General features: G+C 45.0%; 1 protein-coding gene across 1 annotated transcript; it reads right to left on the bottom strand.

Annotated features, from left to right (window-relative positions):
• Positions 1 to 33,188: 33,188 nt before the first annotated feature.
• Positions 33,189 to 53,617, bottom strand: DAZAP2 (DAZ associated protein 2). Its single transcript, XM_088465941.1, has 4 exons — positions 53,442 to 53,617; positions 42,998 to 43,119; positions 41,567 to 41,806; positions 33,189 to 34,614 (listed from the first exon to the last, which is right to left on the bottom strand). The coding sequence occupies exons 1-4, from the start codon at positions 53,452 to 53,454 to the stop codon at positions 34,486 to 34,488; spliced, it is 504 nt and encodes a 167-aa protein (XP_088322067.1). The 5' UTR covers positions 53,455 to 53,617; the 3' UTR covers positions 33,189 to 34,485.
• Positions 53,618 to 72,089: the final 18,472 nt, after the last annotated feature.

The raw sequence follows: 72,089 nt of genomic DNA, 5'->3' as shown, positions 1-72,089 counted from the left end.
CGTAAACGACCAGACATTAATATGATTCAGTGTTTCCGGTGTGGTGACTTCGGCCATATTTCCGCTAATTGTTCACTTACAACTGAACCTATGCAATGTGATACTGCTCATGTCTACCACAGGGGGTCTTTCTTTGCACAGACAGCCTGTACGGCTGACCGGCAGGCTGAGACTGATAAGCACATGTGTGTACTCACTGTAGATGGGAACCGAGTAGAGGCACTGTTAGACTCTGGTAGCTTGGTGACACTTATAAATGCTGAGCTGGTGAAACCCTTGAGGCATACAGGGAAAACTGTTGGTGTGACCTGCATACATGGGGATACTCGATATTATGTTACTGCCGAGGTGAACATCGAGACACCATGTGGTTCGGCTATAGTTTCTGTGGGTTTGGTGCATGGTCTGATGTGCGATGCAATATTGGGGAGAGACTTTGCTCACTTCTGGAAGTTGTGGGAAAGCCGTTTTGTTCCAGAAGTGAACAACCCCGATCCATTTGAGAAGGTTGTCGATGTAGTGGAGGAGGGAGTTTCTTCTGAGTCAGAGGTACTCCCTTTTCCTACTATGATTGGCGAACTAGAGAATGCGGAGCGTGACGGTGGCCCGCTAACTGATGTGCCTCCCACTGAGGTGGGAAGTGTTGTTGGGCCAGTTGATCGTCTGCCTGATTTAGAGGTCAGAAGAGAGGTCTTTGCCGTGGAGCAGTTGAAAGACCCTACTTTGGTAAAAGCCAGGGAGAATATAAAAGTAGTTGATGGTAAACCCATAGACCCTGATAGTCCTTTGTCCTATCCCCACATGGCAATGTGTCAGGATTTGTTATATCAGGTGCCTAAGAAGGGGGAAGATATTGGGGAACAACTAATAGTTCCCAAAGCCTACAGAAGAACAGTGTTGGATCTGGCCCATGGTCATATAACGGCAGGCCATCTAGGGGTAGAGAAAACCACTGAGCGAATAATGCAGAGGTTTTTCTGGCCCGGGCTTCATAAAGAGGTATCTGACTTTTGCGCATCCTACCCTGAGTGTCAGTATCATGCTCCCAGACCACGTTTTAAGGGACCACTAGTTCCATTGCCTATTATAGAGGTGCCGATAGTGAGAGAGCACCTGAAACAGGCTCAACAGGCACAGCAGAGGGTATACAACCGCAATGCTCGGTTACGCAGCTTTGCTCCTGGGGACAGAGTGTTAGTGTTGGTTCCCACTGTGGAAAATAAACTTTTGGCTAAATGGCAAGGGCCCTTTGAAATCTTAGAAAGAGTGGGACAGGTCAACTACAAAGTTTACCAGCCGGGGAAAAGAAAGCCGGAACAGACATACCATATAAATCTTAAAGCCCTGGAAAGATAGAACGGTACTGTCGGTCGTCCGAGCCCCTCCAGTAAGTCCAGGGCCCTTAGTTCCCGAAGTGACAGTTGCAAAAACCCTGTCGGCAATTCAACAACGAGAGGTCAAGGAGTTTCTGGTTAGAAATAGGGTGCTGTTCTCTGACGTACCTGGGAAAACCTCGGTCATTAAACATGACATCATCACTGACCTAGGGGTTAAAGTTAATCTAAAGCCCTATAGGTTACCAGAAGCACCAAGAGCATCGGTGTCGAAAGAAATTAAAAATATGCTAGAGTTAGGGGTTATTGAAGTATCACATAGTGAATGGTCAAGTCCCATTGTGTTCATTCCAAAGCCCGACGGGAGTGTGCGTTTCTGCAATGACTTCCGAAGGTTGAACAGTGTTTCAAAATTCGATGCCTACCCGATGCCACAGTGGAGAAGGAGGCGTTGGCCATAAAATGGATGTCCGAAAGTAAGGACAGTAATACGAGATGTTTCTTGGCGTTACAAACTTTTAAATTTTCAGTGGAACATAGGCCAGGGGGCCTGTTGTTTAATGCAGACACGTTGTCACGCGTTCATTGCTTGGGGGCTTCAGTTGTTCCGCCCCATAGGTCGAAACAAAGGGGGGGATATGTGATAGGATCACTGGTAAAGTGGTCTGTGGCAGGGACATTTATCCCAGATTCCTGTCCTATGTGTTTAAAATCCCCAGGAGAAAGTCTGCAGTGTAGCAGGCTTGAGTTTCGGCTTTTTGAAAAGCCGGTTTGGGACCTGGGGGTTGTGGGTGAGAGGAGAGGGAGGGCTCCACCCACGGCCACTCCAGGTTTTGGTTCTCGCAGCCTGGTAACAGGCTTGATTGGGTTCCCACCTGAGGGTGGCCAATATAAGCCTAGTGTGTTGAGGGCTGATTGTCTCACCTGGGAGAGCACACAGGGAGTTTGCTCAGAGACACTTGAAAACCTAACTGTAAGTGTTGTGCTGTGCTTTTGTTGCTGGTGAGGGCATTAGGCCCTGCCAGGTTCTGGTAGTGAGGGAACTACCTGTGAAGTTAGTGCCCGACAGGGCTAGGATTTACGTTTATGTTTTCTTTGTGTTATTTCTGATATTGCACAATAAAGACTGGCGCCGACCAGCTTGTACTTGCATCCAGTCTGGCGTACTGTTTCCCAGCTGCTGTGTGTGAAAGGAAGGAGTCCTCTACCCAGGAGAGGGACCCCCTAACCTAACTGTGTCACAATGTGTATGTATGTATATATATATATATATATATATACTCACACACATATAAATAGTACACATGCCTTTCACATATGGAAACATTTTTTGCACACTTGGGGGGCGAAGTTGGTCCCGGAGATATCCAATTCAGCGCGCTGTTAGGGCGACTAAATGATTTATTCTCTGAGGAGAAATCAGACTAAAGTGCCGGCCATCAGGCTGTTTTCCAGTGTGCAGCACTAACAGCCTCGTGGCTCACACTTTGGTCGGAAAATGACGGTTCTCGGGACTGAACACCCAGGTTAAGAAACGGCATTCTCTGACTTAACAGTGTATTGCCCGGCATTCTCTCTGACTAAACAGCGCGCTGAATTGAATAGCTCCGGGACCAACTTCCCGGCACTATTCAACTCCCGCTGAATCGCCTCCTTGGACAGCAGATTTTAAACACCCCCCCCCATTACATACACACACGGACTGCAGATTCCCCCCCCTTCCTGCACAGATACTCAAGGGAATATTTACTACGGTGTGGGTTTTATAAGTGGAGATGTTGCCCATAGCAACCCATCAGATTCTAGCTATTATTTTCTAGAAGGTGCTAGATCAATGTTAAGTAGCACTGATTGGTTGCTATGGGCAACATCTCCGCTTCTAAAAACCTGCATTTTCATAAATGCAGGTTTTATGAAAGACTTACGTGATTCTTTGCCTGAGCAGCTGCCTGTGTCCGGCCTGCAGCCTCCAGCCACCATTCAGGCACTGTCCAGGTCAACTTAATGTTCTTACTTAAAGAACGCAACAGAGAGGGGAGGTGAGAAAGGACACTGGAGCAGAACGTGGCGCAGTAGTAAATCTGTCACCAGGTGGGGGCTCCAGGTCCCCTGACAATTAGAGCTGTCTGAGGAGCTGCCGCGCATGTGCAGTAACTACGATATGTGGAGAGGGTAAACAAACTTTTCTAAGTAATTTTCTTTTTTTCTTAATCCATCAGGGATATCAGGGTGTACAGATGAGGTCACATTTGGTGGTACCCTTCCACGATTAAAGAACCCCACATTTTTATCTAAAATAATTTTAAACTGACAAAAGTAATTGGCATCCATCATTGTTTATGCATACGTATTTAATAGAAATCAGACTTTGCAACAGAATATTTTTAATAATGAAAAAGGTATGGACAAAAATGATGGGACCAGTGTCTGACTGGGGCATGGGGGTCCCACTGGGGAAATGCAGTAGAAGGTGCTTAAGGAGGGTGGTCAGCCAACAGTAAATACTGATCTGATGCTTGATAATGTATGAAACGCACTGTAATGAATACACCATAGTCCTGGGAATGCAGTATAATGTAACATGTTCAGTATAATAATTAAGCGCTTAAGCGGTCTGACACGTCTGGACTCCTTCCCCCCTGCTGACAGCACATGATGACACCACTCAGTGCAATCAGTGGTGCAGCTGCTTATATAGTATAGTACATTGTCAGAATTTACACTGTGCACAAATTATGACCACCACCCGCCTCTCCCCCTTTCCCTCCAGCTTGGTCAGTCACTTGTGCGGATCTTCTGCCCTGCTGCCTGTCAAGAAGAAAGCTCCTACAGGGTCCTCTCCCTGCCTGAACCCTGTACTTTCAGCTGTACCCATGGGCGTAACTACCATAGGTGCAAGGGGTGCAACTGCTATGAGGTCCAGAGCTTACGGGGGCCCATCTTCCTTGTCAAAGTTATGTGTCTTATACATTTTCACCATTGGGTGGCCCTTACAAACTTTTACTATGGGGCCTTCAAATACCCAGTTATGCCCCTAGCTGTAACACTGCAGGCGGAGCCCAAAATTTACAGGTTTACTTAGTGAGTGACTGTTCCTGAGTACCTTTATTCCTGACTCCTGAACACTATTTAAAGGTCACCATCACTACTATATGATTATTGCTTGTATAGACCCCCATCTAGTGGTCAATTATAAATATGACACTCTCCACTCTGAATTCCTGTTTATCACCTATTCAGTCAATGTTGTGGATGTCTATTTCATTTTAATCTATTTGTCTGTGCCCTTTCTGTGATGTGAAAATCCTCCCATTCTAACACTTCTACAAAAGCTGCAACACACGCTCACAAAGACGCTTCAGTGAATATTAATAACCCCCCCTGCGTTGAAACCATCTGGCCAGCCTTCACTTTCAAAGGTGATGGATCCTCTACCAATTACTTTCTCTGATGTAGTACGGGCTATTAAAGAAACTATGGATACTTTTATGCAAGCACAGATGGATAGATTTATCGCCTCTATTCAGGATCTTAAAGTCCAATTGAAACAAACAATCTATATGAGAAAATTTACAGGATATCTCAGAGCTCAAAGAGGTAGTTTACCTATTGCAAAAATCGAATCCTCAACTCTAAAACAAGATGGCTGATCTGGAAATAAGTGATGTAGGAACAATTTTCTCCTGATCGGCCTCCCAGAATTATTCAAGAGGCCTGCATTGTTTTGTTATGCTGAATAGTTCTCTTTTTAAATAGAACGTGCACACTACCTTGGTCTGCTTGGACTCCCGAACCCAGAGCTGTTATTTTCGCTGTCTCAATTTCAACCACAAGATGATTCTGTTGTCTGTGGCGCGACAGACTGAACGGATCAAGTGGAATCACTTTTCTCTCATGTTTTAGGACTACTCCGCAGAGGACGCAAAAGCCCAACGTGAAAGGCTGCCACTTGCACCAAGCTTGCCAGAGCTCACCGTAAGTTAGAGTAGCTCTTCCCAGCGCGCCTCCACATCTATGAAGACTTACTACCCCTGCTGTTGCTCAAGATTTCCTTATTGAGGAAGACACGAAGTGTTCTGAATAAGCTGTTCATCCTGCTGAGTATCTGGCTGTATATAGCTACTGTTATTGAAATTGATTTTAATACTTTACGTTATCGGTTATTTTCTATTTTCTAACTTTAATGTAGATGTTGCGGACTCTTCATGTTTGCATTGATTATTTTTCTTACTGGTGTTTTTTATTGTTGTTACCCACTGTCACGATCGAATCCGCACTCAGTACTCCATCTAAGTCGGGTGGTCGTGACATTGGTGTTTTGCAAATTACCTTAACAATAAATTATACCTTTCTACCACCACCAACGGATTATTTTAGGAGGGAACTCCCACAATGGCCCTTTGGTTCCGCTCACAGTATATACGCTTTAAAAATCAGTAGCATGTGCCTCACAAGGCCATAGGTCTAAGATACACAGAATATCAGAACTAGAAATTAAGTTTTAATTTCAAGAATAACTTCAAAGCTTATAGGTACAAAAAAAAATTACAAAGATTAATATGATTATTAAAAGTACATACAGATTACAGACAATTTTAATGAAAATAAAAAAGGGTAAAAAAAAAGTTCAGATATCGCCTTCGAAATGGAACAATGCCTGGAGTAAAGTCGTGCATGATAGAAGTTGGAGCATCCCAGCCGTGTGGCTACCTTAAGAGAATGAGCATTTGCTGTACATTTTGCTTGGTTTATATACTAATTCTATCATGCTTCCTATCTCAGAGATTGATTCTTCCTCTTCATAGCGCATGGGAGAGGGAGACAGTCTGAGATGTAATTACTTCCCTGGTACCAGGTGTGATTGTCTGACCCTTTTCTCAGAACAGGGTTTCTGTCCAGCAAATAGAGATGACACAGTGGACAGCGTGAAATAGGGCATGATCAAGAGATCTTCTCCTTCCTGCTCTTGCATACTGTGGAGACAGGCTTAGATTTCAGACAACCTACAAGTGTGAATTCCTATTTCCCATTTGGCCCCTTGTGGTGCTGATTACACAACTTACACAATACACTGGCTCATTCCTTTGGCATGCAAACTCTACTGGAAATAACTGTTTATCAGCAGATTCAGCATGATTTCCTCCTCTGTCGGCAGCCCGACAGGAGGAAATCCCGCTCGTCCATTAAGGTAAGTATGCTAACCTAATTCCCCCCCTAACCCTCTCTTAGGGGTGCCTAACCCTAACCTACCCCCAAGTGCCTAACCCTAATCTTCCCCTAAGTGCCTAAACCCACCCCCCCTTCCCCGCTGCCTAACCGTAACCTCCCCCCAGAGGTGCCTAACGCTAACCCCCCCCTTCCCCGCTGCCTAAACATAACCTCCCCCCGGGGGTGCCTAACCCAAACGCGGGCTGCCCACGCCTGGATTACCTTCGATCGGCAAGCCGGGTTTCGGGCTCACGGCGTAGGTCTAATGACAGGTGTCGGGATATCAACGCCTGTCATTAGTGCCTTGCCGGGATTAGACAGTCGGGTTTACGTCCGTCGGCTTCCCGAAAGCTTCCCTTATCAGCCACATCCTCTGAAACTTAATTAGTTCTTGCATAAATGTAAACATTCCTGCTAGGAATTTTCTATAGCTGAACATGCAAATCATCTAGTTAGCTAATACCATTTAAACATATATGCAGTGGATCATAAGTCAATAGATTATAAAACATACTAGGGTATAGATGTATGAAGTAGTGAAAAGAAAGGAGAAGTGTGTCAGTGGAGAAGTTACCCATGGCAACCTATCAGCTTCTACCTATCATTTTATAGAATGTATTTGATAAATGCAACCACAAAACTGATTGGTTGCCATGAGCAACTTTTCCACTGGCACACTTCTCCACTCTTTTCACTGCTTCATACGTCTACCCATTATTACCAATACCATTGTTAATATGCCCAGTCCGATATGAAATGGGCTTTATCATTACACCCACCATGATTATTAATGTTCTTGTTCAGTTGCTTAGGTCTTCTACACACACGTATTTCTTTTTATCTTCTGCTTTTACCTTCTCTTTGGTATGACCACTAGGAGGTCTCATTCCTCTATTCCCCTCTTGCCTTTAGAGCACCTTTTGTCACTCCTTCCTTTTTCTGTCCTCTCCCTCTCATGCAGATATCTCCCTCTTACAAGAAACCTACCTCACCGAGACTGAACATGCTAAACCCAATATGCTTAGACATAAGGTTTTGTCCTCTAGCTCCTATTCCACCAAATTGAGGGGTGTGGTCATTTTGGCCCGTAAAGACTGGCAGGTTAATATACACCATACCACGGCTGACCCAGCTGGTAGATTTGTAATCTTGATGCTGCCATCGCAGGTTGCTGATATATTATTGCAAATATTTACCCCTCTAATTCATATTCAAAACTCCTATTTTTTTAATCTGATAAACATGTTATATCCACATCTGGATTCCTCTATCCATCTAGGTGGCAACTTTAACATGGTGGTATCCAATATTTATAAACAGTCCACAACTTCACCTTCAGTACGCACTCACAAGGTGGGTATACAACACATACTGTATATGAACAGTTATTACTAACTGATGTGCAGAGACTGCGTCACCTACTGATAGGGAATACACCTTCATTTATGTTTTTCTAGACTGGATTATCTACTTCTCGCTACCATGTACCGATGTGTGTACCCGGCGATGCGACAGCCGACATATTGGGCTGACGGTACACATTACACGATCCTGTGCCCGATGTCGGGCACCGGTTCCATTCACCTGCCTGGCGTCGTTCATCACATTGACAGATTGAGCAGCATATACTGCAGATCTGGCTATGCGAGGAACGACCCCACAGGAGCGTGCAAGGGCTGACCTTGAGGGTACACACTTGCCGATGTAGATGACATCAGCCGGATTGGGCGACATATCGTGTAATATGTACTGGGTATTAGAAACCAAAGATATCCCAGTCTTGTTCAATTCAAACAAAACACTGCAGCCTTCTGTTAAATTGCAGTCATATTCCTAATATTCCTCTGGATGAGGCTGTTCTTGCCCCATATGCGCAGAGCACTCATTCCACCCCATATACAGAATTATCTTTTCTTTAAGGATACACATGCAGCATGGTTAAAAATATACACTCCAAAAATATACTGGTAGGTTAATTAGCCCCCAACAAAAATTAACCCTAGTGTGTATGTGTGTGAGCATGTGGTAAGGAACATAGGCCCTGATACAGAGCCGGACGCTCTGACCAGAGCGCTCGCTCTGAATCAGGGCCCACCTCCATTAAAATGGAGCGTCCTCCTGGACGCTCGTATAGCTGTCACCACCCACAGCATATACGAGCGTCCAACAAGATGGTCGCGATGGTCTTGACCATCGCGACCATCGGACTTGCGAGTGAAACCCTGTGGTCGGGTTTCACAACCGCAAGGCCAGGAGTGATTTTGGCTCTATCAGAGCCAATATCACTCCCACTGACATCACTAGTGATGTCAGTGGGGTCGGCTTCAGACGGTAGGCGTTCCCATAGGAATGCCTCCGTCTGGCAGGCATGCCCCCGGAACGCCCACCAAAGGGGGCGTGCTGTCAATCAACATCAACAGCACACCCCCTTTGGTGCGAGACCCGGAGCGATGGAAAGTCCTTCGCTCGCCGGGTCTCGCGCATGCGCACGACGGAGCTCCCTCCGTGGTGCGCATGCGCAGTGGGGACCATTGACCCACTTGCGAGCGTACTGCCGCTTGCGAGTGGGTCTGAATGACCCCCATAGAGTGTAAGCTCCACTGGGGCAGGGACTGATGTGTATGGATGAATATTCTCTGTAAAGCGCTGCGGAATATGTGCGCTATATAAAAAACTGATAATAATAATAAATAATGGTTAGCGATGAATAAGAAATTACGCAGGGATCACACTATCTCCAGATATATACCCATTTGGCAGCGCAGGTGGTGTAATGGTTAGCATTACTGCCTCACAGCACTGAGGTCGTGGGCTCGATTCCCACCACGGCCCTAACTGTGTGGAGTTTGTATATTCTTCCTGTGCTTGCGTGGGTTTCCTCCGGGTACTCTGGTTTCCTCCCACACGCCAAAAATATACTAGTAGGTTAATTGGCTCCCGACACAAATTAACCCTAGTGTGTATGTGTGTGTGTGAGCATGAGGTAGGGGATATATAGATTGTAAGCTCCACTGGGGCAGGGACTGATGTGAATGGCCAAATATTATCTGTGGAATATGTGTGCGCTATATAAATAACAGGTAATAAATAGTACATTTGTGGTAATCCTGAGTTTTTACCATCATTGCATATTAACTGGTTTCTGGTGTGGAAATGTTAGGGCATCAGAGCTATCGCAGATGTATTCGACCATGGGGGCCATATGTTCTCTCCAACAACTACGGGACAAGCTTAATATTCCCAAGTCTCACTTTTTTATGTATATGCAAATAAGGTATGTGTCCAGCAAACCCTTTCTACCTCCTGTCCCCTCTTTGGCGAACATGCTTTCCTTATTATTAAGTTTTGTAACCTCAAACCCATTCTGCTCGATTCAGACCCGGTCGCTAGATGCGAACGCTCATTCCCAGCGTATGCAAATTCGGCTAAGTGACGGCATGGCAGGCGGATGCACGGCGAGGCATAAGCACGCACACCATGTCTTGCCGTGGGATCGCTTTGTGTATGCAGATGCCCACCAGCCTGTCTTAAGACGCCCACTCGTGCATGTCATCTCCAGGAAGTGTATGTAACCATCGGCACATCGTGTACTATCGGGAGCATTCGCAGCGCTTGAGGTTGACTATACCCTAGCGCAAGCACTCCGAACACTTTAGCGTAAAAACCAGCCAGGTGACGTGAACTATGACCCTGCCTGTTATTTATGTACGCCTCTGAAACGGCGTTATTCACATCTACACTCCCCCGTTTCTAGTGGCCAGCCCCTGAAACCACCCCCGAACAGCTTCTCCTGTCACTCACTCTGATTTGCTGTCTATGCTTGGCGAGAGAACGCATCCCAATCTTTCGCAGTGGTTCGCGCACTGCAATGCATACGCGTGCACACAATGCAAACCATCGGCAGCTACAAGCGAACGCTTCTTAGCGTCCGGGTCTGAATCGGGCCCTTAGTTTCATCCACATTTCAAGAGGTACACTTAAAATCCCTTCATAAGGCATATGTCTCACAGGCACAATGCCTTCATTTGGTCCCAGAGGAAACCAGTCATTGTCCTAAGTCCAACTCCACACATGCAGATTACATCCATAACGTGGTTGTGTCCAAACATTAGACATTACTTCTCTTTGGAAGTTTTCTTGGCTGTTTTTCCACCATTTTCACCATCCTTCTGTTTTATCTGGGGTCAATATTGTGGCCGCATCCAGGGAGGTTGGCTACAGTCCCATGAACTGCAAAATTGCTAAATAAATAATATTTGCACCTGTAGTCACAGGAGTATCAAGCTGCTTGGAGATGATCTTATAGCCTTTACCTTTAACATGTTTATCAATAGTTTCTTTCATATCACTACACAACAACAACAAAAATCTGGCGCTGCACCTATTAGGACAGATGTGATGGGAAGTATTTACTACAATAAATATTAGACGTTCATACTGCAGCCCATTTGACAATAGGTGGTAATATATAACACCAAAAAATAGAAAAAAGGAAAAGTAAATAGGCGCTGTCTTATGTCCAATAATTTATTACCAACAAATTATTTATATTAGAATGAATCACATATATAGAATACACGTCACATATAATCTACAACATATAAAATATACCAATTGGTCAATAAAATATGTAATATATAAAAAGACACAAAAATAAAAAATGAGAACAATAAGAATACATAGGTGGGTATTCCGTTCAGTATGAACTGTCTGTTCCAAGGGTATTTTGCAATATGATACTCGTGTATCTATTTGATGATGACACTGTTGTAAATTTGTATCCTTTTGTATATATAAACACACAGAACTTCCACCACTGAATTCTTTGCACTAAGGAACAGTCTCTATCCCACTGGGAGAGGAACTAAAAAGTGTATATATATATATATATATATATATATATATAGCATGTAGATCAGGCGGCACTCAATGCAAACATATCACACGAGACAGATGTTGCCAACGTTTCAATGTTTATGTAAACATTTTCGTCAGGAGCCCTGACGAAAATGTTTACATAAACATTGAAACGTTGGCAACATCTGTCTCGTGTGATATGTTTGCATTGAGTGCCGCCTGATCTACATGCTGTACAACATATCCCAACGTGTTTGGTTTATGCGAGGAAGGCACCTGTGCTATTGCTAACAAGCATCAGTGAGGAGTGCTGCTGGAGTGTACTATTATATATATATATATATATATATATATATATATATATATATATATGTATGTATTAATTGTCCTTTGGAAAAATTACCACACATAGATGGGACATTAAAGATAGTGGCCCTCATTCAGAGCCGTACGCTATTTGCGGTCGTTCGTTTAAAAACAAGGGGTGGCTATTCAAATGATCCGTACGCACATTGCAGTCTGTTCACGCCTCTAAGTCTGAACGAGCGAGCAAAACATACGCTCGTTTATTTGTTAAAAACGCCCCCTGGCCGCACGCATCCTACGTCATGTCCGCTATTTATTAGATTAATCGAGTACATCGACCAGCGTATGAACTGCTCGCTATTCTTGTGGTTGGTGTTTGCTACCACAAATTTGCGTGCAGTTCGGGCTATAAAATAACCCAGTGACGTGGTCAATGACGCTGCTGTTTTAAATATACACACCCATAAAACGCCCGTTTTGACCTTTAAGCACGCCTGCGTTCGGATCTCCACTCCCCATTTTCAAGCACCTTCCCCTGTTACCACCCACATACGCCTCATTCTGTCACTCAAAATAGCCGGCACTCGCTATATAGCGTACAAAGGATTTTCGGCCGCACTGACTGGTTCGCGCATGCGTACTAAAAAGCGTACGCATGCGCAGATGTGCAAACATCGCTCGGAACGAGTGTACTGTTGTTAACGTGCGGCTCTGAATGAGGGCCAGTGTCTGAATATATATTGGGCTTCTGTTAGAATTAATACGGCAATAAATGTCTCCAAAATGCTTTTTTGCAATTTGCTCATAAGTGTCTGAGATATGTTAGTCCCACAGGAGTGTTGCCTATTGGGCTCACGGATACTTAAATCAATCCTGGTGTCACTTATCCACAGCGGTGTATAAAACTGCTGATATACAGAAGAAAAAAGTTGATCTCACCGCTGTTGTTGTTTTCTCTCCCCCTTCTCCGAATATGGGGTATATGGCTACGTCATCGTGGAGTAGGGCAGGCGTCTAAATCCTGCTGCCGTATTCTGGTCTGTGGCACCAAGTGGAGCGTACAGTCCAATGTGAATGGAGCCGAATGCTTGTGACTCACTCAGTGGGGGATAAGGCGTCCGTCTCTCCTACCGCCGTGGTCTGGTCTCTATCCCAGTATCCTGCTGCCGTGTTCTGGTCTGTGGTACCAAGTGGAGCGTACAGTTCAATGTGAATGGAGCCGAATGCTTGTGACTCACTCAGCGTGGGATAGGGAGTCCGTCTCTCCTGCTGACGTGGTCTGGTCTCTGTTCCAGTATCGTATAGCCCAGAGTGGATATGTAATAGAGTAGACCGGTCAGCATAAGGCAGGGAGCAGCATAATGCAGGTGAAAAAAGGGAAATGTAATGAGTCTCTACGCGTTTCTCCGCCTCCAAAAAATCTCGGCGGCTTCCTCAGGAGACAATGATCATATCACCTCAGACAACTCTCTCCTATGCTTTTCAGGTCCATGTTCAATGAGGTGCACGTGGTGATACCAAACAGCAGAGACAGGACCGGTACAAGGTTTCTAGGCACCCTAGGCAAAGCTACACAATACCGCCCTTGCTCTCCCAAAACCCTCCGCCCAAACCCTCACATACACACCCACTTCTGTCCCTGTCCTGGCCACTTAGTTGTACACAATCACAAGTCAGGCATGCAGTTGTGAAAAGACGTGCATGCGCACAGAAAGATGTAACTCGCAGCCGGAAAAAGCCCAACATTTTGTTTACACTTTTATAAACAGTTCGTGGTGCATGAAGTCCCTCTGGGCTCAACATTAATAAAATTGAGTTATGGCTTCAAAACAAACTCACATAAACGCACATATTGGCAAGTGTCAATACTTAATCTAAACCCATTTTCATATAGATGCAATATCAATACATTGTACAACACATTGCTGTTTTACACACTCTTCTGCCCCACTGATATACAGTATATATATATACACACACACATACATACACACACACGTATATAAATATTAAGTATATGTATACCGTGTTTACCCGATAATAAGACCTACTCCGAAAATAAGCCCTACCCTTACTTTTGGAAAACGGTCCAAAATAAGCCCTACCCCAAAAATAAGAGCTAACAAAATCCCCATTTTGTCCCGTCCCTGCGCTACACTAAAATGCCCCCAGCTCCGCCCCCCGCATGAAATGGATGCCGCTGTTAAAGATTTAACAATGGCATCCAATCACAGCTGCAGAGTTTCACTCTGTCACAGTGAGCGTGCGGCAGCTGGCGTGCGGGGCAGCGTCATTTACAGCAGCGCCGCGGAGGAGAGGAGAGAAAAAGAGGAAAAAAAATAAAGGTAAGTAAAGAATGGTATTGAATTATTGAAATTGCTGTCAATGTTAATTAAAATAAGCCCTACCCCGAAAATAAGCCCTATGGAGTTTTTTTGACCAAAAAAAAAAAAATAAGACAGTGTCTTATTATCGGGGAAACACAGTATATACATGTAATGTATATATAAACACACAGACAATGGTAGCATTGAAACATGCAGTTATGTGAATAACACATTCTATAGCTATAGGAAGAAGATACACAGATTTAGGCTAGCAGGAAAGATTCAGGGGTCTATTTACTAAGCTGTGTTAGGAGATAAAGTGAACAGTGATAAGGTACCAGCCAATCAGCTTCTAACTGCCATTTTTCAAACACAGCCTGTAACATGGCAGTTAGGAGCTGATTGGCTGGTACCTTATCTCCATTCACTTTATCTCCTAACACAGTTTAGTAAATAGACCCCTCAGAGACAGTGCAGGGACCTACATGTGCTCTATTCATTTTTTTCTACACCCAAAAGTTAAAAATGCACCCCCGTCCCACACGGACAGTTTACAGTATTTGTCATTTTTCCTCATTATAGTAATGCCCCTTACACATTATGCCACACACCGTAATGCCCCTTACACATTATGCCACACAGTGTAATGCCCATTACCAAAGTGCCACTTACATATCTGCCCCTGACACCATTTTATGCCCCACAGTAAGGCTACTAAATACTTTTAAATTACCTGCCCATTGCCAGAGGTCTCATGCTTGTTGTCAGGGGTTTCATGCTCGTTGCCATGGGTCTCATGCTCTGGGTTTCATGCTTGTTGTCAGGTGTTCCATACTCGTTGCCAGGGGTTTCACACTTGTTGCCAGGGGTTTCACGCTCGTTGCCAGGGGTTTCATGCTTGTTGTCAGGTGTTCTATGCTCGTTGCCAGGGGTTTCACACTTGTTGCCAGGGGTTTCACGCTCGTTGCCAGGGGTTTCATGCTTGTTGTCAGGTGTTCTATGCTCGTTGCCAGGGGTTCTATGCTCGTTGCCGGGGGTTTACGGGAGAAGATAAAGCTTTCTGCATAGCCCTGTCCTCAGGATAATAACAAGTGAGATCTATAGCTATATTAGATACATATAATATATAAATTATAGAAACACATATTTGTATAAATATACAGTACATATACACATATATATATATATATATAAATATATGTAGACATACAGTATATATATGTCTATATAATATAAATCTATATATATATATATATATATTTATGAAAAATTGAGCTGCCAATATGTATAATTAGGGGGGCACTTTCACTTACCCTAACATCCGCTGGGACAGACGGTGGAGGACGGTGCAATACAGAACTACAGGCACATAGGTGGCCTCTCTATGTGCCGGGCGGGCGACGGTGATTAATTCTGTTCCCGGCTCCTGCTGGACTTCCTGCTCAGCCCGCTCCTCGGTGGGTGGAGGAAGTCGCAGGAGGCCAGATTCAGGGAGGAGTGCCGGGGCAGCGTCATGGGAATGACATCATGACACCGTGCGTTATGTGCAAGCATCCGACCTCCATACAAGCGAGTGAGACGGGGGCTGTCAGTGAGCTGGGGTTACACTTGGGGGAGCAGCAATGGGTAATAATATTACAATAGTTTTACACAAGCCAGACGGGCGGCCGGCGGTGAAGCGATTAGTTACTACTAGCCGCGGACCCGCAGCAGTGAGGTGTTTTGTGCCCCATAACCCTCTGGGCCCCTCAGAACCTCGAGGCCTGGGACAGGTGTGCCCCTAGTACCCCCCTGTCGCTGGGTCTGGGCTCAGCACTTACCACCAGTAATACCAGCAACCCAGGCTGTCTCCCACTCATGGCATGCAGCTCCCAGTCCCTGCTCTGGCCAGTTCCTCATCCTCATCTCATCTGAGAGGCGGAGCCTCTCTGAGCCTAGCTGGGAGGGAGGGAAGGAGTCGGGAGTCGGAGCCAGGCTGGCTGCACAGTGTAAAGCTGGCCACACACTAGAACAACTTACATCCAACCAGCCAACTTGTTGATTGGTTGGAATGAAAATCTGGTAAGGAATGGGAGTAAATGATGATCAGAAATTTACTCTTAAATGTCAGAAAACAGATGAAAATGGTCGTCAGGGAAGTTTGTTAAATGTTTGATTTAAACTATTTGTTTATACAACAGTTTTGGTCTATTTTTCAGCGTCTGGGAGCAAGTTGCTGATTGGTTGAAATTAAAATCTGGTAAGGAATACAATCTACTAGTTGGCTGGTTGGACAGATAATCTTTAGATGTGTGGCCAGCTTAACACATGGCATGTCAGACAGTTTTGATGCTGTGACCAGCCGAGAGATTAGGTGAATAAATAGCAGTAGCCGATGATGAATCACAGTCAGCATCATGTAAATGAAGGATCAAGAAACATTCTTCATTTTAGTGTTAAGCAGCGCGCTCTAGGGGCTGGTGCTCTAGGCAGCTGCCTAAATCTGCCTAATGGCAGCGCTGGACCTGTGCAGAGGGACTACTTTTCTCCATTTAAATTATCTGAATGACTGATGAGAAGATTGAAGACATATGTCATGCTAATTCAAGAAAGCAAATATCATTGCAATCCAATAATTTATTATCTTTTCTAATGCTGGGCATACACTATACAATTATCTATCAGATATCTGTCCAATCTGGCTGGTTGGAATGAAAACCTGGTAATGTATGGGAGCAAATGACAGTCGATCATATGGTCTTAAACACTGGAAAACGGAAAAAAAACCAAATTGTTCAAACTGGTTAGTGTGTTTTAACCAATTTGTCTGAACGACTATTTTTATTTTCCCGTGTTTGTGAGCAAATGGTTGATTGGACCATTTGCTCCCATACATTACCAGGTTTTCATTCCAACCAGCCATATTGGACAGATATCTGACAGATAATTGTATAGTGAATGCCCAGCATTAGGGGTACCAACAAATCTGTCCAGTCCATTTTAAAATATCTTTGGAGAATAAGCAGTAAATTAACTTTTCAGTTTCTTTGCTTTATTCTGTTACAAAGCAAAGACATGGAGGTATCAGTGACGTGTGGTGAGGTCAATGGCTGGGGAGGCACACATGGAGATGGGTCTGTGTGCTGGGAGCCTGTCTCACCCCCTACTCACTGTAACTCTCCCCTCACTACACTAAAGGTGCGTACACACGGGACGATTTTTTTTACGACTGATCGATAACGACATCGTTATCGTTCAGTTATCGTTATCGTTCAAAAAATCGTTGTTTCAGGGCCAAAACGATGAACGGCAACTACCAATGCGCGTTCGCATTTGTAGTTGGTAGTTGCCGTTCATCGCCCGAACCTTCTGTCCAACCTGACAATAATGTCAGGTTGAACATGTTTGGGGATGAGGGAGGGAGCCCGGCTCTGAACAAAATCGTTATTGATTTCGTTGAGTGTTGTGCTCAGTGTTGTTAACAACAATAAGCACACCCCTGTCGGGGACACACAGGACAATTTTCATTTGGGAAGAAAATCGTCCCATGTGTACGCACCTTTAGCTTCAGTGTTAACTTATTCTCCTACCTGCATCACTGTGTGTTCTCTTCTACTGCCGATCTCTAAACACTTCAGTGCACTTCCTGGTCACATGACACATCCAAGGTGCCCATCAGTGTTCAAGGCATGCCTCTATTAACTCTTTCTGTGAAGCTTACTGCCTGTGGTGTGACCCCGCCTCTAGCTCTGCAAGCAGTGTCTGACTATACAGAAGCGAGGCTGAACTGTTGCTGCCTCATCTCTTGTCTCCCTGCAGGGAGTTCCGCAAAGCTGGTGAGTGTTAATTATAAAAATGATTAAAATAAACAAAGAAGATGTTCATAAGTTATAAAGATCTTCTTTGTATTCTAATCATTTTTATATCAAAATCTCAGAAGTATGATAGGGGAGGCTCTGCCTACCCTTAATGCACGTCCCTGGCAGGTATACTTGCGACAACAGCTTTTAAATTCTTTACTTTTCAGAAAGAATGAAGCATTGTTCCAATGAACGCTAAAGGTACAGGTGTGTCCTCATACATCTATCCTCCTTGCGCATTACACAGTCCTTCTAGTCACGCCATGCTGGGGCGTGACTGTTTAGAACCAAGCATCTTTTGGTGTGACTTTTTACCTTCAAATGTGTCTTATGTGCACAGTGATGCATATTGGACGCACAAGCAGCTTCTGCTGATTAAAATGATGAGGCATGCCTACATTCTGTGTGCGACTGCGGGTGAAAATTGGGATGATTTGCTGTCATTTATTCCCAGCATAGAAGCCAGAGATGCTGACAAGCAAACAATAGTCCTAATTCATAATGGTCACAAAATATGTTTCTACTGCTATGGTTATGTACAGACAAGGCTTTGACTAGATCCCATGGTCCTTTATGCTGGTTACTCTGGACAGATTTGGCATATATAGTAAGTTTCTGACAGGTGTCCTACATACCATTCCTTTGGCCAAAATTGTAATAAAAGACACCTTCCTAGATCGTAGTAATTTATAAAAGCACAATTCCCAGAGATCAACTTTCTTGACTACTCTATTCTTTTGAGAGGTTGTTATTCTCTTATTTCTGTAGAACCTGTCCCCCAAGTCAGATCTTGAATTGAAATACAACAGACTGGAAAAAAAGACCATGTGCAATCCTCCAAAGAGGCTTGATCTACGATTATAGTGTGACCCAGGCTTCCTTTTCAATTATAATTAAGAAAACTAATTTTAAGTGTACATGAGGTGGTATCTGGTTCCTTTGAGAATGCTGCAGATGGTTCTCTCTTGTCCTGGCTTGAGTGTGGACAATAGGCAGGTGTGCAGAATTGTGGCGATTACCCCAAAATCTATTTTCTGCCATGATAGATTGTTGACTAGAAATGTAAGATCCCCGATCACCCCTCTTATGCCAGGCCCAGTTGCAAACTCAATAGGCTGGTATTCCTTGTCCTTAGCAAAGCACAGTGCCCGCTCTACTCCTCCAGGCCTATATAAAATCTGACTTACAGCTACTATGGAGTCCGTGAAGATGTGATTTGTTCGTCCTCTGCTGCTGACATGGCCATCCTACCACAGAACTTTACATGCTGGGCAGCCAGACGGTGCAATGGTTAGCATTGCTGCCTCACGGCACTGAGGTTGTGGGTTTGATACCCACTGCTGTGCTTGCGTGGGTTTCCTCCCACACTCCAAAAAAAAACATACTGGTAGGCCAATTGGCTCCCACATAAAAAAAATAAAAATAATGAACGAGAGAGAGAGAGAGAGAGAGTGTGCATGTGGTAGGGAATATAGATTCATATATAAAACTTGATTCCACACAAGATCAAATGGGCTCTATTATATAAATGATGTCATAACATATTAGCTGATTTGACACAATACCTATAGTACAGCTCTTGGTTGGTGGTGCTCCCAAAATTTTAAGTTTCTAAACTCTTTATTTTTCTATTCTTGCCAGAAAGCAAGAAGACAAAAACTAAACTATATTTATTAAAACACAAATTTTATTGGATACTACCCCTTTAAAATATTACCAATGTTTTCAAAATGGGGTATATAAAAAAAAAAATAACAGAAAAAATATATAATTAAAACAAGTATTAAATATCAAGGGTTATGCAAATATCAAATAAATTCTCTTCTGATACCCAAAATAGTCTGGGTTATATGTATTCAAATAGGCTATTTGCAGTAGGTGTGCGGCGACAAAAATAAGTCATAAATGTTCATTCTAAAGGTGCTCATACTGATGTACTCACGATCAACCAAATTGTACGATTTATGTACGATTTCTCTTGAAACTCTCCCCGGCAGCTCTGCACACAATTTGGTGTCCAATCTTCAAACGATCTCTCCTGCAGACTTTTCACTGTGTATTGTTTCCTAGATTGTCAGATCTGCCCTACAGCACAGCAGATCTGACGATGCAATGTGCGACCAGCGGGGACGCACATCACATCGTGTTCGTGAGTGATGACTCACAATTTCGGCATATTTTACACAGTCATTCCAATGCGTCGGAATCGGCCAGATCGGGTAAAATATCGCTATGTGTGTGGGCACCTTAACACTTATCACCTATGCTCTACCTAAAAAGGGAAATCTCAAAATTCCACTCAGAGTACCTCCTTCAATAATTCTATTTGGTGTTCATCCACTGTATCTCATGTCCAATCATCCATGAAAAAAGGGAAGTGGATTTAATAAAATATATATATATATATATATATATATATATATATATAAAAAAAAAAAAGGTAATAAGCATCAAGTTATGTCACTCCTCTTAGGTACCGTGATTCATATACATTAATGTGCAAAACCTATATAAATATAGAACAGAGTATATTCTACACTCTTGGTATGACAAATGTCTTAGCGCCTAGAAATGAAAACCAGATACAAACGGCTTGGATACAATTTTGATGCAATAGTGACAACAGTGTCAAGTTCTAACACTTCTATCCTTCCGCATCATGCAGCCGCTTCAGACACAAAATAAGTGACTGGAAGAACCATTAATAATTAAATAATCCTCTACTCATCAGGAGGGCCACTGTCTTGATCTTGTATTCACCAGACTATGCTCAGTTTCTGATTTCACTAATGCTCCTTTCCCTCTCTCAGATCATAACCTTATCACCTGCACACTCTACTCCATTATATCATCATTGAAATCAACCAAACCTAAACCCCGTAGAAATATTAATGCCATTAACCTTCAACAACTATCTACCTCTCTACAACAACTTTCACCAATTTCTACATTCACTTCTCCTGAGACTGCTGCATCACACCTAAACCAGATTCTAGAAAAAGCCCTCGATGAAGTAGCTCCAGCTACCCATCACACACCACGTAGAGGTAGACATCAACCGTGGCATTCTAGCTTAACAAGGCATCTACAAAAACTCTTGCGTAAAGTTGAATGTCAATGGCGAAAGTCTCATACTCCAAGTGACTTCCTCACATATTAGACGATCTACAACTCTTATCGTATTGCTCTGGACACTGCCAAACAAATATATTTCCAATCTCTAATCTCTGCTCAAGCTTCTAACCCCAAGCAACTTTTTAATACATTTAAACTGCTTCTTTCCCCTCCATCACCCAAACCACCTACTACTATCTGTGCACAAGATCTTGCTTCCTATTTTAGGGACAAGATTGATAAGATCCGAAATGAAATGGTAGGCTCTTCCTCAGCTAGTGACCTGCTCAATTCCCTACCTGAACCCTCTGGCACATTCTCTTCATTTGATCTCACAAATGAAGATGAAGTATCTACACTCTTCTCGTCCTCCTCTATTACCTCTCCTCTAGATCCTATACCCTCACAAATCAGTAAAGCTCTGTCTCCTGTGCTTATCCCAACCCTAACTAAAATCTGTAATCTCTCTCTCTCTACTGGCAACTTTCCATCACTGTTCAAACACGCAGTGATTACTCCCATTCTGAAAAAAACAAAATTCTGACCCTAATACTCTCTCAAATTACCATCCTATCTCCCAGCTCCCATGTCCCTCCAAGCTACTTGAGACTTGTCTACACCCGCCTCACACACTTTAACTCACACAACTTATTGGACCCACTTCAGTCCGGCTTTCGTTCCCAACACTCCACAGAGACAGCACTGACCAAGGTAATAAATGATCTTGTCAATGCCAAGGCTAAAGGCCATTACTCACTCCTAATTCTTCTAGATCGCTCTGCTGCTTTTGACACTGTTGACCACTCTCTTCTCATACAAACACTGCAATCCCTAGGTCTTAAGGACACAGCTCTTTCGTGGTTTTCTTCCTACCTATCTGATCGCTCTTTTACTGTTCGCTTTTCTGATTCTGCCTCCTCTTCGCTACCTCTATCAGTTGGAGTACCGCAAGGCTCTGTCTTAGGTCCTCTGCTATTCTCAATCTGTACCACCTCTCTTGGCAAATTAATCAGCTCTTTTGGATTTCAGTACCATCTGTATGCGGATGATACTCAAATCTACCTATTCTCTCCATCTGTATTGGTCCGTGTCACTGAATGTCTTTCTGCCATTTCATCTTGGATGTCATCTCGCCACCTGAAACTTATTTCTAAAACAGAATTATATTTCCACCAGCCAATAACAGTTACCAACCTGATCTATCACTGTTGATAACTCGACCATCCACCCCGCCCCACAAGCTCGCTGCCTTGGTGTCATCCTTGACTCGGAACTGTCCTTTGGTCCCCACATTCAATCTCTCTCAAAATCATGTTACATACATTTAAAAAAACATATTCAAAATTCGACCATATCTCACACAATACACTGCAAAAACTCTAATCCATGCACTTATTATTTCCCGCATTGACTATTGCAATAGCCTCCTTACTAGTCTTCCCAAAAACAGGCATTCACCATTACAATCCATTATGAATGCAGCTGTAAGGCTTATCTTCCTTGCGAAACATTCTTCTTTGCCCCGCTCTGTCGGTCCTTCCATTGGTTGCCGGTTTTCTACCATATTCAATACAAAATACTATCACTTACACATAAGGCTATTAGCCAAACCACACCAACATACATCTCTTCTCTCATCTCAAAATATCTCCCAACCCGGACCTCTCCGCACAAGATCTGCGTCTCTCATCCCCATGCATTACTTGCTTCCATTCACGGGTACAGGACTTTCTTTGCGCTGCACCCACTCTATGGAATGAACTACCTCGCACAATAAGACTTTCCTCTAGTCTCCAATCCTTCAAGCGTTCCCTGAAAACTCACCTCTTCAGTCAAGCTTATCAGATTCCAGAACCTCCCACATAACCTTCATAGCTTCCATATCTAATTTCATCCCCTTTTACAGTCCACACAATCTTTTCTCTCACATCCTCATGACATTTGGTCGACATTCCTGTGTGACTGGATCATGCAGCCAACCAAGAAACTGTGCACTCTGGCTGGACCAAAATGCAATACAGCACCTATCCTTGTGTATCAATGCCTAGTTCCCTATAGATTGTAAGCTTCCGAGCAGGGCCTTCCTACCTATATCTGTCTGTTATTACCCATTTTTGTTCTATTAATACTTACAATTGTAAAGCGCAACAGAATATGCTGCGCTATATAAGAAACTGTTAATAAATAAATTAATTGGCATAAGGAAGATTTTAGATACACATCTCTACTGTCCTATTTGTTGGTAGGAGTTCCCTGTTGCTATCAGCACTACAGGGAAACTCAACTCCTCCAGGTTAGCGGAGATAGTCGGGTACTGAAATGAACAATGATAGATCAATAGTACAAAAAAAAAAATTAGGGCGGACAGTAGACATTGGAAAAAGTACAATTAGAGTCGGTAGATATATAACCCAGTCACTTCTGCTTTCTGACGTCATGCATTCAAGTATGCCTCTGCAGTCAGATAAGATGGCTATTAAGTCTACCTGACAAATTATAGACAAAAATGCATTTCTACTGTCCATTGAAGACCACAATTCCCCTGGTACCACAGTATTTAAAGGAGGCTCGGAAAATCAGATGAGACTATGCGTAGAATAAATTAGAGAAATATATCATAAATTTGGTCACTAATGACTTATTCTCAAAATAGCGTACTGATTATACGGCTTGTTGATACTGCCTTAAATCTGTGATTGGAGATAAAGATTTGTAACAAACTGTATAAAACCACTTCGCATATTGATAAATAAACCAGATTTATACTATGTGACAGTTTTCACCACAGGCAAATCTATAAATTCAATTAGAATGCTTAATGCACCAATAAACACATCAGTAAGAATGTCTCTTTACCTAGAATTGGTACCAACAACTGCACATATCTATATGACACTTACAGTAAGTGTATACACAGTATGGATGTTATAATGGTTACAAAAAATATGAGATATGGTAAGAACTTACCCTTGTTATCTCTATTTCTACGAAGTCCATAGGGTTCCACAGGATACCTTGGGGTATAGGTGTGACGTCAGTCGCAGGGCACCAAAGAGTTAAGCTTTCAGCCTCCCAGGATGCACTAGGTCCCCCTCCTATACCCCGCCCCCGGGCCAAGGCACCTCAGTTAGTTACCAAGCCATAGGCCGGAGGAGGAGAAGGAAGAGAGAGAACAAAGATCTGGACACATACAAGAATCACATTCTCACCAGAGGGAGACGGAAAACCGGTGACCAGAGCAAAGCCCATCTGCAGCACAGGTGCGACAGGGCGGGAGTCCTGTGGAACCCTATGGACTTCGTAGAAATAGAGATAACAAGGGTAAGTTCTTACCATATCTCATATTTTCTACTTCAGGGTCCATAGGGTATCCACAGGATACCTTGGGGATGTCCCAAAGCAGTACCCTTTAAGGGTGGGGACGCTCCTGTGCAGAAAGGAGAATCCGCCGCCCGAAGGAAGCATCCTGAGAGGCGAAGGTGTCAAACCTGTAATACCTCACGAAGGTATGGACAGAAGACCACGTAGCAGCCTTGCAGATCTGAACTGCCGAGGCACCACGTCGAGCTGCCCACGAAGGACCCACAGACCTAGTGGAATGAGCCTTCAGAGAAGGAGGGACCGGTAGGCCTTCATGAAGATAAGCTTCAGAAATAGCCATACGGATCCAGGCTGCCAAAGTTTGCTTTGAAGCAGGCCAACCCTTTTTACGGAAGCCATAGAGGACAAACAAAGCGTCCGACTTCCTAAACGAAGAAGTGCGGTCAACATAAGTCCTTAAGGCCCGCACAACATCCAAAGAGGCCTCACCCACGGAAAGACCCGGTGAGTTAAAGGCCGGAACAACTATTTCCTCGTTAACATGAAACCGGGAAACAACTTTGGGAAGAAACTCGGGCCGAGTGCGGAGCACTGCCCTGTTCCCATAAAAAACCAAGAAAGGGGGTCTACAAGAAAGAGCCCCTAACTCAGAAACACGTCTGGCCGAAGCAATGGCCAGAAGGAAAACAGTCTTAGCTGTTAGCCATTTAAGATCCACTGAGCCCAGTGGTTCAAACGGCGGTCCTTGGAGAGCCCTCAGGACTACAGCCAAATCCCAAGGCGCCACAGGTGGAACAAAGGGCGGCTGAATGCGGAGAACACCCTGCATAAAGGTGCGCACATCCGGGATTGTAGCAATCCTACGGTGAAACCAGACAGATAGGGCCGAAACCTGTACCTTCAAAGAAGCAAGGCGAAGCCCATGATCTAGTCCCGCTTGCAGGAAGGCGAGAATCCGAGACAGACAAAACTCCCGCGGTGCATAACCTCTCGGTCGACACCACTGGAAGAACGTATGCCACACGCGATGGTATATCCTCGCGGAAGACGGTTTCCGAGCTCGTAACATGGTACGCACCACAGAGCTGGAAAACCCCCGGGACCTCAGCATGGCCGTCTCAACAGCCACGCCGTCAAAGACAGCCGAGTCAGGTCCGGGTGAAGGCAAGGACCCTGAGACAGAAGGTCCGGTCGTAGCGGCAACCGCAGAGGACTGTCCACGGACAGACCCTGAAGGTCTGAGAACCAGTGCCGTCTGGGCCACGCGGGAGCTATCAACAGGAGCGTCCCTCCTTCCTGTTTGAATTTCCGGATTACCCGTGGAAGAAGGGAGACCGGAGGGAACAGGTATGCGAACCGGAACGTCCACCGGACGGACAGAGCATCCACCAGAGACGCCCCTTCGTCTCTTGTGCGAGACCCGTACACCGGCAACTTGTTGTTGTGCCGGGACGCCATGAGGTCGATTTCTGGAAGACCCCACCTGTCCACCAGTAGTTGAAAAACGTCCGGGTGCAGGGACCATTCCCCCGGATGAACGTCCTGGCGACTTAGAAAGTCCGCCTCCCAATTTAGCACTCCCGGGATGAAGACCGCTGATATGGCCGGAAGATTGCGCTCCGCCCAAACCAGGATCCGAGAGACCTCTACGAGAGCCGCCCGACTGCGAGTTCCTCCTTGCCTGTTTATGTAGGCCACGGTGGTAGCGTTGTCCGACTGGACCTGCACCGGGCGACCCTGGAGAAACCGCTGTGCCTGCTGGAGAGCATTGAAGACCGCACGGAGTTCCAAGATATTTATTGGAAGCTCCGCTTCTGTCGGCGTCCACCTGCCCTGGAACAAGTGTGGACCCGAAACTGCTCCCCAGCCCCGAAGACTGGCGTCCGTTGTCAACAGGACCCAATTTGGAACCCAGAACGGACGTCCCTTGTTGAGGTGGGTCATCTGTAACCACCACGCAAGGGACAGGCGAACCTCCTGGGTGAGCACAATCGTCTGGGACTTCAAAGACTGAGTCAGCCCGTTCCACTTGGACAGGATCAGGTGCTGCAGAGGTCTGGAGTGAAACTGGGCGTATTCCACCATGTCGAACACCGACACCATGGAGCCCAGTAACCTCATCGCCGAGTGTAAGGACACCCGGCGGCTGTGCAGGCAACTGCGCACCCTTGACTGTAAAGCAGAGATCTTGTCCTCCGTCACGAAGATCCTTTGCTGTCCCGAGTCCAATAAGGCTCCAAGATGCAGAATCCTCCGAGACGGGATTAGAGTGGACTTCTGCCAGTTGATTAGCCAGCCGTGCCGTTGCAGCAGTGCAATGGTCAGGTCCAAGTGGCGTAACAGGAGCTCTGGAGATCCTGCCACCAATAACAGGTCGTCCAAATACGGCAACATGCGGACTCCCTGCAGCCGCAGAGAAGCCGCCATGACCGCCATCACCTTGGTGAAAACACGTGGTGCTGTTGCCAGGCTAAAAGGTAACGCCCGAAACTGGAAGTGGTCGCTGCGGATTGCAAACCTGAGGAACTGTTGATGGCGCCAAAGAATAGGGACATGCAGGTAAGCGTCCTGTATGTCCAATGACACCAAGTAGTCCCCAGGTTCCAGCGCCAGAATGATGGACCGTAGGGTCTCCATCCGAAACTTCGGGACCCGCAAAGACTTGTTGAGTGCTTTGAGGTTGAGAATCGGACGATATGACCCATTGGGTTTCTGTACCAAAAATAGATTTGAATAGAAACCCTGGCCCCTCTGGGAGAATGGAACAGCCACTATAACTCCAGCCTGGAGCATAGTGTGCAATACCTTCCGCAGCTCCGTAGCCTTGTTCCGGTCTGATGGGAGACCCGTGGTGAAGAAGCGAACCGGGGGTCTGTGCCAGAAGGAGAGGGCGTATCCGTGGGAAACCACCTCCAGAACCCAAGTGTCTGTCGTAGTGGTCGACCAACACTGGGCGAACTGTAGCAGGCGGCCTCCCACCCTGGGATCCCCCAAAGGGAGGCCCGGACCGTCAGGCCGCAGGCTTGTCATCTGGCTTGGGGGCCGGACGTCTGGTACTCCATGCCTGCTTCAGGGGCTTGACCGATTTCTTAGGGCCAGCCTGTCGAGGAAACGACTGTGGTTTGGGCCTGCCCTGGGCCCTAGATGACCGAAAGGACGATGGTCCCGAACCAGAAGGAGCAGCGGCCGACGGGAGACAAGCAGATTTGGCTGCCGCCAGCGTGGCCACAATCTTATCCAGATCCGGACCGAAGAGAACTTCTCCGGTAAACGGCAACGCTTCCAGACCTTTCTTGGAATCTGCGTCCGCCTTCCAGGATCGCAGCCACAAGGTGCGACGAGCAGCTACCGCTGCTGAAGAAATTCTAGACACCAGAGTACTAATGTCTAGAGCCGCCTCGTTGATGTAGGTGGCCGAATCACGGAGATTGCCAATCAACTCCGCCTGTTCGGCCGGACAGTCGGATTCAAAAGAAGCCTCTAATGAATCCGCCCAGCGCTCCATCGCTCTGGCAACCCAGCAAATGGCCATAGCCGGCCGTGCTGCCCCCCCTGCAAGGGAATAAGCGGACTTCAGGCAGATTTCTACCTTGCGGTCCGTAGCATCCTTAAGGGAGGACATGGATGGCATCGGCAATGTGGCACTACGGACAAGACGGGTCACGTAAGAATCCACCTGTGGAGGGGATTCCCACTTAGCAAAATAATTATCCGCGAACGGATAAGCCACCGCCAGGCGTCTCTGCGGCTGGTATCTTTTGCCAGGTTGTTTCCACGCCTCCTCTAAATGGTCCACCAACTGACCCGAAAGAGGAAAGACTGTGGCATCGCCCTTCACATCTTTGAAAAAGGCATACTTAGATTTAGCCGCTGGGGGAATTTCGTCCTCAATCACCAAGGCTGTGCGGACCGCCCGAATAAGTCCAGGAATATATACTTTGGACTTAGCATCAGCGTCCTTAGTATGGAGAGGTTCCTGATCGTAAGGATCCAGAATCTCCCCATCATCAGACGTCCCTTCGTCATCCTCATAAGGAGCGGACAGAGACGCCACCGGCCTTTTATGAGGCCGCATCACAGACTCCCCTTGCAACACATCCGACAAGTGCTGTACAGAACTCGTCAGGGAGTTAACCCACGCTGGCTCCTGAGAACCCGGGAGCGGGGAAATAGGGAGACTGTGGGGTACCACCAATTGTCGTGGGAACCCCTGCATGGGTGACGACACCACAGACTGCTGGGACAAACCCCTCGGAGTAAACGCGGGCTGCGGAGCTAACTGGCCCACTAAAGCTGTTAACGCCTGAGCGAAACAAGCCCAGGGCGGCTCCTGTACCGGTGCTGTAACCGTAATAGGCCGCGCCATGGACAAACACTGCCGGCAAAGGCCCTCCGCGCTACCCTCCCCCTCCGCTAACGGTACTTTGCACGTGGTACACTGTAGCCGGAGGGGAAAATCACTTTCAGACATGATGGCACCACGTATGTGACCTCTCTCACCAATTAAGTATTAAATAGGCGAGAGACCACCCTGCAGCACCGCACCGCAAGGGCTTTAGCAGAAGAACAGGGACAGTAATAAAGCTGACAGTTTAGAGAAGAAAAGTTACAGGCAGCAGCGCTAGCACAGTCACATACAATGCAGAGAAATAACAATTCCTGCACTAACAGCGCTGATTACTCAACTACACAGACACAGGGCCTGGTAGGACACAGCGCTGCATACACAGACCTGAGCCACAGCGGAGGAGAGGTATGCGGGGGGACCCAGACCACGATGCTTCCGTCCAGCGCTTCCAGCAGCGTTCACCATGCGTTCTGGAGAAGATGGCCACCGAGGAGCAGAGAGGAGGCTGGCCTGGGGGAGGAGCGCTGCCACAGGACCAGTCGGCAGCATGCAGAGAGGGCTGTGTGCAGCGGGGGAGGCGCCAGCTGTGAGACAGGGAAGGCGCGCTCCCCTGGCATGCATTTAACCCCTGGGACGCCGCAGCGCTACCGCTCTGCTGCGGTCCGCTGTCCCAGGGGGTAGTGGAAGCGCAGGTTGGTCGCCTGGCTCCACGCTGCAGCCAGTCCCCAGGGAGCCCCCTGCCTGGGGACTTAGGACCATGTGATCAGCGGGGACCCACCGCGGGACCCCGCTGCTTACCTCTGTCCCCCTTGAATCCGGCCATGGTCCGGAGCATCTGGGGTCACCGCTAGCTGTGACCCCAGACGCCCACCAGCATCCCCGGATCAGTACCGGCGTTCTGGTCCGGCGGGGTGTAGGGAAGACAGCATGGACGTCAGGACTGACTGTCCATGCTGTTCATCCAGATGTGCAGCCACAGCTGCATGAAGAAAAAGCTTCAGGGGCTCTTCTAGCCCCCACTCCAACAGGTGCACCCGACTCCGGCCGGGCACCAAACTAAACTGAGGTGCCTTGGCCCGGGGGCGGGGTATAGGAGGGGGACCTAGTGCATCCTGGGAGGCTGAAAGCTTAACTCTTTGGTGCCCTGCGACTGACGTCACACCTATACCCCAAGGTATCCTGTGGATACCCTATGGACCCTGAAGTAGAAAGCACAGTTTTATCATCGGCTCATTTGGCAGCCACAATCCAGCATAATGCTGGCAGAATAAAGGTCTATGCATGCATTTATTAAACTGCAGTTATTAGCGTTGTCGTGGTCTTGGGGGACAGGACTCGGCCCGGTGCCGAGGCGTCGATCTCTATGCTATGCAAATGTTCTTTATAAATTTAAGTCCTGGAGTGATCCGCATGGTTTGTACTTAGTACTTTCCTAACATTTTCTGCATTCCCCTGACGGGGCACCCCAATAGCTGTCTATTTGTAAGTAGGAGTGCCGGACTATTGGACAAATATATACACATTTATTTTTTTTAATTAATTCAGCACAGGTACCTTTAACAGCAAAAGTGGGACGTTAAGAATGTTTTGTACCTGGTGGAAAGTAATTTTACCTCTCTCACATTGGTGGAAGGGAATCTCAAATGTTGCCCTCAGATATCAGATCATGCTTTGAAGAATTCCTTAACCACCCACAGAGTTAAACTAATTGTGCAAACAAAATAGGAAAAAATTAGATCATAGGGAAAAAAAGCCATGTTGAGAATTTTCCCTTTTTGATTGTTAGATAGGATGGTCAGTCCTATTAACAGGAGCAGGGATAATTGCACAACTCACAAATAAGAGGGTCCACTATACTTAAGCTAAATAGACTTGTTCAATAATAATGATACCACCACTTATTCCCCAGAGGCAAATTGCTCAATACTTGGAAGCTTGTGGATAGTCAGAGTCAATATAGTTAAGGTCTTAGTTTTAACCTAATAGGCCCCCTGCAAGTCACAAATACTATTAGTCTTTTGACTGGTAGATCTTAACAAATTTTGATATAGTCACCTGTGAGGAGATCCATACACTGCTGGTGAGACAGAAAGATAGGCATTATAATAATGGTTACCCTTTTAACGCTGGCCAAATGATTGTGTGATCTATAGGTGTGTTTATTTTACCTCATCCAGACGTCAAGGCACTGCTGCAACCCCAAGTGTATTCAGTAAATGGACACAGTGCAACATCTGAGTCTCCAAGTGGGACTTCCTGTGTTCCAGACCAAAATGGCAGTTAAATTGTACTCGAGTTATGCATCCGCTAGCCGAGAATACAGTGACTTAGCTCAAATGATAGGAAAAGACAAGGGAGACTAATTGGAGATTTTCATTTATGACGTTTATTTCAACTTCATCAGTTTATTCAAATCTTCAAAATAGTTTTTATTCTACAATTGTTTTTAGTATATATATATTAAAAAAAAAAAATCCACAAGTGCACCACAGTGTATTAAAGATATGGACTGTTAAATGCCCTTTATCACATTAGTTATTATAATAGTCAACACAGACAGTATGGACTGACTAGGCCCCGCTTAAAGATAGCTACAGCCTTTGTATAATCCCCTTGTTATTTAATGAGGCCTAAATGTCTGCCAACACTTGAAATGCAGATACACTGCCTATTGCTTCAAAAAGCAAAACAAAATATAATCCAAATCTATGATCTTTGGAAAAGCAGAATAAAGTGATTTTATCAAGCAGCTAATTAAACCACTTACACAACACCAACTGAGCAGGACCCCTGAAACAGCTTTGATAAGTTTGTCATTTAAAGGGACGCAGACATCAAAAAAGGTGTACTTTAAACTTGGTGTATCTATATTAACAAATACTGTAGCTAATAGTGGGGAAAAAAGAAAAAACAAAACCACACCTTTATTTTAAACCCAAACTAAAATTAAAGGGGGAGAGTCTTTATAGACAATGCACAATACCAGAGCCTCAATTAAACTTTATTTAGTCTCAATGGATTGCCATTTAATATTGTACTCCAGACAGATAGTTTTCTGGTCACCAATTACCTGGTAATATAGTGGTTAGTTTATAGCCTTGATAGTTTGACTCGGGCCAAGTAGATGGATCAAGAGAAATCACTAACAAACTGTTGCGCATGGCTCTTGCTGAGGTACTGTCACTTGTGGCTACAAAGTAATATCAAATGGATTAAGAAAAAAAGTTACATTGACAACTAGAATTATAACCATTTAAAAATTAAATCAAAAGTAATTTTAGGTGCTAATAAACCGGATGGGCTCTCACTGTACAAGCATTAACCGTGCTGTAAAAGCAAAGAGTAAAGTAAAGCTGCATACAAACGTAAAGATTCTGTCCAACCATCCAACTAGTTGATTGGTTGGAATGAAAATCTGGTAACGTATGAAAGCAAATATCAGCATTTTGCTCCCAAACACTGGAAAATGGACAAAAACTGTTTGTTAAATGTTTGATCTGAACAATTTGTTTAAACTTGTCTGACAACCATTTTCATCTGTTTTCTGCCATTTAGGAGCAAATTGCTGGTCATTTACTCCCATATGTTACCAGATTTTCATTCCAACCAATCACCTAGTTCAGTGGTTCTCAAACTCGGTCCTCAGGACCGCACACAGTTCACTTTTTGCAGATCACCCAGCAGGTGCACAGGTGTATTCATTAGTCACTGACATTTTTTAAAAGATCCGCAGGTGCAGCTAACTGTTTCACTAGTAATTATGTGAAGAGACCTGCAAAACATGCACTGTTTGGGGTCCTGAGGACAGAGTTTGAGAACCTGTGAACTAGTTGGATGGTTGGACAGAAAATCTATACGTGTGCATGCACCATAACTCTTAAATGAAAAACCATTCCCCAACATCACATGCACTTAAGTTTTATTGCACTCAATGTGTGTACTCTTTATGCCGCCAAATCAAAGCACGGAGAACATGCATCTAATGGGGTTGTAATTATTTTACATTGATGTTACAGGTGCTGATCATTGAACAACCCTTTTTTAGCAGTCTGGCTTTATTTATTTGCACACTCCTTAAACATAAAAGCTCATCCACCAATTTTGGGAACGCTAAATAAAATAAAGCTTTATGTTGCCATAAAATATTAAATTTCAGATCTTATTGTGCTTTTAACAATTCAGAATTTACTTCAAGAAAGCGGCAAAAACAAACCTGCTGTGTACACTAAAGCAGGCCAAAGCAACTTATGGTTCTACAGCTGATATGGAACTACAAGTTTCAGTGTGTCTTACCAGGCTCTGCCTTAACCTACCCCTTAAAGTGTAAATATCTGCATTTCCCCATCAATAATTCCTGCTGTTTTCCACTTAACACTATCTTTATAGAACGTATTTGACCACTGTATTAAGACGGCATTATTTAATTCACTGGACAGCATAGCATAGACACTGAAAAATAACCACTGCTCTATAGCCCTTGGACAGCAGTGCAAAAGGTCATAACTTGCTCAATAATTTACTGACACAAAGCAACTAATTAAACTGATGTTTATTAGCCGTCAAGTGATGGCCTATTAACGGTTTTTAAACTTTAATGCCGACAAAAAAAAAATTTAATTGAATAATAGGCACCTCTTCGCATTTTTTATTGATCATCCTTCAATGCTTCACACATGGAACATGCAACATTACTCTTGGATTGACTCTCACAAAACAATTTTACAAGGTAGTTTACTCCTTGGCAACAATTCAGAAATGTTTGTCTGGGTATAACAATGACATATGTAAACATTTCATTTGAAGAAAAAAAAAAATGTGACCACATCTGGACATTTAAAATTAAGTTTAAATGTGAAGAAAACTGTTAGGAAGTACTGACAAGTCTTATAACGCCTGGTGAGGTTAGGGACACCCTAGAATGGAAAACAAAAAATTCTCCACTTCATTAAAAGTTCTTATTGTACACCGAAAAGTATGGTGGTGAATGTCCACCAACTGGCCGAAATCACCACGTCAAAGGAGGAAATACTGTGCACAAAGGAAATCTATCCTCAATACAGACAGCGAGTTATCCACAACTTCTTCATCGTGGTGAATTACAACTTCCTTACATGTTCTAAATAATGTGGCATTAGAGGACGTTAAAAATGTTGCAGCACCCTTAACTGCCCAATGTTTTACAAGATGTTCTTCTGCAGTACCATAGGGGTTAAATATCCTAAAAACATTGTTTAAGAATTTATTATGAGGAAAAAAAAAAAAAAAAAAAGGGAGGACATGTAGAATTTGTGGTAAGATGTACCAGTATTATAGAAATTCTTAATGTATTTGCATATAGGCGTTATTTACCTTCACTTAAAAATATACATGCCCCTTTCTAGAGATTATGCAGAACATATTTTCCTATCAAACAAAAAGAAAAGTCAAAAAGAAATCTGCCGAGACTTCAAATTATTACCTCCAAGATGTTATGCTCTTGTACCCCGTCCCCCATAATATCCAATCAGCCGGTTTAGATACAATAAATGGTGAAGGTATGTGGGGGGTGGAAAGTAGGAGGTGGTATAAAGGGATGCAAAAGCTTTTATTTTAATTTTTTTTTTTTCCTTTTTAAAAAGGACCTCCTTTTCCTACAGCAGGAGTAAGAAAGCACCGAGCAGACATCCCACTTACACCTGTGTCTAACAGCAATCCTGGGTTAATATTCTAAAGCAGAACATTGTGGGGAGTGCTCACGCGGTGAGATGTCATTCCTTGTACAAAACAGTTAGCCCCTTTTTATTTTATTTTTTTGTTGCTTTATGCCCCCCATCCGTGCCTCCGACTCCTTCTCACCACATGGTGTAGCCTCCATCCGAGCCACCCATAAAGTAGTTGCCTTTTCTCTGTGTGAGCAAGACATTGGCACCTTGCATGGCTGCCAGCTGAGCTGCATTGGGAGGGCAGCCGGGAGGTGGTGGCTGGAAGACAGAAAAGAGAACACATAAAACAGGGTACAGCACACTACTGCATTCACGTTTTATTGGACTTCAGGGATATATTTGCTCCTGGTACAAATGCATCTATTGTATTTGCATGCAGAGAATATATGGTCTGCTTTTCCACCAGGTAGCACACAAATACAGTGAGCCTTTTACACTGAAATGTAAAAGTAAGCTAGGACACGCTCTTAACTATAAATCTCTGTACATTGTAAATATGTCCCACCTACATTGCAACATGGTATGTAAAAAAAAAAAATTTTTGCACCTTTGTATGCGCTCCTAACTGACTCAGGCCCTGTATCTAGGGGCTCATTTACTAACAGATAGTGGGCTGGTGAGCAGGTCCCTCTTACCACTTTGTTTGCTATCACTCAGTCATTTTATTACTGTTTGTTCCCAATTGTAAAGTGCAACAGGGAGGGGAGGGAGGAAGGAAGGGGACAGGGCTTTATACCAGAAGCAAAATGGTCCTAACAGGTTGCTGAATTTATACATAGGGTTGTGTCCTGTGAGGTCAGTGGAAGTTCTATAGAAACCAGCCAGCCACTGTGCCAACAGAAACTTTACCTATATCTCCATCCTTTTTGCAGCTTGTTATTATTAAAAAAATATGAGATATGGTAAGAACTTACCCTTGTTATCTCTATTTCTACGAAGTCCATAGGGTTCCACAGGATACCTTGGGGTATAGGTGTGACGTCAGTCGCAGGGCACCAAAGAGTTAAGCTTTCAGCCTCCCAGGATGCACTAGGTCCCCCTCCTATACCCCGCCCCCGGGCCAAGGCACCTCAGTTAGTTACCAAGCCATAGGCCGGAGGAGGAGAAGGAAGAGAGAGAACAAAGATCTGGACACATACAAGAATCACATTCTCACCAGAGGGAGACGGAAAACCGGTGACCAGAGCAAAGCCCATCTGCAGCACAGGTGCGACAGGGCGGGAGTCCTGTGGAACCCTATGGACTTCGTAGAAATAGAGATAACAAGGGTAAGTTCTTACCATATCTCATATTTTCTACTTCAGGGTCCATAGGGTATCCACAGGATACCTTGGGGATGTCCCAAAGCAGTACCCTTTAAGGGTGGGGACGCTCCTGTGCAGAAAGGAGAATCCGCCGCCCGAAGGAAGCATCCTGAGAGGCGAAGGTGTCAAACCAGTAATACCTCACGAAGGTATGGACAGAAGACCACGTAGCAGCCTTGCAGATCTGAACTGCCGAGGCACCACGTCGAGCTGCCCACGAAGGACCCACAGACCTAGTGGAATGAGCCTTCAGAGAAGGAGGGACCGGTAGGCCTTCATGAAGATAAGCTTCAGAAATAGCCATACGGATCCAGGCTGCCAAAGTTTGCTTTGAAGCAGGCCAACCCTTTTTACAGAAGCCATAGAGGACAACAAAGCGTCCGACTTCCTAAACAAAGAAGTGCGGTCAACATAAGTCCTTAAGGCCCGCACAACATCCAAAGAGGCCTCACCCACGGAAAGACCCGGTGAGTTAAAGGCCGGAACAACTATTTCCTCGTTAACATGAAACTGGGAAACAACTTTGGGAAGAAACTTGGGCCGAGTGCGGAGCACTGCCCTGTTCCCATGAAAAACCAAGAAAGGGGGTCTACAAGAAAGAGCCCCTAACTCAGAAACACGTCTGGCTGAAGCAACGGCCAGAAGGAAAACAGTCTTAGCTGTTAGCCATTTAATATCCACTGAGCCCAGTGGTTCAAACGGCGGTCCTTGGAGAGCCCTCAGGACCAGCGCCAAATCCCAAGGCGCCACAGGTGGAACAAAGGGCGGCTGAATACGGAGAACACCTTGCATAAAGGTGCGCACATCCGGGATTGTAGCAATCCTACGGTGAAACCAGACAGATAGGGCCGAAACCTGTACCTTCAAAGAAGCAAGGCGAAGCCCATGATCTAGTCCCGCTTGCAGGAAGGCGAGAATCCGAGACAGACGAAACTCCCGCGGTGCATAACCTCTCGGTCGACACCACTGGAAGAACATATGCCACACGCGATGGTATATCCTCGCGGAAGACGGTTTCCGAGCTCGTAACATGGTACGCACCACAGAGCTGGAAAACCCCCAGGACCTCAGCATGGCCGTCTCAACAGCCACGCCGCCAAAGACAGCCGAGTCAGGTCCGGGTGAAGACAAGGACCCTGAGACAGAAGGTCCGGTCGTAGCGGCAACCGCAGAGGACTGTCCACGGACAGACCCTGAAGGTCTGAGAACCAGTGCCGTCTGGGCCACGCGGGAGCTATCAACAGGAGCGTCCCTCCTTCCTGTTTGAATTTCCGGATTACCCGTGGAAGAAGGGAGACCGGAGGGAACAGGTATGCGAACCTGAACGTCCACCGGACGGACAGAGCATCCACCAGAGACGCCCCTTCGTCTCTTGTGCGAGACCCGTACACCGGCAACTTGTTGTTGTGCCGGGACGCCATGAGGTCGATTTCTGGAAGACCCCACCTGTCCACCAGTAGTTGAAAAACGTCCGGGTGCAGGGACCATTCCCCTGGATGAACGTCCTGGCGACTTAGAAAGTCTGCCTCCCAATTTAGCACTCCCGGGATGAAGACCGCTGATATGGCCGGAAGATTGCGCTCCGCCCAAACCAGGATCCGAGAGACCTCTACGAGAGCCGCCCGACTGCGAGTTCCTCCTTGCCTGTTTATGTAGGCCACGGTGGTAGCATTGTCCGACTGGACCTGCACCGGGTGACCCTGGAGAAACCGCTGTGCCTGCAGGAGAGCATTGAAGACCGCACGGAGTTCCAAGATATTTATTGGAAGCTCCGCTTCTGTCGGTGTCCACCTGCCCTGGAACAAGTGTGGACCCGAAACTGCTCCCCAGCCCCGAAGACTGGCGTCCGTTGTCAACAGGACCCAATTTGGAACCCAGAACGGACGTCCCTTGTTGAGGTGGGTCGTCTTTAACCACCACGCAAGGGACAGGCGAACCTCCGGGGTGAGCACAATCGTCTGGAACTTCAGAGACTGAGGCAGCCCGTTCCACTTGGACAGGATCAGGTGCTGCAGAGGTCTGGAGTGAAACTGGGCGTATTCCACCATGTCGAACACCGACACCATGGAGCCCAGTAACCTCATCGCCGAGTGTAAGGACACCCGGCGGCTGTGCAGACAACTGCGCACCCTTGACTGTAAAGCAGAGATCTTGTCCTCCGTCACGAAGATCCTTTGCTGTCCCGAGTCCAATAAGGCTCCAAGATGCAGAATCCTCCGAGACGGGATTAGAGTGGACTTCTGCCAGTTGATTAGCCAGCCGTGCCATTGCAGCAGTGCAATGGTCAGGTCCAAGTGGTGTAACAGGAGCTCTGGAGATCCTGCCACCAATAACAGGTCGTCCAAGTACGGCAACATGCGGACTCCTTGCAGCCGCAGAGAAGCCGCCATGACCGCCATAGCGTCCTGTAAGTTCAATGACACCATGTAGTCCCCAGGTTCCAGCGCCAGAATGATGGACCGTAGGGTCTCCATCCGAAACTTCGGGACCCGCAAAGACTTGTTGAGTGCTTTGAGGTTGAGAATCGGACGATATGACCCATTGGGTTTCTGTACCAAAAAAAGATTTGAATAGAAACCCTGGCCCCTCTGGGAGAATGGAACAGGCACTATAACTCCAGCCTGGAGCATAGTGTGCAATACCTTCCGCAGCTCCGTAGCCTTGTTCCGGTCTGATGGTAGACCCGTGGTGAAGAATCGAGCCGGGGGTCTGTGCCGGAAGGAGAGGGCGTACCCGTGAGAGACCACCTCCAGAACCCAAGTGTCTGTCGTAGTGAACGACCAACACCGGGAGAACTGCAGCAGGCGGCCTCCCACCCTGGGATCCCCCAAGGGGAGACCCGGACCGTCAGGCCGCAGGCTTGTCATCTGGCTTGGGGGCCGGACGTCTGGTACTCCATGCCTGTTTCCGGGGCTTGACCGATTTCTTAGGGCCAGCCTGTCGAGGAAACGACTGTGGTTTGGGCCTGCCCTGGGCCCTAGATGACCGAAAGGACGATGGTCCAGAACCAGAAGGAGCAGCGGCCGACGGGAGACAAGCAGATTTGGCTGCCGCCAGCGTGGCCACAATCTTATCCAGATCCGGACCGAAGAGAACTTCTCCGGTAAACGGCAACGCTTCCAGACCTTTCTTAAATCTGCGTCCGCCTTCCAGGATCGCAGCCACAAGGTGCGACAAGCAGCTACCGCTGCTGAAGAAATTCTAGACACCAGAGTACTAATGTCTAGAGCCGCCTCGTTGATGTAGGTGGCCGAATCACGGAGATTGCCAATCAACTCCGCCTGTTCGGCCGGACAGTCGGATTCAAAAGAAGCCTCTAATGAATCCGCCCAGCGCTCCATCGCTCTGGCAACCCAGCAAATGGCCATAGCCGGCCGTGCTGCCCCCCCTGCAAGGGAATAAGCAGACTTCAGGCAGATTTCTACCTTGCGGTCCGTAGCATCCTTAAGGGAGGACATGGATGGCATCGGCAATGTGGCACTACGGACAAGACGGGTCACGTGAGAATCCACCTGTGGAGGGGATTCACACTTAGCAAAATAATTATCCGCGAACGGATAAGCCACCGCCAGGCGTCTCTGCGGCTGGTATCTTTTGCCAGGTTGTTTCCACGCCTCCTCTAAATGGTCCACCAACTGACCCGAAAGAGGAAAGACTGTGGCATCGCCCTTCACATCTTTGAAAAAGGCATACTTAGATTTAGCCGCTGGGGGAACTTCGTCCTCAATCACCAAGGCTGTGCGGACCGCCCGAATAAGTCCAGGAATATATACTTTGGACTTAGCATCAGCGTCCTTAGTATGGAAAGGTTCCTGATCGTAAGGATCCAGAATCTCCCCATCATCAGACGTCCCTTCGTCATCCTCATAAGGAGCGGACAGAGACGCCACCGGCCTTTTATGAGGCCGCATCACAGACTCCCCTTGCAACACATCCGACAAGTGCTGTACAGAACTCGTCAGGGAGTTAACCCACGCTGGCTCCTGAGAACCCGGGAGCGGGGAAATAGGGAGACTGTGGGGTACCACCAATTGTCGTGGGAACCCCTGCATGGGTGACGACACCACAGACTGCTGGGACAAACCCATCGGAGTAAACGCGGGCTGCGGAGCTAACTGGCCCACTAAAGCTGTTAACGCCTGAGCGAAACAAGCCCAGGGCGGCTCCTGTACCGGTGCTGTAACCGTAATAGGCCGCGCCATGGACAAACACTGCCGGCAAAGGCCCTCCGCGCTACCCTCCCCCTCCGCTAACGGTACTTTGCACGTGGTACACTGTAGCCGGAGGGGAAAATCACTTTCAGACATGATGGCACCACGTATGTGACCTCTCTCACCAATTAAGTATTAAATAGGCGAGAGACCACCCTGCAGCACCGCACCGCAAGGGCTTTAGCAGAAAGAACAGGGACAGTAATAAAGCTGACAGTTTAGAGAAGAAAAGTTACAGGCAGCGCTAGCACAGTCACATACAATGCAGAGAAATAACAATTCCTGCACTAACAGCGCTGATCACTCAACTACACAGACAGGGCCTGGTAGGACACAGCGCTGCATACACAGACCTGAGCCACAGCGGAGGAGAGGTATGCGGGGGGACCCAGACCACGATGCTTCCTTCCAGACTTCCAGCAGCGTTCACCATGCGTTGCAGAGAAGATGGCCGCCGAGGAGCAGAGAGAAGCTGGCCTGGGGGAGGAGCGCTGACACAAGACCAGTCAGCACAGTGCAGAGAGGGCTGTGTGCAGCGGGGGAGGCGCCGGCTGTGAGACAGGGAAGGCGCGCTCCCCTGGCATGCATTTAACCCCTGGGACGCCGCAGCGCTACCGCTCTGCTGCGGTCCGCTGTCCCAGGGGGTAGTGGAAGCGCAGGTTGGTCGCCTGGCTCCACGCTGCAGCCAGTCCCCAGGGAGCCCCCTGCCTGGGGACTTAGGACCATGTGATCAGCGGGGACCCACCGCGGGACCCCGCTGCTTACCTCTGTCCCCCTTGAATCCGGCCATGGTCCGGAACATCTGGGGTCACCGCTAGCTGTGACCCCAGACGCCCACCAGCATCCCCGGATCAGTACCGGCGTTCTGGTACCGGCGGGGTGTAGGGAAGACAGCATGGACGTCAGGACTGACTGTCCATGCTGTTCATCCAGATATGCAGCCACAGCTGCATGAAGAAAAAGCTTCAGGGGCTCTTCTAGCCCCCACTCCAACAGGTGCACCCGACTCCGGCCGGGCACCAAACTAAACTGAGGTGCCTTGGCCCGGGGGCGGGGTATAGGAGGGGGACCTAGTGCATCCTGGGAGGCTGAAAGCTTAACTCTTTGGTGCCCTGCGACTGACGTCACACCTATACCCCAAGGTATCCTGTGGATACCCTATGGACCCTGAAGTAGAAAAGGACCTAAACGCTCAGTGTATTAATTTTTATCAGAGCAGTACATATTTAAAAAGTTAGATTTTCAGGACATATCCTTTAAAGAGCAGCTGTTATTTAAATTAAATCATATATAAGGTATCTAAACAGTTTGTAATCAATGCATTACTGGGAATTTAGTAAACAAACAATGTTAATCCCAGCACCAAAGTATGAATGTGGAGCTGCATGATGGCACACTGGTCATCATTGTTGCCTTACAGCATTGATGCCATGGGCTTGATTCTTATTACGGGCCTTCTTGTGCGCCTTTTTTATTTTAGGTTTACGTGTGTGTTCTTTCGATGCTCCTGTCTGATTCCACAGTCCCCAAACAGTGGTAGTTTAAATGGCTGATAAAAATATGCTCCAGTTACTGATGTGAAGGATATATTCTCTGCAAACTATAGTAGATCTGTATGAATAGTAATTCCTAAATAATAATGTGGAGGTTCAAACAGCAAAACATTGTAACTACTTAATTATAGACCATACTTACTGGCACAGTTGCAGAACTACCAGCACCAAACCTTGCACCTGCATCATACCCTCCATCAACAATGACAGTAGAGCCAGGGGGATACACAGGTCCAATGGGGTAGTACATGGGTACAGAGGAACCCATGGGGCCAACTTGCATTGTCTGAGCCATGGGCAAATACATCGAAGTTCCAGGGTAGGCAGCAGACAGAGCAGCCATATTGGCAGCAGATTGGTGCACATACCCTTGGCGATAAAGCTGGGAAGGAGAAAAAAAAAAATATATATATATATTTTGTGACCTTGAATTCTTATCTAGACTACTTTTATAGCTACAATCATATACGTTAAAGATAATTGAAACTAACAATACATATATACTATAGATCAATCCAAGCAAATGTACCCAAAAATTAGATGTTACCATTATACTATGGAATCACTAAAAACAATTAGAAACAGATCAAATGACTACAAATAATGAAGCTTGTTAAAAATAAAGACCATATCAAAATATGTTAGTGATCAGACACAAAGTGAATGTAACTACTTGTCCAACGTGGGTCACATCTAAGCAAAGGTGAACCTGTAAAATTATTTGTAATTTAAACTAATAGCATATAACATGGACATCAGACGATAACCAGTTGAACAGAGTCACCTGGAAAGAGATGCAGATTTACATTGTTTTGAAAGGGGCATTACTAACTTTTGTCAACAAACTCTTGTTTTAACCAGGCTTGGAACCCTGGACACGAGTTGAAGCCGGGGTTTCATTACTTACCCCCTTTAACACCTGGGTAGTCACCCTTCACACCAAATCCGGGTGTTCAAGTGACCCGGGTCTTCCGTCTAACAGTGGGCGCTTGAGATTGGCGGGTACAGTAGCACTTAGAGATGACAATCAAGTCTTTTTAGGCAAGACCCAAGGAAGAGAATGTCGTAAGACCAAGGGCACAATTCAATTAAACACAAAGTGAATAGCACCGGGAATGAGCTCCCGAAGCTATTCAATCCTTCACGATGTTCGGTCAGGCTCATTCTCGCGCCTTAAAACAGAGTGTTTAGGCGCGAGAACTGGCATTCTCCGACTAAACTTCCCGGGGCAATGCTGTTTTCCCTGCGCTAAGGTCAGAAAACAGCATTGCGTCTGGACTTTTGTTGGATCTCTGCTCGCATCCCCGGAGGGATGCAAGAAGAAATCCTAGTCAGGCTTAACACCGCATATGAATTGAATAGCTCCGGGAGCATTTCTCGGTGCTATTCACTTAGTGTTGAATAAAATCATGCCCCATGAATGGCTGTATTTTGCAACCTTATATGAAATGGTTACCAAAATCCTCCAAAATGTCAATATAAAACTAAACTAAATGGAGATTAATTAAACTCTACTTATCAGATTTTGTTCATATTTTCCCTTTAGGCTGTAGGTTGAACTGTTATACTGTACCTCGGAATAAGCAGGAGGAGCATCCGTATAAGGAGGTGCTTGTTGCAGATGCATGGCTTGTGGGTACACAGACTGTGGATTGGGATGCTGGGTTGGGTAGGCTGGGGGTGTAGGGTACTGTCCTGTAGGAGGAAGGACAGACAATAGAATCTTTACATGTACAAACACAGAATGTCAAAAGGTTTTGTTTTTTTCAGGGCCAAATACTCCTCAGTTAATTTCAATTAAAAAGACCTCATCTACATATCAAATTTAATGTCCTGCTGTAAGTATTCTTCGTTGTTTAGTAATTCAGCTGATGATATGCAAACAAAAATAGTATCAATTACTCAAATTACTAAATATTCTAAGTGGATGTTATATGTAAATAGAGGAGTTTATTCTGCAGCATAGCAGGAATAACCACAAAGTCAAAATGCATGGGAACTGGGAAGTTGTTAGGTAGTTATCTTACCTAGGAACTCCCAAACTTTAGGTAAACTATCGCAGTCCTTTTCCTGCTTTCAAAAAAAATATCCATAGTTCCAGATGCACTATTCTACCTATTACTAAGACAGCCAATATATTGGTCACACTGAACTGAAGGAGCATAATAGCCTAACGTAATAGTGTTATGCCCCATGTTGGACATTAAGCCTGAGGACACAACCACTAACTTTGCAGTATCAACTTTTTTTGCAAAATCATTCTTCATGTATGAGGATGCATCCGGGATAGTACAACCAAGTTGCACAGTAGAAGTGACATTTTGCAATTCCTTTGTTCCACCTATGGGAATGTGGCCATAGCCACACATGCACCTGGAAAAGCTGGCCAAAGCACAAGGTCGAAAATAGGCTCTAACACAACAAAACAAATGTCTAATCTCGTATCTGAGGGGCCCTTTAAAGAACCTCTCATCCAGAAGAGGAATTGCGGTTATCAGATAGCTGCAAAACCAGAACTCCACAGCCAAGGACTGAAATCCAAATCCTGAAGAAAAATGGCTTCAAAGCGCCATAAAGTTTCTGTTTATTACCTTGACATCAACTGATTAACCTGATGTTCTGAGAGGAAAACAAGTAGCGACATGCTTTGAATTAGGGACTTTGCAGATGCATAGGTAGCTCAAATATGGCCAAAATGCCCCACAAGTAACTTGGCCTGGTATTTGGCACAGACAGCTGTGTACTATTAAGCTTCTGGGCCTAGTAACAGTTTTGTATATGGATTCCAGGGAATCTCTGACAGACCTTATAATCATCCTCCATTATTTATATAGCACCACAAAGGGTCCGCAGCACCTTACAAAAGTGATTTAACAGGAACAGTATGAACAAAACAAGAAAAGTGACTTACAGAACATCGCAAAACATGGACAAGATTTATAAACATTGCTGCATTAGCAGTTATAAAGGTGCGTACACACTAGACAACTTGCAAGTGACACAATGGTCATCCAGATTTCCCTTAAGCTCTTAAGGGCCCATACACGGTGAGATTCAAAGTTGGTAAGATGTGTTGTACGATTGCCCTTGAAATTTTTCATACGATGTGGTCAAATGGTGTACGATTCATCGTAACGATCATAAGATGCATAGAAGTGTATCACATTGTACTCAAAAGATCGTAGATCTCTCTGCAAGACCATCTGATCTGCGATCCAACTAGAGGACTGCGGGGATGCGCATCAGGGTCGCAGAACACAAAAAATACACCTAATTTCACACGCTTGGTCTGTCCAACCTGTCGTAACTGGCCATATCGTGTAACAAATATTGTATGGGCACCTTTACAAGTGATATAGTGCATACACTGTGCAATCAATATATCTTGCATTGTTTGGTGCGAGATCGGTAAATAAATAATGTAACATATCACCTGGTTGTTCAGTAGAGCGTACACACTGCATGATTTGCTGTAATTCATTACCAAGATTATCAGATTAAGTATGTTGGGGCGACCTGAAAACGTGAGGGACGCTGCGGGAGAGTGCATAGTGTGTACACACTTAACGATTTGTGGTTTCGATGTGTCGGAACCTGGCAAATAGTTAAAAAATAAATAAATCTAGTATGTACACACTAACACCAAAATAGACAGCAGGGCGGCCAATCACAAAGGCTTAGTGCTGTTGGCAGGGGGAAGGACATAATTGTATAAGAGAGGGAAGGGAAAGCACAAGAGGGTCCTACTCATTAGAACTTACAATCAAAAGTAGTGCTCTAGCACCCTGCACCTGTCACAACCTGTGCAGTTCCTCTTTCCTGCCTGGGGTGTCACTCACTGCTCTGGTGCCTCTAGCACACTCAGCTAATGCAACAAACTGCTGAGATACAGACTAGAGTGTTAGAAGCACCAGAGCAGAGAGTGACATCCCAGGCAGGAAAGAGGAACCGCACAGGTTGTGACAGGTGCAGGGTGCTAAAATGAACACTACTAAAGGCAAGTGGGAGGCAGACAGGGGTGACACAGGGGAGAGAGTGAGCAAGGAGCAGTGAGTTAGGATGAGAGCTGGATGGCCATGATAAAGAAATGGGTCTTGAGACCATTTTGAAGTTTTGTAGAGAGGTGGAGAGTCTGACAGAGGGATAAAGCTCATGTAGTAAGGAGCAGCATAGGCGAAAACCTTGGAGGCGGGAGTGGGAGGAAGGATCAGTTAGGAGGAGAGGTGGCAATCATTTGTAGAGCAAAGAGGGTGGAAGGGAATGTGAAGGGGATGGGGAGGTCAGAGATGTCAACAGGAGAGGATTGGGTGAGGGCTTTCAGTGAGGAGTTTGAATTGGAAGTAAAAGAAAAACATCCATATTCTAGAGTTGTATGTAAAGTATTCTAGAGTTGTATGTAAAGAATAGCATGCTCTATATAATAGCAGTAGGTGGTAAACAAGACAGAGGCAAATCAAATTTGTATCTAAAAATGGTGGGGGTATGTTTACATCTTGACAAACGTTCCTTATAAAGAGTATATATAGCACACCGATAATAGGAAATGAGACTAGGATAAACAGAAAAAAGGACTGATGTCATTTTTTCATAGCTGTTTACATCCTGTCAATCCTGACTGTGGCACCTGTATAGCATATTAATGTAAGAAGGTTGCAAAGAGACTGCAGTGTGCACAGAAACTTGAACAAGCTATCCCCTACAGGCTTCTCTTCTTCTAGGTCCCTGATGGGCTATGAGCGGCTTGGCACAGCTACAAGCAGTATGGATTCCACATTCGCAAAACAGCACAAAAATTATTGTTGAGAGCAGCAGAAATAACTAATCCATTCTGCCAAGGGACAGAAGGGAAGTATAAAATAGAATATAGTGGCCTCATTTTTCACTATTATTCCTATACATCCAAAGATGCCAGCAGTGAGATGCTTCTGCAGTATGACATAACAGCTGTGACTTGCTATATCAGCAGTTATGAGCACTCAACAATTCTAACCACGAGCGAGCGGAGTATGTGTGTAGTTCTGGGAGGGCAGGAAATGGCTGAATGGGGCATATGGTAGACTGGCACACAGCCCACTTTCTTCTGTCTGTGTTAACTGAGGACATTGCACATTGTGAGTACAAGGCACAGGCTAGGGAGGAGACATTACATGACAGATAATTCTTTAGTCTAGAGAACTTGAAGGTACGGTAATTCCTTGATTCTGATGCAACAAATCAGCTGACTCACCAGGAAACATAATATATTGAGTTAATACTCTACCTAGTTAACTCCTCTGCTGCCCAAGAAGCCCATATTCACTCAAGACACTTTATGAAAAATAAAATGTAATGTGCACTTTCTTAGGGGGGGACTAAATGGGTCTTTCCTTGGTATGAGAAAGGTAAGAGGAAGGGTTATAATGGCCATCTATTCAAATTCATAATCCAGTAAAAGAAATTATGCTTAAGTTGTTTCTGCTTTAGAGTTAAGGAGTCCAACACACTAGGCGATAAATTACACGATCAGCTCGATTCTGACGCATCGGAACGACGGATTGTGCAAAATATGTCCCGATCGCGAGTGTCCACTCACGATCAAGATGCCGATGCACCTACATCGCTTCTTCAGATCTTGTCTGCTGCAGGCAAGATCTGAAAATCTCAGTCATGAAGCACTGGAATAGTGTAGGAAGCATAATAGATCGTGGGACAATTTGAATATCTTTTAACACTAAATCGAGCCCACAACTGCCGGGGAAGAAATCGGACATGATATCAGATCGTGACCAGATTGCCTAGTGTGTGGGCACCATTAGACAGCATAAAAGCCTATACTCTCACATCCATTATGTGATCACTGCAGTAGGAACTGGCAGGAATACATCAGTAACCCATGGATCACAAGGCCATAGGCTGGATCCGACACTATCCCCTATCCGAAGTGAACTACGGTCTACAACACATTAAGCCACCTTGGAAGGGAAGAGGGGGGGATATGGGCATATTTTAGAGCTCCCAGCATTAGGTATAGGTCAGTAAAGAAGTTTAGTTACGTTACTTTTGTTGTGTCACTGGAACAATTTTGATGCACATTTCAAATTAAACGACAAATGCTGCAGAGCAGGGGATTAAAAACTGTTCCAACGAGAACACCGCAAGACAAGAAACATCCCCTCACACCAATTAAATCATAGCATAACAAATATTGTTTCTTTCCATCTACCCTGTGGCTCCTCCCTAAAACTACATGCATCTATGACGGGTCTTTCATATGTTTTATTTTAGTCTGGTCGACACCTTGTCCGCACATTCTGGGAACAAATATTTTTAACAGACCAAGCGTACGTGAAATTATATAGAATTCAATAGCATGCTTTAAGAAGCCAAGAACCATCCAATGTCCATGACAGAAATCACTTCCAAAGTTACGCACATCAGCTGCTGGCTACTGAGATGGTCTCCAGTCCTACTAATAAGAGACAATATTGATTTTACACCAGTGTTTTCTGTACTCTTATTAGTGTAATGAGGACTCAACATAAAATTACAATGCTGATTTTTTAAATTAAAACTGTGGAGGGACACATCTAGTGGAGCGCTCTTTTAAAGGGTCAAATAATGGGTTTCTTAATTCTATACCACAATTAGCAAACTACATAAACAGGACAATGAAGGGTTCAGTTTCTCATTTTATAATAGCCTAAAATAATTAATGTTTAAAGAGTCAGATGTATGCAGCAATCACATAGCATACATACGATATACAGAGTACATGCAGCCTATTTCTTTCCTAGACAAAACATTCCACCATTGGCGAGTGTAGATGTAGACAGTCATTTTGCTAACAGCTGAAGTTCTGGTCTGTGGGTACTGCTGCAAACAAGGCATACCATGCTAAAACATGTTTGATGGTACCAAAGGGGTTAAAATGGACAGCACAACTAGACTATAGAAACCATCCAGGGTCATTCAAGTAACATTTATTTGAATGAAACATTTGCAAGACTGTTCTTTAAAAAAAATTACACATTTTTTCTTCCTTGTTGATGTCTGCATAGCCTGGTCATTTTGCACTGTCATGGTAAATGTGACTGGAGAAAAACAGCCATTTTAAAATAGCTTCAGCATGAATTTAAAATAACCTAACAATATAAGGGAATCAGACATGGAACATACATTTACATATTACATTATAATAACTAAATTCATACAGTTTATCAGTCAGATAAGAAAACCTGTACAGCAAAGTTATTTTAAAATTAATGTGGGACTACAGGGCAAACATTTCAGTTAGTATAAAATAACAACACCCCTTTCCACAGATAATAGAGACGTAGCAGAGTACACATTACTTCATTATGAACCAAACTGTGGTAACAATGGGTTAAAGCAGTGGCTCCCAAGCTCTCTTAAAAAACACAGCACCCTAGATTTTCAGTATTTTTTTTCCTCACAGCACCCCTAGGCCTATAGTTTTATATTGAGAAATTAGTAAATTAGGTGCTTACTGGTCATTGTTCGGTACAGTTATGTGGTGGTCCCTAGATAGGGCTGCACTTCTGTTTATCCATGTATTTTAATATTTGCAGCCACCAGAACTAGTTTTGCCCAACAGATAAATAATTTGATTTGGCCCTAGACCCGCAATCCTTGGCACCTCCTAGGCTGGGAACCACTGGGTTAATGTGAATATACAGAGCCAGAATTTCTCACATAAACCATCAGATTATTTTTGATCGGGAGCAGAAACAGGGAGATTTTTCTACAAATTGAAAGCTCCAATATCTGTGCTAGACACAATGCAATTATTTCTTAAAAGCTGCCGATTTTCCACCACACCACTCATTTTGCATATGTCCACCCACAAGGACGACGACAGTGACAGGAGAACAGAGGGAATATGGGAAGATTATTGAGAATGCGCGCACACTGCTTGATATTGGGAAATTGAGGCAGAGATTTTTGTTCTTGACCAACAGATCAGCTAATGGAAGGAATGAGTGTATATTTCTAACCATTTCATTGGTGAAACGATCGTACACACTGGCCCTGATTCAGAGCCGGAAGCTCTGACAGAGCGCTCGCTCTGAATCAGGGCCGAACTAGTTTTTTTTTTTTTTTTTTTTTTTTTTTTTTAGAGCGTCCTCCTGGCCGCTCGCATAGCTGTGTGTGGCCACCCACAGCTATAGCGAGTGGCCAGGAAGATGGTCGCGATGGTCAAGACCATCGCGACAATCGGGCTTGCGACGAGACCCTTGTGGTAGGGTCTCGTTGCCACAAGCCCCAGAGAGATTTTGGCTCTCAGAGCCGAAATCTCTCCCACTGATATCACTTGTGATGTCAGTGGGGCCGCCCCCAAACGGAGGCATTCACATGGGAACGCCTCCGTTTGGGCAGCCACTCCCCCTGCCCGCCCACCAAAGGGGGCGTGCTGTCACTCAACATCGACAGCACGCCCCCTTTGGTACGAGACCCGGAGCGACGAATTGCCCGACGCTATCCGGGTCTCGCACATGCGCACTAGGCCACCATCAACGCGCTTGCAAGCAGGTCTGAATCAGGCCCACTATACAATAAATGAGGCCGAAACACGATTATACGCAAATCGGCCCATTAATTGTATAGTGTGTAGGTAGCTTAAAGCTGGCCACACATCTAAAGATTATCTGTCCAAACAGCCAACTAGTTGATTGGTTGGAATGAAAATCTGGCAAGGAATGAAAGCAAATGACAATCAGCAATTTGCTCCCAATGCCGGAAAATGGACAAAAATTATTGTTTGAACAAATTGTTTAGATCAAACATTTAACAAACTTGTCTGACTGACCATTTTCATCTCTTTTCTGGCATTTAGGAGCAAATTGCTGATCATCAGTTACTCCCATTCCTTACCAGATTTTCATTCCAACCAATCAACAAGTTGGCTGGTTGGATGTAAGTTGGTCTAGTGTGCAGCCAGCTTTAGCCTGGACACTTGGTGACTGGACCTACATCAAATTTGGCCACACATGGGCATCCTAATTTGATAAGGCTGGGAACTTAGCCATCAGGTGCACTTCATGAAATATTGCAGTCACCACCTGACTAGATATTCGTGAAATTGCTCATCAGATTTTCTTCTAGATTGTAATGCTGTTATATTACATTGCTCCCAATTGTAACACAATGAAGTATACGGTTATATAAATTATACTATTGAAAGTTAAGCAGAGGTGATGGTCATTTGGGATGAAATACACAGAGGAATATTTATCAAGTCTTTAGGCCCTATTTACTACAATCTGCATTGAAAATGCAGATTGTAGTGTGATATCTTCACCTTAGGAAATATCACAGGGATTTATTAGAAATCCCTCACAAGGACAGAGCTTGCGATACAGCTCTGCCCCTGCAAGTCACCTTCGCCACCTTTTCACTGTTTGTATCTGAGAAAATACAGTGAGAAGGTGCAGACCCACTTGCCTAACCCCCGCATGACTGCCTACCTCCTCCCTCCCCCCCCCCCCCCCCTTTACTTTCACTTGCCTCCGGTGAATGCTGCTCTGGTGATTATTGTTTTTTTGCAGTGATCAGCTTGTGGTGTTTAGACCACACAGCTGATCACTGGGGCCCGGCTCTGCCTATTAGAGCAGAGCAGGAGTTGGAGAACCCTGGATAACGCAATCTCCTGGTGGCGTTATCACAGGGCTTCACTATTTTTTCACATTTTATTTTTAGTAACTTCAGCCAGATCACATTTCACATTACAGTTGTGGGATATGTGATATTTAGGGTTTGGAGTAGAATTTTACGAATTCTACTCCAATTGCCCTTTAGTAAATTTATGTGAAACTAAAATAATGTGAAAAGGGTGTGAACACACCCTTTTTCACTTTATTTTAGTAAAATTAATGTTAATAAAAAAAGAGCCCATTGAGAGAGAGTGTCATTTTTCTAGCACACACTGTTTCTCTCAAAGATTTGATAGATATCTGTCACACTGATTTCTGGCAAACTACCATACAAGTTGTTGCAGGTTTGGGAAGTTTTTGGGAGCGATTCAATTAATTTGCAGGAATTCAGCTTCCAGGCTATTCAATCACTTCCTGCAACTAGCCCCAAGCTTTAAAAAGTCTACAATGTAGACGAAACTCGTTGCTTGTCCTGCTTTTTATATTCTGGATTCTATCAATTTGCATCTAATTTACTATATAGCACCTTGTCTAATTGATCAGCCGAACCCAGAGACTTTCTTCCACCATGAGGGACTGCCGGAGTTTTAAATACAGAGTGAACATCTACATGTGCTGGCTATATTCAGCCCAGCATTTACCTGTTATCACCGGCCGCCTCCCACTGCTACGGTGCCTAGGTGGAGGCGCTCTGGGCAAGTTCAAGTTCATCTTCTATTACCTGTTGGCATCTGCCGCCACTTGCTGCTGGTGTGAACGCCACTCGGAGTCCCGTTTACAGCGGGTCCATCCTCGGGAGACTATTGCAGTACAATGATCAGAGGCCAGCTATTTGCCAGAGTCTAAGGGCAACAACAGGATTTTGGAACTTTCTCCTTGCAACCTTAAGCTGGCCATACACGGTGCAATATGCACCGTGCAACGTGACGGGGGATCAGACGTCCGACATATTGGGTGGTCCCCACACATTGAGCAATTGGGTGGTCTACCACCCAATATGCCGGCTCCCCCCTCCTCCATCCACATAATGCTGCATGTGATCGCACCCCCAGATCGACTGAACCTGCAGTAAGCTCTGGGGGTGCGATGTACGATGCAGTAAGCTCTGGGGGTGCGATGTACGATGCAGTAAGCTCTGGGGGTGCGATGTACGATGCAGTGGTCCAGGGCAGGGGCATGCCCCGAACCACTATATACCTCTACTCTGGTAAGTAGAAAGGGGACTTTCATACCTTTTGAGGTCAATTTAATAACACCTAGGACTGTGAAAGTATAGGTTTCTACAGACTTTCTTGTGGTGCAATAAGAAAATCTGCTGCTAAATGTTACATTTTATCTAGTATATACATTTTTCTTATCTAGGTAATACACCTGTATTGGATTTATTTATTTTCTTTTCACTATATGCAATGATGCATATGTGTTCCATATTAAACTGAATTTTATTTACCAAATGTATACAGCGCTGCAATTTGTTGGATGTGGTTTCACGATATTGATACACTATCCTTTATTAGTGATTAGGTCTGTGGGGTTGCAATTTCCCTTTTGTTTTAATTGCTTCAGGTACATTTTTTATATTTACATTTATCTGGTTAATAATTTCCAGCGCAGATACAATTTTTTCTCTATTATACGAGCTAATTTCACACTAAATAATTTAATCACCCCTTTAGGACAACCCAGTAAGGTTTCTAGTGGATTTATGCTAACAGAGGTTTTGCTTTAAAGATGCAAATCTCAAAATATCCAATAGGAGATGTGAGAATAAGACCATACTGTAGAATATGTATAAACAAAGATTTTTATAAAAAATAAGGCATTGAAATATATTAGTTAATGCTGCCTTAGCCAACACAAATATAACTAAAGGGTGAAGTGGCAGGATAGGCCTATGTACAGTATGTCCACCTTAGGAATGAATACACGTACTTTGAGCCTTTCCTGAATAAATGCTCTTTCCCACCTGAACCCAGTGACACATAATATCCATTGTCCTTGGATGAAGATCTGTGATGTAGTTATATTAAAACGATTAGGAATCTCCAAATAGATAGTGGTGTATTAGGTGAAAGGACAAAGCATATGACACATACACCGTATGTAGTGGTTGTGTGACTATCTACAATGGGCTTGGATGACGGAGGCTGTATACACCCGATGTCCCGGCAATAGCAGCCAGCGCTACAGGTGACGGGCTGGGCACGGAGACACCGGGCCGCGGCGCTGAGTCACTGGCGGCACCTGCGGTGGGGGCAGGTATTACACTAGGCCCTCAGCAATCTGCGGACGCGGCACAGCCACCCTGACGCGCCCGGCCTGGTTCTCGTGTTACCTCGCCCTCCTTGATGCCTGGCCTCCACTCACCCTTATTATTCATGTCGGTGCCGCTGATGTGTCCGCTGCTGCTGCTGCTGTATTTCTCCGTGTTGTTGTTGCTGCTGCTGCTGCTGCTGATGATGACTCCACTTCCGGTCCCTCTACTTCCTTATTGTGTTATCGCTCAACCTCAGCCCGTACTAGCTCCCAACCTGTAATACTGGTAACAGCGCCCTCTGCCGGCACTTTCACTTTCTATTTATAGCCGCCGTGTCCTCGGGCTGCAATGCATCGTAGACAGCACAGAGACAGCCTCACACCTTCTCTGTCTTATCAGCTTAATTGCTTTCTAGTTTATACGAACATACATCTATTTTGTTAAGTAGTTATCTCTATTTTTACAACTTTCCTCACAATTTAAAGAACTGGTATGAAAATGTAATTCTCCCTGTGGAATAAAAATGACAATATTTGTGAAATGATCATTAGTTTATAATCTAAATCAGAATGACTGGATTGCAGCATGGCTGTCCTAATTGTGCATCTATTGCCCAGGAATGCTATAGTTTATTCAGAAATTAAACAAGAAAATCCCTGAGCATGGGGCATCATCGTAGTGGTAGTGATAGTAAATAGACTATATTGTTGGAGAGTTTATTATAACATGACAAAGCTGGCTACATAATGTGCTAATCAGTACTGCCTGTCCTGTCTAGCACACATTTTATATATCACAATATTATTCCCAGGGCCCACACTTAGGTCACAAGTATACACCATGTAGCCCCAGGGTCACATGAGGCCTGCAAGACCATGCTTTGCTGCCCACAGGACATATACAGTGGAGCCCAGGTTGCCAAGACTAGAATAGCACAGTGCATCCCATGTCCCCCTGTATCTGTCCTGTCATGTATTGCACCGAGATGCATTCATTATGTCAACATTTACAGTGTCAACAATCCTAATGTTGACTCCACAGTGTTGCCAGTTATGATGCGGACATTGTTGAAATGTCATCACAGATGTCGATATCTGCAGATTGTTGACATGTTTACATTTTCGACATGTGAAATGTCACCTTTCTGCATGGACCGGAGTGTTAGGCTACGGGCAGCGGAGGATTCGGGTTAGGCTCAGGGCCAGATTAAGACTTGTGGGGGCCCCGGGGCAATTAAATTGTGGGGGACCCAACCAATCAAGTTGACGTTAACTTCCTGCTGCCACTCCTATGCCCCTGCATGATAAATATGACCCGACAGATGGCATTTGTGGGGTACATTGGAGGGAGTGGAGCCAGCAGGGAGGGTGGATTTTGGGCTGTCAGGTGCCATCTTGCAATACCAGGTTGCTGGCTGCAGCCCTCCATCACAGCCACTGTCATTGCAATGGGCATGGGGAGGGTGGAGCGCACACAAACATAAGGAAAAGGCCAGGAACCGGGAACTGGGGCGTTACCTGCCAGGACACCGGTGGCCGCAACTGGTGAGCATCATACCCTTGGCTGCCATCTTCCTACCGCCAGAGGTGCTGTCACCAGTGCGGTTGTCACTGAGAAGCAAAAGCAGCCTGGATTGGTAGAGCTGGGAGCCAGGAAAGCCAGCTGAGCGCCAAGAATATCCACTCCGGCCAAGGGAAAGCTGGAGACACTGGACTGGAAGGTGAGTAGGGGGTAGTGCTTTACAGTTGGAGAGTCTGCTATGCTAGTGGGAGCCGGACAGACTAGGGAGGTTTCAGAGTGGGCCTGGTAGGGGCAATGCGTGGGGGCCCCTAGGTGACCGCCCCGTTCGCCCCACCTATAATCCAGCCCTGGCCAGGCTATGGCAGCGGAGGATTAGAGTTAGGCTATGGCAGCAACGGGTTAGGGTTAGGCTACTGAAGGGGAGAGCTAGGGTTGGGCTCTAGAGTTAAGGGTTGGCAATATTTACAGCTGCAGGAACAGCCATAAGTCACCATCAGCTGGCTGCCGGACCTGGAAGACACCACTGGACCCGCCAAACCAGGTGAGTCACCACTAGACCACCAGGAATGATTTGTCAACATTCTAATGCCAACATTTCATCAGTGTCGACATGATGAATGTGGTCAATGTGAACATGCCAAACATGTCGACATTACAACCATGTCAAAATTCTCATTTTAACATTGTGAATGTCAGCATGAAGAATGTCAAAAAAATATACCGGACCCTATTCCCAGTCCCACAGTTGCAGTGAGACTTATGCTGGGTACACACTGGCCGATATATTGGCCGTTTTCTTGAACGGACGATATATCGTGGGCGTGTCGGTGGGTGTGTACAAGCTATATGTCTGTGAACGACGTAGTTCACAGACATATCGCGTCGGCTGTGCTGCACAACCAATGACTGTTATATCTGAAGATATATCGGCACATCGTGCTGTGCCAGCCGACCGCACATACACTTGTTGCAGAGGCTACCAGTGACTGACATCAGAACTGGGTGGGCACATGTAAATGTCCGCTCAGTTGTGACGTCAGGCACGACACATCGGGCCTACAATTGGTAAGTGTGTTTACACTTACCAATCGTCAGATAGGACGGCTGATAGGCTGGGTGGCAGATCCGTTTTCCTAGTGTGTACCCAGTTAAGTTTTTCGTCATAGTGATCAAACTGTCTGGCAGTGAATCAGATGCACTCTAATTCACTGTCAGACACCCAAGTGAGACATTGGGGTAAATTTACTAAAGTGAGAATTTTTAGAAGTGAGTTTTAGAAGTGATGTTGCCCATAGCAACCAATCAGATTCTACTTAACATTTAACTAGCACCTTCTAGAAGATAATAGCTAGAATCTGATTGGTTGCTATGGGCAACATCACTTTTAAAACTCACTTCTAAAAACTCTCACTTTAGTAAATTTACCCCATCATCAAAGTCTCAATTCACGGGGCTAAGATGGAGATTTATCAATTAGCAATGTATCAGTACATTCTATAAAATTGCTATGGGCAACATTTCCACTTGTGCACTACTCCACTCTTTAGAAGGCTTGATATATGTTCCTCTAAATTGCGGGAGTCACCTTGTCCTTAGCACAGGATAGGTAAGAAACATGCAGGGACTTGTGCTACAGATGATGGGTGGGTAGGTGTGCAGGGGACAAATGTGAGGGATGGGGAGAAGAAGTGTGTTACAGAGGAATGGTGTTATATGTTATACAGGAAGAGGTATGACTTGCTCACAATATGATATGACCACAGACCCAATGTGGAATGGCCAGGCCACCTCAGGTGGTGCACCACAGTGTCGCAGCAGCACACATACTTCCTTCTGCCCAGAGATTTTCTAACAATGCTGAAAGATATCGTATAAATGTGAAGTGGTTTCTCCTTTCCTGTAGTAAATTCTATGTATTTTTTTTATTTTTTTAAGAAAGTTTAGTTATATTGTGTTTTTTTGCAAAATAGATTAATTTCACAGTGTGGCTCTCAAATAAAAATAAAGCTGTTCACACCTACTCTAACTTTACCTCTTCATCCACCATATGTACAAGTGTGTCTCTCCTGTACTCATTTGTGCCTAATAGTATCTCTTCACAATTTTTCGAGTGAGTGCTATTGGGCTAGATCTAGAAGCACTTTTTGAACTACGGTTGTCAAATCTGACAGACTGCGTCATCCTAGTGCAATTAATTCATATACAGACTGCATGTCTTATAGGGGTCCATTCATCATGTTAATTATCGGGGGCCGCACAGCCCCCGATAATTAAGTATCCAACTTGCTGAGAGCAGCAGCGGTGGATACAAATTCCCCGGAGCAATTCAACACTGCTCAGGTGCAGAGACAGCTGATCCGAAAATCAGTTGTCTCCACCATCCCCTTCATGGCTACTTTCAGTCTGACTCAGCAGTGCTAGTGAGCCTGCGTAACCTGGGCTTCACTCAGGCACACAAAGCCCTGGTGGAAGGAGCCAGATAGGGGCAGATGGATCTGAAAGGTTTCCTCTTCACAACCCAGGACTCCTTCCCATAAGGAGCAAATGCCATCTAAAAATGGCAAATGCTCTCGCCATTTTAAGACCAGAAGGCCATGCTTCTTTGATCTCCAGAAATCACGACTGTCATGAGAAACTTGGGACTGTTGGCAGATCTGTTATAGGTGTCTCAGTGACGTCACAACTACGTAGTGAAATGGTAGGCTGCTTTCTACTGAACCTTTATTCAGCCTATAAGATATCTGCCTCCACTTTGTTTGGGTGCCAGGTACATTGTAAAAAAATATAACCATTGTGCTGTATAACTAATAATGGTACTGCTCCTTTTTTTTAAAGTTTAGGACCCTCAGTTAAGACCACTGTTATAGGTCAGAGCACAGTGGCTTTTAGTTTGCAATGTGAAATTAAGTGAGATGTATCACTTTTTAAATTCTAAGTGGGCAATCCGATTAGAGGCAGTGACCGCAAAGTGCCAAAAACATTGAGAATGAATTGCCCCCTAACAATACAGGGCGTGATTCACTACGGAAAGCAACTGCGAATGCAATAATGATTACACACGCAGTTCAACTGTGAAAGTATGGCCACCGCTGCACTACATAAGTACCCCCACTTTACCTTACACACATCGTAATGTTTAGCAAGACTGCAAAACATTGGTACAATCGAGTACCATCGCAGCTTCACGCACACTTGCACAAGACCTTACTCAGAAATTGCTTACTTCAGCGCACACTATCAGGCCTCAGGCTGCACAGGGCATCGCAGTGGATATTTTATGCACACCCCTGTAATGGTGTTGAAATGCACTGGCATGCCTGTGTTTCTCTGACCACCCCCATCACCACCCACAAACGGCACTTTCTGTCAATCACTCTGCAATGGGTCTATGTAGTTACTGTGATCGCAATCCTGATCGCAGTGGCTAGTCCGTGCACTGCGATGCATGCACATGTGCAGTACGCAACAATCGGCCGATTGCGTGCATATTAGCAACTGCGTTCCTTGCTGTATCAGGCCCACAGTTCATATAAAATATATAATTTTTTATGTGTGCTAACTATGGCAGGATTTTGAAAACTTTACTTCCATTTTTATACCTTTTGTCCACAAGGTAGCACTCTTTACTGCTGAGATACTCTGCAGCATCAGAAGTCTTACTCGGCAGCGTTAGAGAACCATTAGAAGTTTTATTTTCCAGTGTATAATTAGCCATTACCAGCCATTTACTAAGCATTCTACTCTCTTATAAAAAGCGCTTACCCTGGATTTAGTAGATGAATCAATTAAAACATTTATTTATAGGTCTCAGTAGATATCAATACAATCATAGATCAATTGCATAAAATCACAGATATAATATAAAAAAAATCCGTAAATAACACTGTGCGTGGTGCAACAGGGAAGAACCTGTATATAAAAAATCTCTACATATTGAGATGGATTAAATAAGCATTGCACTATATCCGGTATATTGCAACAATATATTCTCTCACTTGTAGCATGTATTCGCTTCTGCAATAACACTGATACGATGTATTTGCTTATATGATATTTATAAATAGATACCCTTCAATGAGGGAATAAGACTGAATGTCCTTTTAGCTTTAGTTGCAGTGTTCCTATAGGACAGTTGTTACCAAACTTTTTTGAATCACGATGCCCTAGAGTATCAGCATTGTTTCCATGGCACCCCTGGGCCAAATGTTTCTTAATGAGAAATGAAAGCAAAAATGAAATGTAGTAAATTATCCTTAGGGTCAGTTATTGGTGGTTGACAGGGCCGCACTTTTTTTTATTCTCATATTTTTTAATTGTCAGCTATTAGCACTAGATTTGCCTATCACACTGACTAAAAATCATTTTAGGTGGTATTGGACCACCAACCCAAGGCACCCCTGCAAGTGCTCTGAGGCACCCCATGGTGCTGCGGCACCCAGTTTGGGAACCACTGCTATAGGAGGTAAAAAAGGAGCAGCCAGTGAAAGTTCCAATGTTGATGTAGTAGTGATTAATAATCACTCCATAATAAAGCAGTCACTTTAAGGTCTAAACTGTAAATCCATGTATTCTCCGGTATACAGAATATATCTTGCCATCTGATGAAACCAGGGGTCGCTATACCCGGAGAAACGCATCAAGGACACAGGAACATTTAGGATTTTGCGCTGCACTTTACCGGAACTCTGTCCGTCAACATACCTGTTTGCCACATTGAAAAATCGTGCCTCCACCACGGTCCACTCAGCCGCTCACCCCAGGAGAGACGTCATCGGCGAAACCCTCTTTAGAATTACATGAGGGCTAATAGCACTACGGGGATAGAGCCGACGCCCGCAACAGGAGTGCCAAGTGCTGTTTACAGGACACAAGTTAATATATTCTGTATACCGGAGAATACATGGATTTATTGTTTATACCTTAAAGTGACTGCTTTATTATGGAGCGTTAATCACTACTACATCAACATTGGAACTTTCACTGGCTGCTCCTTTTTTACCTCCTATAGGAACACAGATACTAAAGCTAAAAGGACATTTAGTCTTATTCCCTTATTGAAGGGTATCTATTTATAAATATCATATAAGCAAATACATTGTATCAGTGTTATTGCAGAGACGAATACATGCTACAAGTGATAGAATACATTGTTGTAATATACCGGATTTAGGGCCTCATTCAGAGTTGGGAATAGAGTGAGATATCTCTCTCAACTGTGAACCTGATAAAAACCTGACAAACCATATTGAAATACAAGGGGTGTAAATACATACATTTTTTTACATGTGGTGTAAATACTGGCTGAATTTGCATGTAACCCACAAAGACTGCACAGCTTTATTATTACTCTACAATTTAGATGTCAATTTGGAAACACTCCCCCCAAAATCTAAATCTCTCTGCACATTTTAAATCTGCCCCACCTGCAGTGCAGCATGGTATCACCAAGATGATCAGTTGAGATATCTCACTCTATTCCCAACTCTGAATCAGGCCCTAAGTGCAATGCTCAATACTCAGAGGTTTTTCCCTGTTGCACCGCGCAGAGTGTTATTTACAGATGTTTTTTTATATTGTATCTGTGATTTTATGCAATTGATCTATGATTGTATTGATAACTACTGAGACCTATAACTTAATGTTTTAATTGATTCATCTACTAAATCCAGGGTAAGCGCTTCACATTTTCTTCTTTTTATATATTTTCATTTGTGGGGAGCAGACCCCACTGTGTTAGCAGCTACCTGGCTTAGTGGTCTGTGAAGTTAATACAGAGCGCACCATTACCTCTGGGTTTGTACTCTCTTATAAGCTACCTATTCATCTATGAGCTGCTGGTGGTATGCCAAAATAAAAGCCCTTTCAAAGCATAGGATATTTTTCGTGAATTGTGGGAAATAGGAAATCCAAAAAATATACTACAGTAGTTCAAGGCTTCACCTCCACTCCCCCCAATAACCCCTCCAGGAGCGTTTTAAGAGAGGGGGTGGCCCGTGTGCAGGCTAGTGTGGGCCCCCTCCTTTCTCTGGCGGTGCTGCGGTGGCCGAGGGTGCAGTAGATTCTGGTTAAGTGCCAGAAGCTACTGCGCATGAACGGGTCTGCTGGAAAATGGCACCTACGCCATTTTCCCGGCAATAGCAGTACTGCGCATGCGCGAGTCACTGGGAAAATGGCAGCCATAAATTTCACAGTGACTTTTGCTGCTCTGTAGTGCCAGCCCAGCACCTCAGAGAAGTACTCTGTAGGCAACGTACAGGTAAGTATAAAGATTATAATGGGTGCAAGGTGTGCGGTGTGGGGCCCCGCACACCCTACACCCACTATAGACACGCCCCTGGCCCCCGCTCCCCCATACCCGGACCATTTTAAAGTGGTATATATAAATGTGCTGCCACTTGTCCTATGTGTATCATCTTCCATTTGCACATTAAAAGTAATATTTTGAACACATTTTATAGAGGTGACTAGTTTTTGCACTAGTTTTACAAAGCTGGGTCCACACTGGAGCAATATCGGTCCGATATGTTATTTCCAGCCAAATTGGAACAACATATCGGCTGGATCATTAAGTGTGTACTGAGGGCCTGATTCAGAGCCGCTCATAAGCGGCCGCTCGTTCGCTCCGAGCGATGTTCGCACATCTGCGCATGCATATGGGTCGTATTGCGCATGCGCCAACCAGTCAGTGCGGTCGGAAATCGAGCGCTCGCAAAATAGCGAGTGCCTGCTAATTTGAGTGACAAGATGAGGCGTTTGTGGGTGGTAACAGGGGAAGGTGTTTGAAAACGGGGAGTGGAGATCCGAACGCAGGCGTGCCAAACGGTCAAAACGGGCGTTTTAAGGGTGTGCATAATTAACAAAGCAGCGCCATCGGCCACGTCACTTGGTTGTCTCTTAGCCTGAACTGTTCGCATGATTGCGGTAGGAAAATCCAACCACAAGCACTGCGAGCAGCTCAGACGCCTTCTGATGTACTCGATTAATCTAATAAATAGCGGAGATGACGTAGGATGTGAGCGGCCAGGGGGCGTCTTTACAAAATAGCGAGCGCATGTTTCATTCGCTCGCTCACACATAGAGGCGTCAACAGACCGCAAAGAGCGAGCGCTCAATTTAAATAGCCGGCCCCTTTTTCTGAACGAGCGAGTGCAAATAGCGTCCGGCTCTGAATCAGGCCCTGAGCTCTCCCACGGTCATTAGCGATAATTGCTGTGCCATGCAAAGTGATAAAGGACGGAATGAGGGATTGTTCCATCCTGCAATATTATTATTATTATTATTATTATTATTATTATCCTTTATTTATATGGCGCCACAAAGGTTCCGCAGCGCCTTACACAGTACATAAATGAGCACACAAGAAAAACAGTTAATAGTAATACAAAACAATGCAGGACAAGGACAAGGTTATAAACTCAGCTGCAAAACACAAGCAGCAGGACATGAGCAACCAGGTGTTAGGTGCCGTTGTGGGGAGTTAGGAGTAAATGATACTATAAGTAGGGGGAGGAGAAACACGTGAGGATGAGGGCCCTGCTCGTGAGAGCTTACATTCTAAAGGGGAAGGGCAGACAGACAGGGGCAACACAGAGGGGTAGATAGTGAAGAAGGAGCATGGAGCAGTGGGTTAGGATATGTGCTGCGGAATGTGTGTGTATAAGATGACCTGATGTTACGTAAAAATTAAGTCATTCATACATCTATCTCTATGATAGAAAATAGATTGTTTGTGTTATTTACATGAGAGATGTACAAAGTAAAGTAGAAGCACTTTAATTTGTGTGTTACATTTTAGCATCTATATACAGCCTGACAAGAAATGCAGCTATTATGGGACTGTCCCGCCATCCTAATACAGTAGTGACTACTTTAGTTCCAGCTGCTGGGTGCTATGCCATGCTCCTGTGAGTGGGTGCATCTCACATGCTAGACCCACTCACAAATGGGTGCAGCCATACATGATGTGGTCCCACAGGATGTTGCAGTACCCGGGCCCAGAATTTCTCTTGGCAGCCCTGGAGGTGACAGACAGAACGAGGAGGGAATGGGGCTTAGTAGTGGGGTAACAAGACCATGGAGGGAGGTGGTTGAGAGTGGAGGTATAGGAGAGGTGGGGGAAAGAAGCAGAGGGTTGGAAGCAGACTGATGAGAGAAAAAAAGGAAGAACAGCAAGTGGAGGAAACAGGAGGGGGAAGAGAGGGATGGATAAAGTAGATGATTATGTGGACAGAATATGGGGGTTGTGTGAAGTAAGGGTGTTCATGCTGTGGACAAGGTAATAATTGAGATGTAAACTGGAGTGGAGGCTGTGAGATATAGATTCAGTGTGGATTAAAGTTGTTAAATGTTCAAAAATACATGTAAAGAACAGTGCTGCTAATGTATGAGCACAGCTCCAAAAGTGATATATAAAGGAGAGGTATGTGAGTAGTGGGTGCAGGAATTAGTTTTTAAACAAATGATTAAAGTGGATAGATGTGACACAATTGGAAAAGGCAATACAAAATGAATGAGGACAAAATTACAATGTACCCGAGCTGATCCAGTCTGAAGTGTTCTGATCAACAAAGATCAATCAACAAGAGCAGCACACAGACAGGGGAGCACTTGCAGTGTCAGAGCAGTACACAGACAGGGGAGCACTTGCAGTGTCAGAGCAGTACACAGACAGGGGAGCACTTGCAGTGTCCAAGCAGTGAGTGCAGTAAGTAGTTGCCTGGATACAGCAGAAGATGTTGATTTTGTTCATTCACATAAATAAGTTGCTTCTTGTTGTTCAGAAATTGTTCTGGTTTTGAGTTTCTTTTCCCTCAGTTTTCCTCCAGTTTTCCTCCAGCGTAACTCCGACTTAGTTATCAAATTGTATTTACACTTATAATCAGAACACTTTGAATCTTAACACAGACTATGGCAGCCACCGGCTATGCAGCCTGTGGGAGCAGTAATATCTAAAGTTACAAACATGTGTCTCTGTGCTCACTGATTGGGACCCCACCCCGAAAGCTCTAACACACACTAAATTGGGATGCAATAAAGTCTAAGATAAACAATTTGTGAGAAGGGGGGAGGCCAACACAGATTCACAATACATTCCTAACTTCCTTTAGATAAATTGCTCTTAGTATAGCAGTAGTTGTAATTTACCCAGTATAAATTTTCAAAACTGTGCTGAGGCAATCACTAAAACAGCATCTGATGTGTACCGCGGAAAAGAATTGGCCTATTGGCCACCATATCGTCCGGGTACACATCCCTCCAGTGTGTACCCAGATTTATTGTCCATATTGCAAAATCTGTAAATAAATTAATCCTCATAAGAGACTAGATAGTTTGGGTGTTGTTCCCTACTAGTGGTTTCCTTGGACTTTTTCTTAAACTGCAGGAAAAAAAAACCTTTTCTTATTAGGTTCAAAAGCAAGACAAATAGTTAATGTATTACTTGCATTGAAGATATTGCTATATACAGAATGTAGTGAAAGTAGTGGTGATAAAGCCATTGGCGGGAATTCAATTCAACGCGATGGGGAATAGCGAACGGAATTTCTGGGGATGCGAGGAGAAGTCCAACCAAAGTGCCGGCGCGCAGCTGTTTTTCTGCATAGCGCGACGCTAACAGCCGCGCGCCCGGCACTTTGGTCAGAGAATGCCGGTTACTGTGCCTTAACACCCTTGTTGAGGTGCGATAACCGGCATTCTCTGACCACACAGCGCACTGAATTGAATAGCTCCAAGAGCTCGCTCCTGGTGCTATTCAATTCGTGTTGAACTGAATTACCCCCATTGTCTGTTCAGATTCCAAGTTGTGGCAAAACTAAAACTCTGCAGAGAGTTGCTGCAGTTGCCAGTAGCGAGGGGGCCACGACAATGCCCATTCACTCCCGAGGCTTCCGGCTTCTACCGAACAGTAACAGTTCTAGTCAAAAACAGATGATTATCAATTACTTTTGAAAAATGAATATAGAGAGATTGTGCATGTAACATTCTAGGGCCTAGAATCTAGGCCATCCTTGCCTACCCTCCCAGAACAGCTGGGAGGCTCCCGAAAATTAGGTGGCACTCCCAACTACCTGGAAAGGTGGGCAAGTTTCCCGGGTTTGAGGCCACCCAGCTGCGGCTCAGGCCGCCAATGACACGATTTGCATCAAATTCGTCATCGTGGCTTCGCCCCCAACTCTACAATGCCGGTAATCTCGTCAATGCATAGCAGGAGGCAGGGCTACATCATCACAGCCCCAGACCCGCCTACCACCGCCTCCCTCAGTGCCGACCTGGCTGCCGACTTCCGGAGGAGGCAGCCAAAAGGTCGGCAAACCTGATTTAGGCCTCTGAAGTGGGCATGTCCTGCAGGGCTGTAACTAGGGGTTGTATGAGTGGTGCGCTGCGCAGGGCCTAGGGGTGGCACTGTTGCTGCTCCAGTTGCACCAGTATTTGGCTTTTACTGTTCCTGGAACGACATTCTGCAAGGCGCATTATTTATTGTGTTGATATGGCTTTGTAACTGGGCCCTAAGGGGGAGACTTAATAAAGCTTGGAGAGAGATAAAATTGGAGGTAAATAGCACCAATCAATTAGCTCCTAACTCACATTTTTCAAACAGCCTGTGAAGTGACAGGAGCTGATTGGTTGGTGCTATTTACCTCCAATTTTATCTCTCTCCAGGCTTTATTAAATCTCCCCCTAAATTCTTTAACTATCAAAAAATTTTGTTATCATACATTAACAAATGCATTTTGGATGTCTACTAAATTATAAATAAACATTTCAAAAAATTGAGAATGTAAAAGTTATCTTGAGGAGAAGAATAAATAATGACTACATCTGTATGCTGCAGAGCATTGGCCACTTTCTTGTTTTACAGAGCCTTCAACCTGCTAAATACATTGCTGAATCTCATTATCATATTCTATATGTAAGACAATGGATGGGATGCATCAATCATCGCATTTTGGATGCAATGCATCCTATCAATGATTGTATGCAAATTGTCGTTTAGTAACGCCGTATGCATGAAGATTGTAGCAAAGGACAGCTCTCCCTGCCAATGATTGTATGTATATTGTCGTTTATACCTCTTTTCCACCAAAAACCCGGGTCTGACCCCATTTACACTGCACCTTTGATGTGGGTTACTCCCAGATCAGCTCTGTTCACACTGAACTCAGGTCTGCCCTGCTAAACCTGTGAGGTCATAAAAAGTGGGAGGTGACTGCTCCACAACCACCAATCAGCTTATTTTAGGCATGACCCATGTCGGATAACCCAGGTCGCACCGTTTACACTGCACCATTACCCGGGTCCATCCTGGGTCCAACCCTGGTAGTTACCTGGGTTGGATTGCTGGGTCACTTGTCCCGAGTTGTTTTTCAGGGACCCTTTTACACTGAGCTGCGACCCGGTTAGACCCAACAAAAAGCCAGGTTTTTGATCTGGTGTAAAAGGGGTATTAGTAACGCCGTATGCATGAAGATTGTAGCAAAGGACAGCTCTCCCTGCCAATGATTGTAGTTATATTGTCATTTAGTAACGCTGTATGCATGAAGATTTTAGCAAAGGACAGCTCTCCCGATATAAGCCATCCTTTGCAGTGTGGGGACTTCTGGGTTTATGACCTCAGAGTACCTCTACGCATACGCAGCCGCCGGCCAGTGCATGCGCTATCTGCGTGTATAGGCAAACGTAGGGGGGGGGTTTCCAGCTGCCTGGAAACCCCCCTCCCCAGCAAACACCATGACCACAATAGAAATAGTAATATAATAGAATTTTACTAGTGCTGCATATTCTTCTCAGTATCACAAATGAAATAATTAGCACCAACTGTGGATCGTTTAACATGTATCAGCCAGCAATAAATAACCTGTGCACCAACTAGGAGATATGGAAAACATGCACTGTTAGGGATGCACTGCTATAGAACCCAATATGTACATATATGTCCAGGGCAGTGCTAGGTTCTTCTGCTGCTCCTCCAAGCTCCCGGACTTGCTCCAATACTCTGTAATGGTGGCCCTACTGACGCATCTAATGGCTTACTGTGATCACTGGCCCTGTATATGCTGGGATTATGACTCATAATACACTTTGTATGGTGCATATTAAAGCTGGTTAAGTACTAATTCTGCCCTCTTCATGGACTGGCCACACTCGCTCTAAAATCAAGCATTTGGAAACCCCCTTAAAGAAATCCTGCGTTTACCACTTGCGTGGGACCATGGGAGGGATCATATTGTATCCCTCTCAGGAAAAGCTCTGAAAAGAAGCCCATAGCCCGTAGGCTTTTATTAGGCTACAGCACCAAAAGCTGTTGTTACCTTTTGGGTATAAGCTCTGGAAAGCTTCACTTTCCACTGCTTGGTGCATATGGGAGATGCAGTCAAGCCTCTGTAAATGGCATTTTTGGGGGTTTGAACGCATTTTTGCATCCCGCCCCAATTTGAGATGTCAGTTATATATCTGGAAGATAATATATGATAAATGTATAATAACACCTGTTCTTATTTATGAGAGTGTTGCCTATTTTCCTGTAGTGTGGGGCGTACAGCAGGGATCCGGGAGGTCAACCAACCATTATGGGAGTCACAGAGGTCACTATTCTGTGAGTCTCCTGTACCCGGGAAAGTAGTCAACGATGGTCCGGCACATGTGCAGTGAGGCCCTTATCAGTGTGATGTACAGGCCAGCATGTAGGACCGTCGCTATTCCCTTCCTCAAAATTTGATGAAGGGCACATAGATGCCACAGAGGCCCCAAGTAACTGTGTAACAATGCAGGGCTGCCACTATGGTCTGTTAGGATGAAATTTATGGAAACAAATGCACAATACAAAAAAAAGGCTGTAACCCCTAGCAACCGATCACATAGATACTGTTCTAGTTAACATTTAGTTTAGAAAATGATAGGTTGCTAGGACATGACTGCATTGTATTTACTGTGGGGGTTTGTCCATCTATGCAATTATTGTGGAATGAAGGAGAGAAAAGGCAGTGCATATGACTGACTAATTAGTCTCCTAGGTTACAGATGCTCTCTGTGTTTTTTTATATTATTCCCAATGCAGAAAGAATGACACAATATTTTTTTTATTTATTTATTTTTTCATTTTTAGCAAAGTTAAAAAAATTTTTTCCCAGTTTAACCAAATATTTCTTTCAATAAAAATAATAGAGATGGCGATGCTGGACAGAGGGCCTGATTCAGTGATGTGCGCTTATGCCGCTGCTGCTTCAAATTTGAATGCAGTGGCTGCGCAAAAAAAGATACAAGTGTCGCGGCCACCATGATTTGTATTGAGACGTCCATCGGCGACTTCGCAAATCCAAGCAACTGCGTACAAAGATACAGCATCAGCGAGAGATCAGTCGATTATTGGAGTTCTAAGTAACCCTATGGGTACTTACAGCGTACGGGATTGCAGTGGCAGACTGGGACACGACCTGAAAACGGTTGTGACATGCCTGTGTTTGAGTCTCCACGCCCCCTGTTGCCACTCCAAAATGGTCCCTGTCTGTCAATCACTTTGCAATAAATTCTCACTGCGAGCGACAATGGCAATGAAACTTGAGGCATGCGCAGTGTTACTTATATGCATGCGCAAATCACAGATTTCGCACAACATTGGTATGTCGTCCATCTCTGGGCCAGAGAGCATGAGAACCACAACTTTAGGGCACCTTCTTTAATGTAAGCTTTGAACATTTTCTCTTAAAATGTCTGTATTGTATGTGTCAGATCTGTGTACATGGGTGCATAGAGGGAGGGGTTGAGTACAAAGTTTCCCGGTCTCTCCAAAATGTTGAAGCCACTCCCCCAAGGTGCTGTTACTGTGTCCTCTTCAGCATGTGGTGCAGTGTATAAAGAGCACCCCAATACTTTAGCCCACACTCCCTAGTACTGGTGCACAATATATCTCCCAATGACGCTATCTCTATTTTCATGTTTTTGATTACATGGCTATTTGCGTGTATATAAATGGTCTTATTCAAATCAAATTCATCTCTACGGTGCAAAATTTGTCCCACTAAAAGTACAAGATGGCTCTAAATTAATGCCACCTTCTGATCACCAATAAAAAGAATAATCCTGTGAGCGGCAGTGGAGCATTACAATCCGGATTGGCCACCTGCACAGGGCCGCCCAGAGCCAATCCGGGCCCGAATGAAGGGGGTGTGGCCTAATCATGGGAGGTGTGACCACGCCCCCTTAAGAAGAAAAATATAGTTGCAGCGCTGCTTCGCGACGTTGTGCGCTGGGGAGGGGGCGTTGTGAGCGCAAATCCAGAGGGGAGTGCGATCAGGAGGAGGAGGAGCACAGCAGCATGTGCTGGGCTACTCAGCTGACAGGGAGGGGTGGCATTGGACCCTAGCCCCTCCAGCAAGCCCAGGCCCAGTAATTGCTACCCGCCCCCCCCTCTCTCAGCACTGCATATTCATTGGACTTGGGATATGAGTATACAGACAGAGCGTCTGGGAATGCAGTATTCATCCTTCATCCATCAGTCCGACACTGTGCTCATAATATAACACACTATGGTACTTGTGATTCCTTACTTCACAAGTGGATTGTTCATTTAAATCTTTTGATGCCTCTATCGGAATCCTCAGGACATTAATTGACTTCAATATTGCAGAACGATTTTGGCAGCGTGCTATACTTTTAAAGGAGTATCAACTCTATTTTATTTATTCATTAACAGTTTCTTATATAGCGCAACATATTCCATTGCGCTTCACAATTGGAAACTAATAGAACAAAACTGGGTAATATTAATAACAGACAGACATAGAAGTAGGAAGGCCCTGCTCGCAAGCTTACAATCTATAGGGAATTGATACACAAGGATATGTGCTACAGCTACATATTGCATATTGGTCCAGCCAGATTTCAGAGGTTATTGGTGAGCTGCATGATCCAGTCACACAGGAATGTTGGCCAAAGGTCAGGAGGATGTGAAAGAAAGAAAATGTGTGAGGTTATGTGTGGACTGTAAGAGGAATTAGATATGGAAGCTATGAAGGTTATGTGGTTAAGGAATGTAGTTAGGAAGCTGACGGTCGAAATGCCAACCGCCAGCTTTCCAACACTGAAATCCCAGCGACCCCTATCATTAGCCCCATGCTGATATCCCGACGCCTGGCATACTGATCGTAGGTAAGCCGGTCGTCAAGAGTGGATAGCCGTGGGGGAGGGTTAGCTTTAGGGGGGACTTAGGGTTAGGCACCCCCCCCGGGAGGGTTAAGCTGGAGGAAGGGGGGGTTAGTGTCAGACACCCCCGGGGTAGGTTAGGGTTAGGCAGCCCCCCGGGAGGGTTAGGTTTAGGGTACAGGGAGGGGGGGTTAGGTTTAGGCACCCCTGGGGGGAGGTTAGGGTTAGGCACTAGGGGGTGGTTAGGGTTAGGGGGGAGAGGAGAGGGTTAGGATAGTTACTTACCTTAGTCGGGATCTTTATCTGCCCGCCTTCCGGCGTCGGGATTTTATCCAACAGTCATACATACCGATTCCGTGGGTAATTACCTCAACTGTGATTTTCTTATTTGAGTATATATTTATAGTAATTATTGCAGATTTTATATTGTTTCATGTATGATACACATTCATTAATTCTTTAACTTATAAATAGCGTGTCTTGACATTCTATTTATGCCATACCAATCCATGTGGTATTTTTGATGAGCGCAGTTCCCTATACATTCTTTTGTAATTGATTTTATTTGTTGGATTTTATTCACAAAACTATTATTGAAACTAGCTGCTACTTCTGTATATTTTACTCATCTACTACATTGGAAAGTGTTTCCTTGGTTTTGATATTTAAAGGATATATATATATTTATATATAAAGTACTGTGCAAAGTTTTAGGCAGGTGTGGAAAAAATGCGACAAAGTAAGAATGCTTTCAAAAATAGAAGTGTTAATAGTTTATTTTTATCAATTAACAAAATGCGAAGTGAATGAACAGAAGAGAAATCCAAATCAAATCAATATGTGGTGTGACCACCCTTTGCCTTCAAAACAGCATACATTTTTCTAGGTATACTTGCACACAGTTTTTGAAGGAACTTGGCAGGGAGGTTGTTCCAAACATCTTAGAGAACTAACCACAGATCTTCTGTTGATTTAGGCTTGCTCAAATCCTTCTGGCTCTTCATGTAATCCCAGACAGACTCTATGATGTTGAGATCAGGGCTCTGTGGGGGTCATATCATCACTGCCAGGACTCCTTGTTCTTCTTTACACTGAAGATTGTTCTTAACAACATTGACTGTATGTTTGCGGTCATTGTCCTGCTGCAGAATTTATTTGGAGCCAATCAGCCACCTCCCTGTTGGTATTGCATGATGGATAAGTACCTGCCGTTATTTCTCAGCATTGAGGACGCCATTAATCCTGAACAAATCCCCACCTCCATTTGCTGAAATGCAGCCATAAACTTGCAAGGAAACTCCACCATGCTTCACTGTTGCCTGCAGACACTGATTTTCGTACCTCTCTCCAGCCCTTTGGCGAACAAACTGCCTTCTGTTACAGCCAAATATTTTACATTTTGACTCATCAGTCCAGAGCACTTGCTGCCATTTTTGTGCATCCCAGTTCCTATGTTTTCATGCATAGTTGAGTCGCTTGGCCTTGTTCCCATGTTGAAGGTGTGGCTTTTTGATTGCAACTCTTCCATGAAGACCACTTCTGGCTAGACTTCTCTGAACCGTAGATGGGTGTACCTGGGTCCCAATGGTTTCTGCCAGTTCTGAGCCGATGGCACTGCTGGACATCTTCCGATTTCAGAGGGAAGTAAGCATGATGTGTCTTTCATCTGATGCACTAAGTTTCCGCGTCGGCCACTGCGTCTTTTTTCCTCAACGTTGCCCGTTTCTTGGTGCTTCTTCAAAAGAGCCTGAACAGCACATCTTGAAACCCCAGTCCGCTTTGAAATCTTTGCCTGGGAGAGACCTTGCAGTATAACTACGTTGTGTCTTGTTGCTGTGCTCAGTCTTGCCATGGTGTATGACATGAAACTGTCTTCCACAACCTCACCTTTGTAGCAGAGTTTAGCTGTTCCTCACCCAGTTTTAAACCTCCTACATAGCTGTTTCTGTTTCATTAAATGACTGTGTTTCAACCTACATATCAAAATGATGATCATTATCACCTGTTTGGTATTATTGATTAATCATACACCTGACTATAATCCAACAAAATACCTGACTTTGTGCAAGTGTACCTTGAAGAATTGATGCTGTTTTGAA

This window comes from Taudactylus pleione, unplaced genomic scaffold, assembly GCF_031769625.1.
Source record: "Taudactylus pleione unplaced genomic scaffold, aTauple2 ptg000065l, whole genome shotgun sequence".
Classification (NCBI taxonomy): domain Eukaryota; kingdom Metazoa; phylum Chordata; class Amphibia; order Anura; family Myobatrachidae; genus Taudactylus; species Taudactylus pleione.
This window is presented reverse-complemented; position numbering and strand designations above follow the sequence as displayed.

Excerpts from the sequence above, each read along its gene's own strand:
- DAZAP2 (XM_088465941.1), bottom strand. Across the intron at positions 41,807-42,997 it reads CTCCTCCTGCTTATTCCGAG|CTTTATCGCCAAGGGTATGT; the intron begins GTACAGTATAAC and ends TCTCCTTCCCAG. Across the intron at positions 34,615-41,566 it reads GTAGTTCTGCAACTGTGCCA|CCACCACCTCCCGGCTGCCC; the intron begins GTAAGTATGGTC and ends TCTGTCTTCCAG.